Source organism: Melozone crissalis, unplaced genomic scaffold (assembly GCF_028551555.1).
Source record: "Melozone crissalis strain CALT ecotype California unplaced genomic scaffold, PUWL_Pcris_2 ptg000016l_1, whole genome shotgun sequence".
Lineage (NCBI taxonomy): Eukaryota > Metazoa > Chordata > Aves > Passeriformes > Passerellidae > Melozone > Melozone crissalis.
The window spans coordinates 14996405-15068493 of NW_026535794.1; the positions used below are offsets into that span (position 1 = coordinate 14996405).

The 72089-nt window shown below is 40.4% G+C and overlaps 1 protein-coding gene across 1 annotated transcript; it reads left to right on the plus strand.

Moving 5' to 3' along the window:
- Positions 1 to 16131: 16131 nt before the first annotated feature.
- ITGB1 (integrin subunit beta 1) lies at positions 16132 to 59073 on the plus strand. Its single transcript, XM_054273865.1, has 16 exons — positions 16132 to 16196; positions 36276 to 36345; positions 36579 to 36664; positions 38145 to 38367; positions 40342 to 40512; positions 40823 to 41061; positions 42266 to 42421; positions 43423 to 43518; positions 44282 to 44371; positions 45030 to 45170; positions 45297 to 45499; positions 46494 to 46732; positions 48207 to 48429; positions 49196 to 49428; positions 51556 to 51722; positions 58850 to 59073. The coding sequence occupies exons 1-16, from the start codon at positions 16188 to 16190 to the stop codon at positions 58913 to 58915; spliced, it is 2412 nt and encodes an 803-aa protein (XP_054129840.1). The 5' UTR covers positions 16132 to 16187; the 3' UTR covers positions 58916 to 59073.
- Positions 59074 to 72089: the final 13016 nt, after the last annotated feature.

Sequence of the window (72089 nt, forward strand, 5' to 3'; positions counted from 1 at the left end):
ATAAAGGCCAAAGTCCTCAGTTCAGCAAGGCAGAAGCTAGGAAGAAGCAGAAGAGGAATGGCCCCAGTTCAGGCTGGACTTTAAGCATGTACATTCTTTCCCTCTTCACCACATTTTTCCCCTCTTACCAAGAGTGCTACACCATTCAATGAGCAAGAGCTTCCTTTTTGTTCCTGCATCCTCATTTCCTGCTGCTTCCATCCTGTAAGCCTCCTTCAGGATTTTCAAAATTTTTCCACTCAAGCTGGGAGAATGCACTGAACTGAACACATGATGGAGGAACTGATGTGCAAGAAAAATAGAAAGGAAAAATAAAAAAGAAATGTGAAGATATGGAAACAGGGAAAAAAGTATGTCCTTCTGTATGCAGAGGCTCTAAGGTAGGTTTAATGAGTAACTGAGGACTACAACTGTGAGTGCAGGTCTTGAGAAGGCTTCATTAGATACAATTTCATCTCTTAAAAATAGATAATTTCATGGGGTGGCTGCATTTCCAACACTGCATGCATTTCTGATCCCTCAGTGAAAAAAATTGAATGCCTAATGTACTAGAAGTCATGTAACACTGCCTCAGAAAGCAGTACAGAGATTGCCACTGGTCTCATACCTTCATCTCAACAGTGCAGACTTTGTATAATTTCAACTACATTCCCTAAGTAAGTTATAGGGTTGATATATTCCAGTTACAATTTTTTAAAATAGAAAGCCAATTTTTTTTGTACATGAGAAAAAAATGTCCAAAACTAAAATAAAGTGCCCCCAAGCAGTTTTCTGCACAGCTTCTGTACATAAGTCCCAAAACAAGACAACAAACATAGGTTTGGGGCTTGTTTTGCATTGTCCTGTAATCATCTGGTTTGCAAAAGCTTCTCATTTTCCTAGAAAGGGACTTGGAGGCCAAACCACAAACACATTCAAGAGCCAACCATTTTCAGACAAGTTACTTGAAAAAATTAAGGGGAAGGGCAGTTTCTTCTCTACTCACAGATCAGATTAGTCAGGCAGACAAGTCCATTCTAGTATCATGTAAGGATGTCTGAACACGCACCAGCAGCTTGTGTAGCTGATCCTGGGCTGGGGAGTACTCTCTGGAACTGCTGGGATTCCCTTTTACCAGCAAAGAGGCATCTCTGCCACTTTTTAGAACAGGACAGAGACATTGAATGGGAAAGATGAAGCAGATGGGTGATTTTCATCAGCAATTAAGTTCCCTAGAGCTCCAGATCAAACAGCTGAACACGCAGGATGGTGCTACCTGCACACTCAGGGCATACAAGCTGAAGCTGGGTGTCTTGGCACAGATCCTACTCTGCAGCCAGATAAATGGCTCTGCAGAGCCCTCCAGGCACTGCAGTTCCACAGTCCTATGTCTCCAGGGTTCATCTCTACAGACCCAACAGCAGATCAGAGCTTCAGTCTACAATTCTCTCAGGGCATGGGTGAGCCTTTCCCTTCAGTCTTATTTTCTGTGTGTAGACTGCCATCATATCAATGACACCAATAACAAATTTGTTTCTTCCTACAGAACTGCAATCATGACTCTTGGGTCACCTTTTCCATCCTTCTACTGCATGCTTCTATCCACAGAATTCCAGAGAACTTTATAAACGATGAGACAAAAGAGTTTTATTTCTGGAGTCTCGTCCACAAAGCAGTAAACCTTGGAGGTTTTTTCCTTGTACTTGTCCAAAAATACATTTTTGATCTGGTTTTAGTTATTCTTGAGTCTAGAATAAAGTCTTGGATACTCCTAACAAATTCCTCTCCTTCCTTGATGTCAGTGTCCTTTGAATACTTGTAGAGGTTAATCCTCCTCTCTCCATTTGCCAACGAACTTCTGCATATTTAGATTGTTTAATTTTCTTACATAGATTGAAAAAAAAAAAACTCAGCAGAGAGAAAGAAATTTCTTCAGAAAATTAAGTGCAGATGAGAGAAATCTGTCAAATGCCCTCACAGACACAAAGGCTCCAAAATCAGCTGAGGTTGTGGTAAGCAGCAGAAAATGTATCTGGAAGCAAGTCTACAGGAAGAGGGAATACTTTATTGCTCAATAGCAGAAGAGGCTTCAGTAAGGCTTGCACACCTTGTACACTAAAAAAGAATGGTCATAGAACAGCCACTTGATCAATTTTGTGTGTCCAGCAATGACTAACAGCCTTGGGAAGAACCAGAGCAAGAGCAGGCACTGTCACTTCCCTCAAAGTCCTGCTCCAGAGCCATCTGGCCCAGGGTCACAGTTCCTGCTCCTGCTCCTGCCAGGGAAAGGATGCTAGTGAGTTCCAGCAAGCTGATACCTGCATCACAAATTTTATGAAGGGTCAGAAAAGTGAAACTTGCTTACAAGCTCCATTAAAATTACTATTTAAGCTAAAACTAGTCCAAGGTCACACTACAAGGTAGTATCTCCTATCTCCATGCTTGGTGCCATAGCCAAAGATAAGCCAGAGCTATTTATAAGATCACTTCTGCAACCAAGTTTTGCCAAAAAATAAAAAAATCTGCATTATTGAATGTGAAATGGTCTGTCTGGAATATCTCTTACTTGGCAGGAGTTTCTGAGGAAGACCAGCAGATGTGGGCTGGACAACACCAGAGGCAGCAGAACTTTACAGCTCTGAGATCAGGTACGGCTCTGAGCTGGGAGACAGGCAGGTCCAGCAAATTCTGGCTCACAAAAATGTTTTTAGCTGAGGGAACTGAGGGGAAAAAAAAAAGCTGGGGTTTTTTTGTTAGTTTGTTTGGTTTTTGTTGGTTTGGTTTGTTTTGTTGGGTTTTTTTTAATACAGATGCATTGCAAATGGAAAGTCTTCTTTTTAATAAGTTGCAGTAAACTCAGTTGATGCTCAGCCCTGAAGTATATTTCTCCATTACTGGACTCAATTAATGCAGCAATGAAGAAAAATACTAGAGTTTCAGGTCTGTTGGTACTATTTCAATTTTCTTTCATGGTTTTATTAGAAAACTATGAGAGAAACATCATTCCTTTCTTCTTTCTCAAGAAAACAACAGACTGAGGACAGTCCATGCCAGCCATGCCTTTTCCCTATTCTCCAGTGGAAGATTAGCATTTTTGTATACGAAACTCAAGCGTTTTTATTTCTTTTCAAAAAGTTCCTGCCTTTCTTCCTTAATTATTTGTGTGTGACAAAGTCTGACCTGTTTTAATGAAATCCTGATTTAAAAATATTTTGGCAATATTTAGTGGGAAAAGAGATCATAATGTAGCCACTCTTTTAACAGTCTTAAAATGAGACAATCCCACATGAAGCAATGCTGCCCTGCCTTGCAGAATCATTACCCAGAGGAAAAGCACACCACACCTATTGTACAGTTTGTATCTTCAGAAGACTCTGCCAGGACCTTCAGGGTGTTATTTTCTCTCACTGTCTATAGAGCTGAGGAACATAAAAAATAAGAAATTAGTTCTACGTTATGAAAATAGAAACTCAAAATATAAAACAGAACAATGTATTTAAGGTACAAGAAAAAATTGGGTTTTTCATGTGAAATAGAATTGTTCTAAAGTACTCACATTCTTCTTTTTTTTTCTTTATATTGGTATTATATTAAATACATACTAGGACTAAGATACTTACCCTCACATGGAACTCTAGATTTAGAAGCTCAGAATAAAATGAGCCCATCATTTGCAAAAAGACCAGCACAGGATACCTTGCAAACATCAAAACCATTCTTGATTTTGACTAATTTCCCTTTCTAGTATTGCAATTTAAGTGAGTCTATGAGGCCAATGGACTCTAGATTAACATGTTTACCAAAATATTACAACCAAATTGGTAATTACTAATGGTCATCCCTTCTGGATAAAGTTTGTGGACTTGTAAAAGAGCTAATGAAAACTGTCCACACAGTAGAAATGTGAAGGAAAGAGCTTGGAAGTCTGTCAAGGAGGAAACCACAAGATTTACACTTTAATAGATCCACTGGTTACAATGGAGAAGTGGATGAGGACAACAGCTGGAATCAGAGCTGACAACCCCACAGTTTCCATGGAGTTTCCACCACATCCTATTATTTATTCAGAAGCTATTTTCCAGGAAAACAGCCAGCCAGCTCGTGAAAGTGTTTTCAACAAAATAATTTTCAAAGGATGGTGGAACAATAGAATAAGGAGGCCACAGAGAACAGGTGGCCAGGCTTTTCTTTTGGGTTACCCGAATTTGTATGTTTGAATAATAATTTCAAGTGGGTGGTAGTATACTAGAAAGTGGTATATATGAAGTATCTCAATTTTGCACAGCCAAATTACATTTTTACACTACTGGCTAATTTTTTATCCCACTTAACATGGAAACATGAAAGGTTTTTCATCTCATCACTACCAACTGGTGTATCTATGTGTGCCTTATAGTGTTTGGACCCCATTAATGGATCTCTAGCAAATGCAGAAGGAGATGAGACATGAATATTTTTGGTTGCCTCAGAAATATTTTTAACAGAGGAATGTATTTTGAAGTGGAGTTGGCCAGCAGCACCAGTAGCCAAAAGCACAGCAGCAGCTGAGCATCTGGAAAAACACTCAAGGACAGGCACCAAGTTTAGAGCAGCAGCAAGGCTGACAGCAGCAGCCTGGGATGAGGTTTGTGGGGAGGCTGACCTGGGGTGGGCACTTGGGGCACCAGTAGAAAAGGGGTTGTGAAACTTTTGCTTTGGCAGCTACCATGGGACAGTTCCTCGCTGAGATATCTCAAGCCAGGGGCCCAATATGAAGCAAATGGCACAAATCCAGGGCTGCAGAGCCACACCAGCAGCACAGCACCATCCTTCATGCTCTCAGGAACAGGGTGCAGCCACCATAAGCACTGCAGTCTGCATGCTGCTGCCCAAACACACCACAGGAGAAGGGAAGAACAGTTTAGTTGCACAATGAATTTTGATATCAAACTGAAATGTTGCCATAGCTCATTTAAAAAGCAAACAAACCATAAAGATACAAGCACTAAGCAGAAGGTACTTCACTAGTTTCTCATGAACTCACGTGCTCACTAAGGTTCATGTATTCCCTGGAAAAGTGACGAGCAGCAGTGGCATCTCAGGGTCATATAGCAGCAAAGTTCCAAAATAAAGAGTGACAAAATCCAAAATATCCAAAATAAAGGGTGACAAATTTTACTTATTTCTAGAACAAATAGGTACACCAGTGGGGGTATGAAACATGGGAACTTAAATGCTAATAAGAAACTTGTTACTCTTCTCAGAGAATATTGTAGTAACACTGCTAAAGAAATCAAAAGCAGATATATTTTTGTCCTGAATTTAGCCCATACAATTTAGCCTATAAAGTTTTAAGAAATAAGTAAATAACTACTTCATCTAGATGAGTTATTCAAATGTTCTCAACCAGTATTAAAACCAGAGAGTATAGAGAATTACCACTCTGATACAGTTTAAAAAAAGATTTTTAGTGCAGGAGAGAAAGACCTTTATAAAACACATACATACATATGTATTTGCATCTATGTGTATGCATATATATGTACAGACATAAATAGATCAAGATTCAGATTCCACTTACACAGTAATTAATCCACCTCCTTTCCCTCACTTCAAGAAATGTAATCACATAAATTTTTTGTCTTTTATTTACCAATACTGGAAAGAAAAGAAGATGCCAGTTGGTGACATCTAAAATTTCAGGAGCCAGACACCAGAATTCACATTCCTTGCTCAGCCAGGAAAGCACTCTGTATCATTGAGGGGACACTCTATCACTATATGAGATAGATATAAGTGTAAGGATATGAAATAAATAATAATAAATATATTCTACAAGAGAGTGCCATGTGAATAAACTGGCAATGAACTCGTATATAAAAATAACTGCATATTGTGTGGTGGATGACTTCTCCTCTGTCATACAGCAAAACATTTAATATAACCATCCTGGGTTTTTCTTTTAGACATAAATTATCTCATAACTGAGTATTTCTTTTACTAGGCGATTCAATGACTTCTGTGAGGAGAAAGAATTATAAAATTTACCTAGTGAAAAAAAAAAACCTCTTTTACATTTTAAATTAAATTTTTTGTATTCCAGGAAAAACTTATTTCCAGAAATACCACACTGCTCTGAAGACAGTAAGTCCAGTAAGATAAAGAAAGTAGGGTGATACAAGTAGTTCAGTTTATGGATTTATCAGTGCTGTGTCATTTGGTTTTACTTCAACAACTGAATAAGAGCAAAGGACAAACCTTCTCCTGCAGGTGAAGTGCTGCAAACAAGTCTGCACCTTTTCCCACAAGTGACTCAAGTTCCTGTTTGCACTTAGAAGTCAAGGCTGAGAGTATGACTAAAGCAAAAATGTCCAGACAACAAGAATGACAACCTTCATTTTCACTTCAGTCCCTTCCTTTCCCAACAGAAAATAAAAATGCCTCCAAACAAAAATTTCAGCACTTGTATTCAGTTTACCTCCAGTAAAAGGATGAGGTGCAGCAGATAAAATTGTTACATAAATACCTAAAGCTTGCCTGATATAAAATTAAATTTTAAATAAGGAAGAACAAGCAAGTCACTTGAAAGCCTTAAGCCTGTTGTATAAATAACCTGCAATGCTATCCAGAATCAGCTGAGCTGTAAGCATCATCTGCCCCAACCATGAGTCAGCTTGAGTCAGTTCACTGTACTTTTATGGTACTTTCAAAGGCAGAAAATACATCTCCCAGCAGCATGAAAGAACACTCTGAAATGTGAAATGAGTATTTGGTGGGAAGGTGTTCTCTACTATAAGATGGCAGTGAAATTAGTGGAATAAATAAAATGCCAGTATACTTAACATTTCTGTCTCCTTATTTTTAGCCCAAACAGAGGACTGAAATCAAAGCATGAAATGAAAAGCAAATCATGTGGTCTTAAGGCCAAGAATTTTAAACTCTTTGTGAACTGCTCCTTCTGCACAGCAATTCTCCAACTGTGCAAAGCAGCACTATGGCAATATGGATTCAGCAAACAGGGAATGCTTCCAGCTGTTTGCATCCCTCCCACTCCCAATATGCATAACATCCTGCCTGGTAGAAGTTTTATTTGTGTTTAAACATGATAAGGCTGATTTACATTAGAGGAATGTTTCTGATCAATCATTTGTGCAGAACAGCCAGTGATTAAGTGGAAATGTTTCACAGAGAAGAACTGAGTAAGAAGTTTATAAAACTTCAGGACGTGGTTACAGTTTCTAATCTACTTAGCAGTGAGCTCACGACTTCCTGTGGCCGCCTGCACGGGGCTCGCACACATTTCTGCCAGTGCTCAGATCCATTATCCACAACTGTGCGACATAAAAGGAGGGAGGGAAGGCTCTCCACACCCCACTTTGCCCACGGAAAGCGAAGTGCCAAGTTCAAACTGGTTTTTACAGTCAAGGAAGAGAGATGCAAGACTTTTCAGGCACTAATCTTCAGGCAGCATGGATCAGTGTCCACTGTTTGGGGTCAGCCTGGAATCTAAGGAGCTGCCTCTGGCTGGGATGGATCTCAGGGGAGGTTTGGTGCTGGCTGCTTGCAGGATGGATCATGGGCTGGGCTCCTTTGTCAAACCCGGGAAGGTTTGGTGCTGGCTTTTGCAGGATGGATCATGGGTTGAGCTCCTTTGTCAAACCCGGGAAGGTTTGGTGCTGGGTGTTTGCAGGATGGATCATCAGCTGAGCTCCTTTGTCAAACCTGGGAAGGTTTGGTGCTGGGTGTTTGCAGGATGGATCATCAGCTGAGCTCCTTTGTCAAACCTGGGAAGGTTTGGTGCTGGCTTTTGCAGGATGGATCACGGGCTGAGCTCTTTTTTTACGCTGTCAATAGTGATGGGGCCAGTGCAGGTGTGGAAACCAGCAGAGGTGAAGAGCTGCTCTTATTTTAGCAAGCTGAGAACCCACTGGCCTGAGTACAGCAGATGTGCTCCTGAGGACATCTTGCAAAATAGTTTCATAGTCCACAAATAGATATTTACACCAGTAAAACATTTTTGCTTTGATGTTTGAAAAATAATAAAAGTGAATTAACTTAAAATAAGGTGTTAGACTTTTATGATGCTTTCATAAAGGAAAAAACTAAAAGGAGGAGGTTTTGGACAAAAATGCCACAATTTTTATTTTTTTTTAAAAATACTTATGCTGTCAAAAGAGAAACTATCAAAATGGATATATTTCGAAGCTAATTTAATATATACTATTAATCATGGCTTTTAAACTTAGTCTGTCAGATCTGCTTAAACAATGAAATTACACAGCACAGACCAATTTTAATTTAGGATTTACATGTTATCTCACAACTATGTCACTTAAGATAATTATTTAAATTGAACACCATCTGCTTTTCATTTTACAGCTTTTTACAAATCTCAGTTCTGGGAGATTTGTAATATGTAAATTTATAATAGGAATTCAGCTCCCCGTAAACCTACAAAACTAGTAGTTACTGTCTTCAGTTAAGTCTAAATTTCTGTTTATAACCTATTATACAGCTTTGCTATATTAATGTATCGGGATGAAGGCATCTAAGAAAATAATTTTCCTGGAGTTGTGTCTTTTCCTTTGGAAAGTAAAAACAGACCTGCCATTTTCAATAGTGTAAAACAAAGATAACAGAAAATGAAGTTAAAATAATTCCTGCAACCTCCCATCCTCAGGGCAAAGGTCATAAAGCCATTAGAAGCATCCCTGGCCTTTCTTATGACTGCTTTGTAAATCAGGTTACTTGAAGAGACTGGACACGTATATTTGATAGAAACTAGAATTTGACATTTTCCAAAGTGTTGTTTATATCATGCAGACTACAATCTGGAAAGCATCTTGGTGGAGTTTGCTTGAAACCTGCAGGTTCATTTTCAGAGGACATTGTGTGCCTCAACAACTCTTGGAACTCATCTTTTCTGAATGGGAATCAGGGACAGATCAATGCAGCAGGAATGTAAACATGAGGGTGTAAGTGCCACTGGCAAAAGGAACAGCCCAGAGCCCACACTGCAGACCAGAGAAAAAGGACTGCTCAAAGCAGGAAAGGAAATCTGAAGAATCACAGATGAAAATGGGGAGATTAAAAGGGAAGGATAGGGTAAGATGGAGGATGGATCATACATGGTACAAGATTTTTTTGTGATACAGACACCAGACAAGCAAAGAGAATTAAGATTTATGTTTACTAGTCTGAAGACAGTTTAATTTTAGCTAAACCTCAGCTACAGCAGAAAGCCAATGCCACATACTCAAGTATGTGGTTACAGAAAATACCACAGATCTCGGGTAAGCTGCAAGGCAAAAGGCTGAAAGCCAAATGCCTTCCTACCATCGGAGCAATGGGACATCCAGGATGGCCTACCTGTGCATTAGAATCATACTAACTTTAAAATACATTTTTAACCTGTACTAGAGTGATCAATTCACCTCCTTACAATGTTCAACCTTGTTCTTTTTGAGCTTTTCTCAAAATTGTTTGTGAATCTCTCTGTTGTATGTAAGTTCATCAACAATTATCTTTTCACTTTCATTCCTTGTTGGTTCATTACACCCAGCTAAAATCAGAATTTTGTGTTTTTAAATTCTGTGGCCAGAATATCCTACTGCCAAGGATATTAGCAAACTACAATTCTCCCTATCTGAGGATGAATTTCATTTAAGAGCCTGAACCTGTAAACTGAGAAACTCAGTTTTTGCTTGATGAGTCCTGCGAGTTACACAGCTTACTGCTGCAAAATAACTGCAACTGCTGCCAAAATCATAAAGAAGCAAGAAAAGCTGGCTGAATAGACAACAGAAAGTCAGAATGGCTTTGTATTAGACTCTGCTTAGATGGCAAGGTAGTGGGACAAATCAATACTCAAGCAAAACTAGCTATTAACGTCCAGACATAAGCTCTTAAGAAAAAGAATATTGATGACACTTGTTCTAGAAAAATGACATCATATGGGGATCATTGAGAGTGCACAAGCAAGAGGTTCTGGCTGTAAATCTCTGGCATCTTCATCCAAACATCATTACTGCCAAAGCATTATGAGCCTTAAAAAAATAAGTTTTAAAAAAAGTCAATGAAATTATTTGATGAAACACAATCATGAAAAAAACTTGAGGTGTTTAATAGTGGGGAGGATAAATTGAGGGTTTCAGAAAAATCTCAACATAGGACTCTACTATTTGACAGAAATAGTATTAGAAAAAATATTCTGTTCTGCCCTTTTTTGCTATTGTTTTCCACTAGAACAGCCAATCACCTCATACAATAGTCATTCCATTTGCCTACATCTCTTTTCCCAGTGGTACCATTACTACTTATTTCCTTCAGACTATTTTTGCCTTTTTTTCTTGCCTACTAGTCTTGCTTGAAATATTCTGTTTTCCACATAGCTCCTCTTTCCCCTATATATCAATGAACATTAAATCTGTCCTTACTCCTTCTCATGACAGACTCTCAGTACTAGCAGACTTTTTCTACAGCTGATACCAAAATCCTCCTTTCTCGTTTCTATCCTTCCTCTCCTCTGCACAAGTCTAAATTTAAGTAATTTTATGCACTAATAACTACTGCATTGAGCTTAAAATGTTGCAGGATGTCCCTCTGGGCAAAACCGAAGCAGAAGAATTCTTCAAGGAAACTCTTGCAATTGTCCTTGCTCATTTCTTTGGGGGCAGTGGAATTCATTTTTCCCCTGAATGAGCATGAGCTGCTTGTCTAAACAGTGGGAATCCCCTGAGAAGGATGGAACAGAATATGCAGGCACGTGATCTCAGAATCTCACAGGAAAAAAGCAGCACATGGTAAGAATTAGCTAACTGCTGAATCTCAGAAATTTACTGTGCATTCAGAATTATCATCCTTTGGGGATATTTTTAATCTCCCAAAGGCATTTTTTCTTGGGTAATTAAACACTAAAGTATCTTCAAGCCTGAAGTTTTTAAATCTAGTTCTCTAGAAAATATGATTCGTTTCAAGTAACATAAGGAGCTGCAGAAGTTCTCTGCCCTGTGCTACCATGAGTATGAGTGTTTGAACATAAATCTCAAAAGCTTTAGTCTCTTCACTTAACTCCTACTCACTTCTTTACTTTGGAACACAGGGGCCAACCTGTAGTTCATGCCTAACCATGAAAAAGGATTCCTGCCTTGCTTATTGAGGATCAAAATGTCTTACAGAATTTCTGCATGAAACAAACTCTCTTCACAATGACAGAGGAGTCCCACAAAAGTGCTTTCAAAGACAAACAAGAAGGAATGTGTATGCTAATGGCTGCAGGGACTGTAACAGCAACAGCTCAGCCTACCCAAACATATGCACAGAGGGGAGAGCAGCTCTTCAGCTGAAGAAAGTGCAGAAAAGGAGTCAGAGGAAGCATCGGAAGGCACAATGCAGCTGGAACAAAGCTGTCCCCCAGCCCCTCTATTCCAACAGCCAGAAGGGCACAGTCCCACCAGAAGGGCCATGTGCTCTGGTGACCTCTCCTTTCTTCTTGCCTGACAGCCACAAGTTGCTTTTTAAACACTGGCGAGCTGAAGGAAGGGCTTGGTGGACTCTGATCTTTCCAGGCTCATGTTAAACACAGGACTGTCAATTGAACAAAGCAGAGATCTCAGCACTGATCATAAACCAGGTGTGAATACATCAGCTTTATTGCACCTAAGCGCTGAACATTGCTCCCGTGAACAGCAGGCAGACAATCTTGCAGGGCAAACCTTTGCCCACAGGATACAATCTGCGGCAATCTCCTGGCTGAACATTTGTGACTCACTGCTCTGCTTGTGTGGGGCAGGAGAACCGGGCTCCAGTGTAAACACAGCATTCCATATCCTGGGCACACTATACATGTCTGACAGGCTGCCTCCAGAGAAGTGCTGCGCACTCCTCATGAGCAGCCAAATAGGGGCTGTTATCAAAAGCAATGACCACAACCATTTAGCACCATCACTTCCTGCACCAAGTGACCCTTCTAATAATACTTTGTCTGTGAATCTTCTGTCCAAGCCCCAACATCTCCTCCATCCTCCACTCTGGCAGGCAGAGCCCAGTGCTGACCAGCTGCCAGCGAGGTCTCAGTGCTCGCTGTGCCCCTTGGTGACTGCACAGCTGCTGCTGGAATAAAACAGCGGCTGCAGCTGCTGCTGCTCTCTGCTCCAAGGTCAGGCCAGGAAAACTGGGCGCTCCCACGGCCAGTTCAACCCAGGTGGCTGCAGTCTGATGTACTCCCAGGAGAATATTCCCTGCTTTCTTCTCCTGGCTTCATTGGCTGCAGTCTGATCTGTTCCCAGAAGACCTGCTTTCTTTTCCCGGCTTCATTCCTATCCTTGGGAAAATGACTTTGACTTCCTCTTTTCTCTCCCATCCTTTATCTATCTTTTGTGATCAGACCATGATTTTTTATCTCAGCTTTATAATTTGGTTTTCTTTAGTTCGGAAAAAAAATTACCTTAAGTAGGGTAGGACCATTTTGAAGAGGCAGGGAAGGAAAAGAAGTGGAGTGGAAGGGGAAAGTACTTGCTGCCAGTAACAAAGTTTGTTGGGAAAGTGGGGCAGTGCAGATAAATTATCGCTCCCTGGGGCAGAGGTGAGAGAGATAACTGGTACAGTATGACATAGTAAAGGTGCAAGTGTTAATGGCTGGTGAAATTATGAAGTTGCCTAATGGTTGCCCTGATGGGAGGTATTTGCATTTGAGTATTAATGTGCAAACTATGCACATTAAAACACATCCTGTGTTTGTTATCACTGAGGCCCCAGTTGAAAAATATCTCAACCCTTTGCAAGCTGCAGGAGTGGAGAAGATGCTGGAGAACAGGGCGACAGCTCCCTGGCTGTGTGGGCTTTGGGAAGTCAGAGTTCAGCAGCTTGGCAGCAACATGTGGCAAACGGGAAACTGCAGCCAAGGAAATACCCTGATAACGGGTTAGGAGATGCTGCAGCTGCTCCTGCCAACCAGTTCCTGCTTCTCTGGAGGCACCCAAGTGACCCCTGACTCCAGAGATTCCCATCCAGGCACTGGGAGGGATTGCAGTAGAGCTGCCTGGCACAGGGACTGCACAGGGACTGCCTGGCACACTCAGCCCCAGCCCTGGAGCTGCAGCTGGGCACCCCTGATTTACACAGCTGGCTTCTTTACAAAGGCAGCACTGGACACAGCAAAACCTGCTTTGGGATTGGTGTTTGTGTAAAAGTTATAATAAAATCTGTATCTGGAAGATAATATAGTAGGAGTCCTAGTAAATATCTGTATTGTATAAGTGGCCTTGCCCCAGTCCTAGCTGTTCTAAATGGGCTGCAGCTGTGATGTCCTTAATTGGGTGGCAGCTGTGGCTAATGAAGATAACTGGGATAAAAAGGGGGTGGGTTGGCTGGTCAGGGGGAGCCTTGACAAAGAAGCAGGAACAACACTGCTGTGAAGAGCTGTTTGTGAGAAAACCACTTGGAAGGTAGGGGACTCTAGAAATAATATAACAATATGAATACAACAAGTGGTGACCCCGATGCGATAGAAGATAGGACAGCCGAGAGCTGTGGCAGCCTGAGAGCTGGGACTCTAGAAACATAACAACAAGATGTGATAGAAGATAGGACAGCCAAGAGCTGTAGAAGAACATGGCCTTTGAGTCAAGGAGCTGTGAGAATATGGCCTATGAGCAAGGAGCTGTGTGTGCTGTAAATGGCCTTTGAGTCATGGGGAAATATGTGTGTTGTACATGGCCTTTGAGTTGTGGGGAAATGTATGTATTGTACTTGAATACCTATATTGTATTTGAATATCTGTAAGTAGAAGAAAAGGGGGAAATATAGTATGAGTCTCAGTAAAATATGTACTGTATAAGTGGCCTTGCCCCAATCCTAGTTGTTCTAAATGGGCTGCAGCTGCGATGCCTTTAATTGGGTGGCAGCTGTGGCTAATGAAGATAACTGGGATAAAAGGGGGTGGGCTGGCTGGTCAGGGAGTCTTGGAGGAGCCCTAACAAAGAAGCAGGAGCAGCACTGCTGTGAAGAGCTGCTTGTGAGAAAACCACCTGGAAGGTATGGGACTCTAGAAATATGAATGCAACAAGTTAAGAGTGAACAAAACAATTCCCAGGTTCCCACTCAATCCATGAAAACCCATCTTTTCTTGAGCTGTCCTGTGCAAAACTGTTCATTCACTCTCCCAGATGCCATGTACACTGCAGTATAGAGACACTGCATTAAACATTTTGACATCACCTACAATTGTGTCTACTGGCTCAGACACCTCCAGCACTTTTTTTTTCCCCTGACATCTTTAGTACTTCACAAGTGTTGGAAAATAACTCATGATTTTCATACCCATCTGTGCTCTCCAAAGGAGTCCAGAAAGCAGCCAAATAATTCAGTGATTTTATTTTTCAGCCATTTGTGAGACTTTTTCCTCTTGATTTCCTACTGCTCAGCACAGCCAGCCACTGGCTACTTGACACAATAAGATCTGAGCAGAGCCTTGGGTAGCACTTGAACCAGTCTGTTGAGCAGTTTTATTTACTCCTCAGAGCCCCAGTGATCCCAGTAGCACATTTTTGCCACCAGTTCTTTGCAGTATACTACAGTGGACAGCTGCTCACTATTTGCATATTCTGGCAAAATCACAGAATATTCTGAGTTAGAAGAAACCCACAAGGATCATCAAGTCCATCATTTAAGTGAATGGCCCACACAAGGACCAAAATCCACAACTTTGTCATAATTAGCACCAGATGTGTTTTTTCCCCCTGAAATAAAGAAACAGAGAAGAATACCACAGATAAAACTAATTTTTATCTTCCAATCCTTAAATTTCACACATTTTTGACAGATCACTACCCCTATGGCATTTACTTTTACTTTGCATGGCATTAATTTTTTAGCATTTTTAAAGCTTTGGTTTTTCTGGTGGCTTTCTTCTTTCCTGGCAGTATTAATATTATATCTTGATTTACCTGTTGAAATATATAGTCCCTGCTGTCCTTATCTTTGGATGTCAAAGTTATTTAGCCACCATTTCATTTGTCCTGTGCTTGCTTTCAATGGAGCTGGTTGAAGCAGTAGTCTGTCATTTCAATCTCATTTTCCGACACCACTAAAACAGTTTTGCGATTACAGCTGTGCCCGCATTAAAAGCTTCTGCTAAAACAGCTGTTATGAGACTGCACCCTAAACCACTGCACTGCCCAAGTGGAACACGGGGTTGAATCACAGGCCACACTTGAGTAAACTAGAATCATTCCTTTCTTATTCCAAAATGCAGCTAGAAAGCAAGCAGAAGGAAAGTGATTGAAATTATAAATAAGTTGCAGCATTGCTGGTTAAGTTAACCATACAAAAACCCGAACTGGCACAAGCTCCAGTAGCCACACATAAAGGCACAGTGCTTAGAGCTCTGAGCCGTGAGTTGATAGCTTGTGTTTCCCAACACCTTACCTTCAGAAAGGTGTCGAATGGCACGCTTTTTCATTTTTTTTAATCAGTAATTTCCCAAGTCCCTATTTTAAGGGGCACTCTGAAATACCAAGAGCATGCTCCGAACGCCAGCAGGCTCCGGCCGAGGGATTTGGGGAAAGCGACTTTTTAGCTCCGAGCGTGTGTTAGCACCAGACAAGCCCACTCATCACTTGGTGACTTCCACTGCTCTTGGCAAAGCTGCCAGCAAGAGGGATAGGAATCCCTGTCTGCCCAGATTCCCCGCTGTCCCCGCGCGTGGAACCAGGCAGGGAGGGGAGCAGGAAAAGCGCTCTGGACAAGGGCTGGGGTCGAGCAGCCTTTCGCCACCGCCGAGAGCGAGGGGGCCGCGGGGCAGCCCCAGCCCCGTCCGCACCCACCGGCCCAACCTGGGAGCGGCCGGCCCGCGGGCAAACCCCGCCAAATAAGGCGCTGGCGGGCGGCACGGAGGGAAGCGGGAGGGAAGCGAGCACCGAGCCCCGCCTCAGGAACGGCTCTCCCGTCCTTGCCCGCCGCGCCGCAGACGCCTCCCCGGCCCGCTTGACGGCAGCGGGGAGGAATGTGTTTCCGGGGCGGGTAGAGCGGAGCGCGGACCTCCCCTCCCCTCCCCCGCGGGCCGGGCTCCCGCAGCAGCTCGGAGCAGGCGGCGGCGGGCAGCCAGCGAGGAGCGAGCCCGGGCGTCCCGCCGTGCGCAGCCCAGCCCAGCCCAGCCCAGCCCTGCCCAGCCCAGGACGCCGCCGCCGCAGCGAGCCGGGCGGGCCGGAGCGCGCCCGCTGCCCGGAGCCATGGCCGAGGTAACGGGAGGACGGGCGGGGGTCGCAGCCGGCCGGGAGCGGGATGAGCGGTGCCCGTGGCCGCCCCGGGGCTCGGCGCCTCGGGCGGGCTCCGGCGGGCGGCGCGGGACTGCGAGCGCCGCTTCCCGCGCCGGGAGCCGCCGCCGCCCCGAGTGCGGGTCCCTCGGCGCCGGTCCCGGGCGGAGGAGGGGGCGCCGCCTCCCGCCGTGCCTGCCCGGCGCTGTGGGCGGGAAGGTGTCGGGCCCAGCCTGCGGCTTCCTGTGGCGGCGGGACGGCGGCCTCGGGCCTCCCGTGCCGCCGGGGCCGGCCGGGCCTTTGTCCGGCCCTGGCCCTACCAGCGGAGTAGCGGCCGCCCTGGGCAGCGCCCCGAGCCCTCCTCTCCGAGAGGCACTGAAGCCGTGCGGGTGCTCTGCCCTGTGCCCGTCGCCGCCTCCCGCCGGCCGTGCCGGGGACGGGGGCAGCACTCGGCTGGGAAAGTTTCGGGCTTCTTCCCCGGAGTGTGGGCGAGGGCGGGCGGCCGGAGCGGGACGGTTCCTTCTACGGGAAGCGGGCTCTGGAGTTACAAGAATGGGAACGAAAAGAGTGAGGCAGTGCAGGAACTGAGTACCCCGGGTTTTGACCTGCACAAATCTGCAGAAAGCGAGCACTGAGAGCGGGGTCTGTGCACTTTGAATGACGGGATGGTCGCAGTGCAGCGTTTGCCTGCTCGATCCGTCCAAACTGGCTCTGAGCCTCTATAGTTGCTAAAACTTGTGTCGGGATGGAGTGGGAATGCGAGGCCGCTGTACCGTGTCCCACATGGGGATTTCTGAAAAATCTTACAGCAGTACGGCACTGCTTTGTCTCCTCTTATTGCCTTCAGTTACTGGTGGTTGGAAGGAAACATGGAGCGATAGGAAATTCATTCTGACTCACTGTTCAGGCCCATGTCAGATGTCTTTATGTTGTGGAATAAGGATCTGACTGCCTGTTAAACTCATTAGGTAGTCTGTGACTGTTTATGAAAAGAAGCTGATCAGCGTTCATGTTTGCTTCTTCATTTGTCCTTGATAGAATACAGCAGTCCATTCATGCCAGCACATGTGCACATAGCTGTTGGGTGAAAAATGTTGATTTTTCTGGTAGATTTGCCATCGCTGCTACAGTCCTATTCATGCCAAGGTACACAAACTTTCAGGAGTAACGATTGTCTCCATTTAGATTAGTGGAACCACTCACGGCTAATGCTTCTTGTGTGCTAAAGTGTTGAAATTAAGCAGGACCCTACGTATGTGGAAAAAGATTTAAATAACTTGTACTCCTGGCACGCAGATCATTTGGTAGGTGATGGTAGCAATGTGAGGAAAATTAGTTTTGAGAAATGAGGCAGCTTGGTGGCAGTGAGGGGATTTTGTTGTTCTTGGTTGTTTGTATGGGCCTTTTTAAAGTGGTATTATACTACTAGAAGGATGTAAATTAGACTAAATTAAGCAAGACTAAGAGCAAAGACATTCATTGTCCACATCCATCACAGCGATGAAACCGACAGAACCGATGATTCATTCTCCTGTCACAAAAAATATTACTTGCCTCTGGGTAATGATTAAGTAGCATTTTGCAAGCTTGCCTAAGGCTCTGTTTTTGAGGGTTGCAATAACAGTGAGCCATTGGCAATAGATTGGCAAGACAAGACAAGTTTAAGATGTGAACACCTTTAACTTTTGTCCTTTTCAAAGATGTCTCAGCTGAAAGGTGAAAAGCTGACAGGCATGCATAATCTTACCTTAATCAAAGTTGGAGCTGCTAAGTGCTGTATCTGTTTGCCAGCCACACGATAAATGAACCATATTTATTTCAAAATGAAATGTCAGCAGTTAAAACTCTGTTGTTCTCTGTGGGTGCAGCCAGGGAGCTCATTCTGCTGTCTCTGTTCAGGTGCCTGATCTGTGCCATGTCCCCAGTAAGGCCCACCCTTGTGAAATTGGAGGGATGCTTGCTTCTCTAAGAATGTGCATGAATTTCTGATGGGAGTGCAGAATTTTAGTGTCTTGTCTTGAGTTTTTTAAATGACTCAAGTGGTGAGCCTTACACCACTTCCTTTGGGAAGTAAGTCCCAAAGCTGAAAAAAAACTGTCTGAGAACTTTTCCTGCTCTTCTTTCTTCCTGATTCATGATTCCATTCCTCTCTAAACCATTCTCTGTATACCTCTCATTGGGTAGCTCTGCTGTAGTTCATATTTGAAGAATGCTTGTTTGCTGTGGCTCAGGAAGTAGATATAACTTGGGTGGCAGAAAGGTGAACTTGGGGAGAGCTGTGCACACATGGGATGGGCACATGCTGTGGCCTCCCTTGCCCTGAATACAATTCCCTTGCTGCTGCTGGTATGAGTGCCAGTCAGTTGTTTGTAAATAGTTTTCATGCCTGCCTTTCCACCCAGTCTCGATTTAGTTGGGTGATGTGATGCACGCTTTGCTTGTGGTTCACCCAGTTTCTCATCGGTGTGCTACAGGCCTCGTGCTTGGCTGTAGCTCTTGGTGCTGAAACAAGGTGCTGCAGCTTGGTGTTAAAGTACCTTGTCTTGATGGGACCCTTTTAGTAAGCAAAGGCTCTAGTTCTGCATCAGGCTCCCTTTCCTTTTCGTGGACAGCCATGCAGAGTCCCTGTTGTTCCTCTCCTGCTCGTGGTCCGAGGGCCTGGGTTTCTTCAGTGTGGACCCGCTCATGATGCCTCCTGCAGCCTTTGCTGGTGTCCCTGTCACTGCTGCACAGGAGGTTTAGGGGTTTAATTCTGTGCTACTGTGCTACTTTCTCTGGTAGTTCTGCCATGGTGTAGGAAGTGGGTTTTGTGGAGGAGGGCTGGATGGAGCTTGCTGGCCATTGTATACCTGACCTTCCTCTTCCTCCTCATTCCTTTCCAAATGTGTCTTGCACCCCTTCCATGTAAGACAGACTGTTGTAATCAGTGAGGCATTGCTCAAATGAAGTTAAATCAGTATTAATCACTAGCTTTAAGATTGCTCATGCCACCTCATGAGGCACTTGGAAAAGACATTGATTAAATAGGTCTAGGAAAGACAGAATGCATACTTAACAGTAGCAGAGCCTATTCTGCCTCCTTTGCTTTTCTAGAATGTCAAGTGATTTATTTTTTCCAACCATTTTTTTAGGATGGCCAATCTCCTTGGCATCCTTTTAATTCTTAGGGGCTGCCATCAGCCCTCTGAGAGGGAATCCTTGTTGGGAGTGCCTTTTTTGCTTTTTTTCCTTTGCCTTTTAAGCTGCATCTATTGGTAGAGCTCATAAAGCAATTACATAAATTTGATCAATCTTAAAAATGTAATTAAGGCAATATGTAGTTAGATTTATTTTGGAAGTGTCATTAAAAAGTACTTGCCAGTATGTGTACTATTCCCCTATGACTAGATTTTTAAGTCAGCTGCTATATTCTGTGCCTGGTAGAAAATTTCTGGTCTCTCAGCAGCAGAAAACTCAGAGTTCAGTCTGTGTTTTCCTGCCTCTCATCTCCCATCTGTCTTTATATTGCTGATTCTTCAAATTGTTTCACTCGTCCCACTCGCCTTGCTTTGAAGTCACCTTCTAATAGCAGCATTCTCACTTCCACTTCTACTCCAGGTTTTTCAGCCTTCTGCTCTGGTGTAAGTGTGCAGGGATATTTTTTAGACAAACACAACACATCTCAGACCTGTACATGACAGTAAGTTTTTGTTGTAGGGGAGAGTTAGCTATTTTTTTTCTGAAGAGGATGTTTGTTTGCTTTTCAAAAGAGAGGGAGTATCACAGATTTGAGAACAAATGAATAGATGAACAAATTCAGTGGCTGTCTCATGGACAGATACTAGCAATATCTGTGTGTGATTTAATGCTCCTTTTGTGTCAGAAAATTAAAATCTGTTGGATAGTTCTAGTGCTGCTGACTATTGTCATTTATGGTGACAAATATGTTCTCCTTTTTACTGTCTAGTTCCTCCTTGCTCTGCTCTGTGGTGTATTGTGTTGACAACTTTCTATAAAGGATGATGTTTCTTGTCATGTGGTAACCAGAGGGGACCACAATATTGACCAGTATCTGTCAGTTGTTGTGGTTATGGCATTTCTGGGGTAGCCTACAAAGCCATTTTTGTGTTTACCCACAAATGGGAAGACATATTCTATTTCTTTTTTTTTTTTTTTCCTAATTTGTCCTGCATAGGCGTGGTCCAATAACTTGAACTCCTAAAACTGTAAGTCAGAATAAATTTATGAGAAGACTTTTTCTCTGAACTTTTTTCTTTCCCAACATGTGAATTTTTAGTGTAAGAACCAGTAAAAAGTATATATGGCTTCATTGAAAGAAGTGGTTGTGTGCTTTAGCTGTGTGTGTTTCTACCCAATGTATCTGAGCAGCAATTGTTGGGAATGTTATGCAGGAAATGAAGATTCTAACTTCTCTGAATGAAAAATGGGACCCTAGGCACCTTACTATAATCACTAAATAATATGATTGCCTTTTTCACTACTAAAGGTGCTCTCTTTAGCAGAATGTTGCTATTAAACATCCTGTGTTTTTGTGATAACCACTTTGTATTATTTTTCTATTCTTAAAGTAATCAGAGTGGTTAGTGGACTTCCTAGGCTATTGTATTTTCTCATTAATGGATTGGATATGTTCAGAAAGACGTTAACAAAATTTGCACTTAACCAAGCACATGGTAGGGGAATTAGCCTGATGAGACTATAATATTAATGTTTTCTTTTACAAAAGGTCATAGAATTCCTACTTGGAATCATCTTTGGGGCGTCACTGAGCAGAGGCTCTTTTAATATTTTAGTGATTTTTTTTCTGCTAACTTTTTCATTTCTCTTTACAGTCAGATGCAAAGTGGCTTATGAAACATGCTTTCTTTCTTAAAAGCAGTTTCATGTGTTTCATTTTTTTTCTTTTTCAATAGCAGCAACGAAATGCCATTAGTATTCTTGTGGTTTTATTAGAGGGGAAGTTTTGAGTAACAGAACTGAGTCTGGAATCTTAACTTTGTTGCTGCTCATAAGAGCTGAGAAGATATCGGTCTTTTCTTACCATCCTGTTCATTCCTTTCTGTCACAGAAAAATGTTTTGCAAATTTCTGTTAAATTAATGCAGTTCTCACATTTTGTCAGCAAATCATTAGACTATAAAAGTCACTTTCTCAAAAATTCTAATCTGTAAGACCATGTTTAAGTGCAGATTCCTGTTTATAATGCTCATAAACTGCAACATATACAATACCTAATGCCAGAATTTCCTCCCTCAAATGATTGGCATCATATTTGTAGTTCTCCTATTTCTGCTCTGGGTTTTGTATGAGATCACATACTTAACTTAGTCACAGTTTTGACTCACTTAGTTTTAACTTCTGCTCTTGGTACATTCTAGTGTAAAAGCAGGAAGGGCTGTTGTTTGTATGAATTCTTGTTGTTTTAAATTACAAATTTCTCTGTAGTATTTATACTACAAAGAAGTACCTGCATTTAATTTTCTATTATAGCTATTAACAATATATTTTAAATTTTGTAGATATAGAAGTAAAAGCATTTTTGATGTGGAAGCTGAATAGAAGAAGAGAAATATTTCTTCTTTTCTCAACCTTTGTGGTAGAATGAAAAACAGTGATTATATATTGGGCTGAACTGAAACACTGAACTTACCCTCATTCAAAGATGACTGATCTGTGGTTATTTAAAAGAGAAGAAAAATAATTGTGTCGAATTAATTTAGAAGGAGTCAGTATTTCACTTAGGAAATGGTGATGAGTCAAGGTGGTATCTTGGATATCAGTGCATACTTGGTCTCTGGAAAACAAATCTGAGACTGGGATGGGTAGTTTGGCATAATCTTGCCCTTGAAGTAAATATTGAAATAAGGATGTGTCCATTTGGAAAGGGGGATAAGCTGTTATTCTGGTGTTTCTTAATTTTCTTTGGTGGAATTGTAATTTAATGTGTCTTAACATGTGCTTACCTTGGGCAGTGGCACCAAGAGCCACATCTTCCCCTGGTGCAGGAGGCTGCATCTGATCTCTCCTCATCTGCTCTGGGTCCTGGTAGGCTGGCAAGACCTGCTGGGAGTGATGTTCCACGAAGCAGAGGGTGCTCTTCCAGTGAGCACTGGGGTAAGCAGAGTGTCCAGGGGCATCCTGGGGACCATAGGAGGTTATTTGAAGGACCTGGCATTCCAGTAGCTTGGCCAGCATCCTCCAGTTCAGCTGCTTAAGTACTGAATTGGCAACATCCAGCTCCACCTACATCCTCAGCTGTCTGGTGTTCCAAATCTTGGGTGAAGAGGTTTTGGATAAAGATGAGTACAACTAAAAGGAAGGCCTGTTTCTGAAGTGGAGGTAGATATGAAAGAATGTCATCTTTTCGATGTTAAATCAAAGCACTCTCCCAGGTGTCAAAAGATGACACATTTTAGTAGTTGGTTATCAATAAATTTGGAATAAATTTTGTATCAGGATGACTTCTGATACTGCTGACACATCTTTGGGAGTGGAGTGGTGGCTGAAGGTTTTATGCTTGTCCAGTCAGCAAGTGAAATGCTCCCTCTTCTGCTAATGAAAAGGAGAAATGAGGAAATCTTTGCTGTCACCATCCACAAGGTTGGCTAGGGTAAGCACGGTTGATGTGCTGCCAGTGAATTCTGGCTGGGCTTTTTTCTTATTACACTGATGCTTTATTTTCTTGTGTATTAGGAAATTAGTTTTAGTGGGCTTAGGAGAAAGTCAATAATTACTTTCTCAGAGCTTCCTTCTGTGCTTTTGCAAGGTTGTATTCAGTGTGTGTTACTGTGCTGACTTTGTGATGCCAGGTGGAGATAGTCCCACAGCTGAAAGGCATGCTATAACCCATCTGCATAGAATACAAGGCTTGACAGTTTTTTAATTGTTAATTTGCTGATTTTGTGGCAGAATAGATTAAAAATCTGTCTTTCAGTGACATATGAATATAACTTATGTGCATTTCCAAAACATCTGAAAGTGTAACATTTTAGAAGGTAACACTTGTTCTGTGTAGTTCAAAAATGGGGATGATTTTTTGTGTTGTTTTTGTCACTTATATGCAAATACAAATCAGTGTGAAAAATTAATGTACAAGAAGTTCAGTGTAATTTTTCCTGGGTGTGGACTTCAGCATAAAAAAGGAAACAGCAAATTTCCTTTTTTGGAAGAACATGCTGTACATACCAGCTATAGGTTGTTAAAAACCACTTAATAAAATCAATAAACAGCAACAAACATTTTTTCCTGTGTTATCTCCCTCCACTACACATGTTGTTTACACAAGTTTTCAAAAACTAGACTAAAATGTTACACAGCTATGTTACAGATATCTCCTTTCAGTGAAAAACTCAACTCCAGCTTTAAGGAGTAACTATACTGTGTGAGATTGCTGCCAGCATTTTTGCCATTGCCAGCTGTCTGGTTTGGATAGTAATAAAAGAGTTTGCACAAATACTGCCTCTTTTTGGTGCATAATTCACAATGCAGTTTCACTTTCTAAATGAAGAATATCTGTATTTAATATGATTAACATTTGTTGTAGCTGGAAGCAATTTTAATGCTATGTCGCTGCAGAGTTTAAAAAATACCTCACTCATTAGTGGTAACTCAAAACTCTGCAGCAGACAACTGCTTTTCAAATTTATCTAAATTTCATATTTTGTAAAATGTTCCATTGGCTTTTGAGCCATGAATTCAACTAAAATTGTGTTTAATTTTCATAGGAATGTGGTTCTGCAGCAGTTGATACCAGTGCTAGGTCTCAACTGTCCCTCCTGCCAGTAGCTGTGCAATTTTGCCATCCTGCTTGCATCAGCTGTGGAAGTTATAGGGCTGTACATTGAGTTATTGAAATAACTGTTCTGGCTGAAAAACAGCTTGGCCAAAAATTAATTTTCAGCTAGGTCAGTTGTTGCAGCTGGGAAATCACATGCAAGGGACGTGCTTCAGAGCCAGGGGAGGAAGGGGAAAATGTGCAACTCATAGAGAAAGTGTGTGCCACTGTGGCAGTCCAGAGATAAGTTGGCATAAACTGCTGTGGAACCTCACAGCATCTGCTCGTGCCTGCTTTGACTTGAGCAAACCATCTTAACTTGCTAGATCAGGTGAGAAATCACTCAGCAAGGTGTTATTGCTCAGCTTGTTCCGCTGGCTCAGCTAAGGGGCAGAAGTATCTTCCGTAGCTGGCACCAGAGAAATTAAGGGTGCAAAGGGGGCAATTTTAGGGTCTGGAGAAGTTGAGCTGTCTCCTGGGTTCTCTAGTAGCAAACTGGTAGATGTACTTGGCTGCTATGAGAAACCTCACCTTGTGTTATCTTCTGCAGTGCTCTTAGAAGCAGCTTGTGGACTCCAAGCTTGAAATCTGCTCTGGAAAGCAGCAGAAGTGTATGAATAGGCAGATTGTTCTGGCCAGAACTGCTTTTTATGAAGTACTTTGTGATGAGTCTGGGTGGTTTTGGTTTTGATTTTTTTTATTAAAAAGTCTTTTAAGGTTGAAGTTATTTTTTTTCCCTGAGATTGATGAGCTTTTTGCAAGTCCTCAAATTTGCATCAAAATCTGGATAAAGTTCACTGTTTGTTTCAGTTTGTGCTTCTGCCTAGTCTTTTATCACTGCCATTGAATTAATAATCATCATTAATTTTGTACATAAAAATATATAGCATACATATGAAAAATTAAATATATATAGAATTAAATTCTGTTCAAAATCTCATAGATACAGATTTATAAGGCTGTATGTACTTTTGTGGGATAACCAGTTTTTTATTGTTTCTGCATGATCACTTTTGTGGACACTGGCATTAAGAATGTTGAGGATAAGGGTTGTTCTACAAGTCTCATTCTAATTGTGTTTGAATAGTGAATCTTTTTAAAAACTTGATCTTAAATATTTGAATATTATCTGTAAACATTATTTTATGTGCTTGCTATTCAAATCCTGAAGTAAAACATGAACAAACAACAACAAACCTAAAATCCTTCAGTATTTTGTTCTTTGCTTCTGTTAATTTTTTCTGCCAACTAATTTATTCTGATAACCTGTAAAAATAAAATCAGAATAGTTCCTCAAATTGGCTGGGTGTGTTGCAGAGCATTTATAAACAATTCATCCAAGATCACCTTAGGGTGGTTGGCCTGATGGCCTGAATTTAGGCTGGCTCAGCAGCAGAGAGCCTTCAGTGTAATTTTGGAGGGCAGCCAGTCTGACAGCCACCTGCCCCTTCTTAGGAGCTGTTTGCTCAGCACTCCACTGTCCATGTGGAGGTCTGGTTTTCACTGAGCCTTACAGAAAGTGCCATTTGACACAGAGGGGAAAGGGATGGCCCGAGGTCCAAGTGGAGCTGGCTGGGATAGAGGTGGGGGAGGTCCCCGAGTTGTTAGCACAGGGGCAGAGGTTGCTGTTGTGGAGATGCTGCAGCACTGCTGGTTCTTTCAGCTGCAGTTTGCTTTCATCTGGGTTTTGGCTGCTGAAACTGTGCCCTGGGTGTTAATGATAGCTCCTGGTGGGTGAACTCTGCCATGTAACGACAGACGAGTTTCCGCTGAGTGTTCTCTTTGTGGCGTGCCAGCTGCCGGCTTCCTGCAGTACCTGCAGCAATTGCCAGCAGCACATTTGCAATTGTTTTTTCTTAAAGAAATAGATACATGAGACACTGCATTTACTGAAACTCTCTAGCTTTTTACTTAAGAACATACTTGCCTCTATTCTGCTTTTACTTTAACAGAGAAGCTTGGATTAAAGTAAGTTTAGCCAGATGCTGTGATAGTCGTGGAGGCAGCACAGCCTCGGAAGCATCAGTTACAGTCAGCTGTGCAAGAGCTATATTTATATGCTTAACTAAACTTTTCATTTCCCCGTGTGGATAAATGTGAGGTTTAAGTTGCACAAAATTAAATAGTGTCTTTATGTGAGTAGTAAGTGGTGCAGAGTATGCAGGAATTTAATACATGTGGAACAGATCCCCATGTTTTCTACTAGAATGATTTAAATCATTATGTGGCATTCTTGATTGTAATCTGTCTGTGATGGAAATGCTAAATGTAGCCAAGAAGTCTTGTAGGCTGGAAAAAGCTATGTAAACAAGTTAAGTATCCAGTTCACACTTTCTCCCACCAAAAAATGGTGTTATATTTAGACTAGAGCGGAGATTAAGTTGTTATGGCAAAAACAACTCATGGTTCTAAAAGCATTTGAAAAGTACTGAAACAACAGATTTTTAAAATTCTGTTTTAATCACAGTTGTGTGAAGAGATGCTTATAATAATGAAAATCCTGAAATATTTGTTATGGAAAAAATGCCTACTGATTACAGCAAGATTGAGTGTAGTAATAATTCTTATAAATTTCTGGAGACAACATGCTTTGAGTCAGTAAAGTTGTGATGAACTATTGAAAGCTTATGTTTGAAAGAGTATGGAAAAGGGATATTTTTGACAGTGACAGTTTTAATGGGAAAAAATGGCATACGTTTGTTATTGGTGCATATTGTTGTATATTTATCCTTAAAGAGGAAACTTTCTAGCTGTGCATGTATAGTGGTGCTGTAGGTGTAGCAAACACTTTGAACCGCAGCAATAAAAAACAAAAAAAAAGTAAGAATAGGCCTGGTGTGTTTCAGTGGTTTAGGCTTGGAGAGGTGCTGCCTTTGCAAGGTGCTTGCACACCAGCATAAGCAGCACAGGACATTGTTTTGTCCTTTCCTGAAATTTAAAGAGTTTCATTGTATCCTTGTATGAATCCTCGGGTTCTGTGGGTGGGATGCAATGACATAGGATTTCATAGGCACAGCAGTTTGAGAAATGTAGAGCAAATTGTAGTTGCAGACTGGATTGTCAGGGATGTAAATGTTATAGCTTAAACTAGGTGTAAGCCAAAGGTAATCAACACATAAAGCACGTTGCTGATGTTTTAATGAGGTGTAGCTGCGAGTCTGAGTGCTCTGCTGGACAGCATGCAGAGTTGTGTTTCTCTCCTAATTTAGTGTTGAACTTAAGGCACAATACACCTGCTTGTTAGTCTAGTTTTCCAAAATATAGCTGTCAGAGTTCATGTTGTAAATTGCAGTTTGTGGATAACTGCCTGGTAAAAAAAATTAAATAAAAAGGAACATTTTTGTGAGAAAGAGTACCTGACTTGGCTCTTGAACTGTTTCATATATGTGGTCATCATGCACAGGTTGCTTGTTCTTGTGAGCTGTGTCAAAGTACTACCTGTCTTTCAAGCATTGAGATGCTTCCCAGAGTAACTCCTGAACTGTGGAATCTTGGCTTCAAATTATGATTCAACAGGTCAAGAAAGTGTTATACAAATCATCTCTTCATGTGCATACAAACCAAGCCAGGGACAAGGATGGTTAATACAGCAAAGCAGTGTTCTTAAATTGGTAATGATTTGTGGTATGGTAGTACTGTGAAGATCTAGCCGTGAGTTACAAGCTGTCTGTGCATGGCAGTGTGCACACACACTGTTTGAAGAAAGGTTCTCCTTTCAAAAGTGGTGCTGACTAACCAGTGTTAATCCTGCCTGCACTACAGCGCTCTCCGAAAAGCCTGAGAACAAAGGGAAGAGATCAAGGTTGCACTTGGGGTTTGCTGACTAGAAAGATGAAGGCTCTTTGTCAGTCGCTGCATCTTCAAGTTGCCTCTGTGAATCTTTTTCCTGTTCTTCTGCCTTCTCTCATCATCGTCAGCATGGCATTCTGACGTGTGTGGGTTCTGAAATAGAGATATTTAATGAAAAGACAAATCGTGGTGTGATTCCTGGGACTGTCCTGTACAGGGCCAGGAGTTGGACTTCAGTGATCCTTGTGTGTCCCTTCCAGCTCAGAGTATTCTGAGAATAAATTGAGTGGGCTTTAGTAGCAGTGTTCTTTTTTACAATTTGCTATGGCACTTGTTTTTCTTGTGATGAGTATTACTTAGGTGTGCAGCCAATTGTAGGAGTTTGTCATTAAGAGAAATTGTCAGTAGATTTTGCTAGTGGAAACACAAATACAGTGAAACACATACAGAAATACAATGAAATCAGGCATGGTATGTAATTTACCCTGCCTTTATAGGTTTGCTATGTTCCATAATAGTCTACATTCTGTAGGTTTTTCTGGCTTTCTAGACGTTCCCTGGCTGTCTTTGGTTCCTTGTATTTAGCTCCTTGTATTTACTTTTAATGTAAGTCCCTAGAGAAGTCCGTATAGTTTGGATTGGTCAAGTCTGCAAGTAGGGAGGGATTTCAGCGCAGCATGCACAGGTCAGAGTGATCATCCACGACCCAGGAGGTTTGCAGTTGAGGCTCTCTTATGTGTCTGAGTGTGAATATACATCTGTTTTACCTCAGGGTAGAGCATTTGGTGAGAAAGAAATATCAAGTTCGTACTCCAGATTATGAACCCAAGTATCTGTTTTTTCTCATGGACAATATGCTGTAAGTCTGTAAATATTCCAGGGAACAGTAACTGGAACCCCACTTATACCTTTTCATCTAGCTCCTGCTATATGAGCCCTTCAGTAGGTAAACTAGAGACAAAACTATCAGTTTTTCTGTCTCTGTGCCTTTTGTTCTGTGTAGCAGAACAAAGGTTTAATTAAAGCTCATACTAGAGGATGATAAAGCATTCCCAGAAAATGGGATTGCAAACCCTTTGGGGCTGAGGAGGGACTGGAGCCCTTTTACCTTACTTCCTGTGAATGCCACAATACTGTAAAATATCTGGGATCCATTACCACCTTCTGTCATGTCCCAACTGGATCTACAGCATTTTATCTTTCTCATTGTGCAGAGATGTCAGATACCCAAAAACTTTATCATCTACAGTTGTTCTGAAACCTCTACCTGTATTTTTTCTGATTATAGATGAAATTTATGTCTTCCATCAAGAAAAATTTCCCCACCACAATTCCCTGCAGCCAGGCACCTAACTTGGGCAGATTTGTTTCCATTCCATAATTCAAATCAAAACCAAAAAGTAGTTTGCATAAAAATACCCAGTTGCTTTTCATTCCATTATTTAGAACTGTCAGAAAATTGAGAGCTCCTGTGAAACCCAGAAACAAACATGAGCAAATTCTATGTAAAATTAATAACTGGTCAAACCGTGTGAGTGCTTGTGAAGTTAGTGGTTCAGTCTTGAAGCAGCTGTCCTAAATAAACTAACAAACACCCCATACTCTGGGGACACAAGATGATACCATGAACAGCCCTCCAGCTCTGTTCTCATGAGCTGTGGCCTCAGCCTGCTCCTACTTGTACATGAACATTTTCATTTATTCTGCTGAAGAGGCCATGTGTTGTAGGTGCCCATGCTGGGATTTCAGCAAAAGACACAAGGGTATTTTAGAACCCAACACCTACTGATTTTTCCCACTGCATTCAGTCCTTTTTGGTGAATTTTAAGCTACTTGATCTTGTGGGAAAATTTTTAGAGCTGTATGAATCAACTGTGGGTAGTAATGTAGTGTAACTCAGAGTCTTGGCAGTTGCATTACTGTTGGTGTTTGCTTGCCTTACTGGGCATGGGAGCGGCACAGGAGTTTCAGTGTCAAACTGGTACAATTGTGGTATCTTTTCTCATGGTCTGGGCATGCACAAATGTGTATTCTCATCTCTTTTGGGACTCCCAGCCCTGCAGGGGAATCTTCTGAACTAACAGGGACATACACTAATTGTGGCAGGTGACCTTACAGAACCATACTGGAATGGAGGAGCCAGTCTCCCTAACCTAAGCAGAAAATCAGCTTTTTGTAGATTTTTACTCTTGTAATTGAAAGTTAAGTCTTAACTAGTTTATTATATATTGTTTAAATATATAATGCCCTGCTAAAACAGTGTTTAGAGAAGTGATTTGGAGACATGTTTTATTCCATTAACTTAGAAGTAACTGACAGAAGTTAAGTCCAATGTGAAATACTGTTGTTTCTTTTATGCTGTAGCATCACAGTAGCTGAAGTGTGTATGCCTTAAAGTTTTCTCAGGAAACACTTTGAGTAAGCAGTCTTGATGTGCTGAACTTTTTGTGTAAAAGTTATTTCAGTGCTAAGGAATTTTTTATTTTGCACTTCAGTCTGTGATAACATCCCATTCTTTCCATATTACTGCAAGCAGTTCAAAAACGTCTGCGTTCATGTCTGTAAAGTTACCAGGGGCAGAAGGAACATTGTGGTCTTGAGCCATGGTGTGAGGCTGGTAGATAGGCTGTTGAAGGAAGGCTTACTTCTAGAATTCCCATTTGGATTGGTGTGTTGCAAAGCCCTGCTCTGGGGACTGCACTTCTGTTGTCCATCTTGACTTGTCCCATCAAATTTACTTTCCCTACGTGGGGATGCTCTGCTAGTTCATCCATCATGATGCAAGGTCAGGAGCTGGACCTCTGTGAAGGGTAACCATCACAAGGCTGGTCTGCATCCAGGGAACAAATAGTTTTGTAGGCTGAGTTTAGGATTGGGTTCTTTGATTAAAATTGCTGGCAATTCAAGCACCAGTGTTTATCCCAAATCTCTGCCTGTTTAATGAAGAATGCATCACATAATTTCTTAATGGTGGTCCTGGAATTTACTGTGTGGTGTATTCTGACTATACTTCAGTATCACAGTAACACTGATTAAGTAAATTAGATAGCTGTGAAGGTCATAAATAAAGAATTACCATTTAAGATTTGTGGGAAAATCTATTCCTCGGACTTGAAAACTTTAATCAAAAGTAATTCCTTAGTGTAAAACTTTTTTTTTTTTTTTGTACTGGTGCCATACTAATGTGCCTCTCTCAAAACAGAACAGAAAGATACCACTTTAGTGCTTTCTTTTATACTGAATTGCTTCTTTACAGTGAATAGTTGTACAAGCAGATATGTTTAAAGTTGTTTCATATGCAGGCAATTTGGGGATTGTAATTAATTAACTCCCTCTGCTGAGGGAGTTCTGCTGTCAAGTGTATTTGCAGATCATTGCTAGAGATTTGTAGTCTCTGTGTCATTGTGTCCCATGTCACTAAGGTTGTTTGGTTCTTCAGTCCATTCTTTTCCCTCCACTTTTTTTTTCAGAAATATCAATGGGATTCATTCTGCCAGTCAGTAAAATTCACACTGAAAAGCATGGTCCTCAGCTACTGCTAGGAAACCTTCTGGAGAGAGGGAAGAAGGAACTGTTTTAGCAGGGTAGCCATTGAGTTCTGAAACAGGCGTCTCCAGAGACTGTTTCTTTCTGCTTATTTTAGACACTTGTCCCTTCCTGCTCCTTTTTTAACCAGAGCCCTCATGCCTGGGGGTGGGGGCTTGGCTGTGTGACCAGTGTAGTCCAGCACACACCACTGGCTCTGGCTGAGCAGCAGGAGCTTGTGCTTCCCGTCCCCTCCAAGTTCTCTTTTTCTCCATCATCATCTCACCACATCTCCCACACCAGGATAAGTCATTTTGTAGCCAGGTGGAAGGAACAGGGCAGTTTCTTTGTTGGATTAGTTTCAGACAGATCTTTTCTTGTTCCAGCCATCCTGGTGGCCACGGTAATGCTGGCATTGATCAAAAAGGAAAGCAGTGAGAGTAATTAGCCACGAGGTTGACTAACAAGAGGGAATAATCAGCAAGGAGAATGGGGCAGCTCTCTTCAGTGACTTTCCATCCTTGCACTACATGAAAGTGGCTGTAAACCTAACATCAGCTCCAGGAGGAATCAATTCTGTGCCGCATTTCTGAACTGAGATTTAAACCCATGAAAGTACAGCTCGTGCCAAGATGTGTCAGGCTGAGGGAAGCACGAGTGTGAGTCCAAAAGTGTGAGTTGTGTTTTCATTTCTAGGTTTGTAAGTGCAATTAGAGTGGTGTGTGGGGCTGTGAGTCAGTTGGCTGTCTGGATCCTGCTTTAAAAAGGTGCTGTCTGCACGACAGCTCAGCTCTTACTGCACACTGAAATGTTTCCCCCGTGCTCTGGTTGCATGTTTCAGTGGAAAGCTTTGCACTAAGGCAGAGTTCAGAATGCAGTAGGGGCAGATGCCATGGAGTGTTTTCCTGTGCTTGCCATCAGCTTGGTGCATTCTGCATTGCTGGGTGAGATGAGCAGCTCAGCTGAAGGGAACAATACTGCAGGAACCCAACACATCATTGTTAATATTATCTAAATATCTGTATAAACTGTGGCCTGTGGCAGTGCTGAGCTAGGGAGTGATGGGAGGAGAGCAGCATAGCTATCAGTATTTAATTTCAGAGGATTAAATGTGTGTATAACTCTTACCTTTCTTCCTTGATCCTATTTGCCCAGGTAATTTTCTGTAGTGGTTATATTGCCATTCTGATAAATAAATTTTAAAAGTCTTCGGTACTGTGGAGTAGTCAGTTGTAAATATCTTGATGATTAGCAGAATGTGAAAGTTCTAAATACTTAATTTACAAATTCTGTGGAGAAAAAAATCCTTCCTTCTTTCCGTTGTCACTTAATGAGTCTCTCATTTCAAATTAAAAGCTCTAGAAATTTCCATTGAAGCTGATTTTATAAATAAAAAATTTTCTTCAAGCATTACTGTTTGTCAAGACAGTAAAAAAAAAACTTGGAAAGCATTGAATCTAAACATTTACGGTCACGTCCATGTTTATTTTCCTAAAATATTTAACAAAAATAGAGTATGGTTCACAAATGTGCAGAAATAATTTTAAAATCTGTTTTTCAACAGCACACTATTTGCAGCCTTTTAGAAAGGATCCAAGTGGTGATACAGTATTAAAGAGATTTCAGTCTCTTGGCTTTGAGTTGCTGTTTTTCAAGGAGGAAAAACCCCATTTTTTCAAGGATTCTGGAATCTTTTTCAAGGTGTGAAAAATGTGTATTTTATGATTGGCTTTTTGCAAATATTAAAATTAATATTATATGTGTTGTTTTAGAAAGTAATGCTATATTAATTCTCTTAAGTAGTATGTTAAATATCGTTTTAGGTTATAAAAATGTTAAAATAGAAGCTATGCTATATAGGATACTTTTTTTAAAGAAAGGACTTGCAGCGAGATAGCAGCCACAGGAGACCTAAATCTTACAGAGAAAAAGAATTTATTGCCCTCTTATCAGAAGAAACTAACTTCTTCCTGCCTCAAAGGTACTGTTAGGATTCAGAGGAAGAAGCTGATGATGACCAGACAGAATCCTGTATTTGAGTGGAATTTATGCATCATGTATGAGATTATGAATATGCAACAGACTATTGTTTTTAAGGGTTAATCCTTTGTTAACAGGGGTCCTTTTTAAGAAAAAGGTACCCAGACATCCGTAACTCTTTGGTTCTATTGTCTCATATTGTCCTAATTCAAATTGTCCAAATTATTATTACTCTAATTGTATTACTATTTTTATAACCATTTTATTACTATTAAACTTCTAAAATTAAAAAAAAAAAGTGATTGGCGTTTTTCACAAGGCTTTAGAAAGTGGGGGGACAAGTATAATAGAAAATAGTTAAATGTTGCATAAAAATATTAATTCATTGTAACAATTGGGGTTTTATTCAGTTGCAGTCATCTCTGGTTGAATACTGACACGACATTTAGTTATAGCTCCACCAGGGGTTTCCAAAGGCTTCCTTTGCCCAGCTGGTGTACTGGGAGTGATTTGTTTGGGTTTATTCCCTCGATGGAAGAATCTGCTGGGACTTGCAGGGAGTGCATTCAGCGCTGCAGCAGCCGCAGGAGGGTGGGAGGATGAGGGAGTGCATGGCTTCGCTGGCATGGGGCAGCAGTCAGAGCTGAGCCCCATCAGCAGATCTGTGCTCGCATTTCCCAGCACAGCAGATCTGTGCTCGCATTTCCCAGCGCCCGGCAGCTGGAAAAGCTGTTCGGCTGGGGAGGCAGAGGAAGAGAGCTGGAAAAGCTGTTCGGCTGGGGAGGCAGAGGAAGAGAGCTGGAAAAGCTGTTCGGCTGGGGAGGCAGAGGAAGCGAGCCGCTGGGAGAGGCATTGGCACGGCCATATATGGGAAAGGACATTTTCCTTGTTAGCCTTGCCGGGACTCTGTGCCCAGAGCTGCGTTCATCACGCGGATGCGCTTCCACTGGAACGTTTCTCTTCCAAACGGTCTTAATCATAGCTTTAGCACTGTGTCACATCTTTGCTGACTTATTTATATAGTCTGTGTGGACTTGCTGTGCATCCACTCTTAGTCTGCCCTAAAAAGGTGAGCTGTTTGTAATTTTCTCGTCTAGGCTGACAGAAAAGATGGTGCTCACCTGGTGCCAGCAGCTTGGCTTTTTTCTTACTGAAAAGTCCACCCCATTCTGGGCTTTTTGTACTAAAAGCAAAACTGCTTCTCAAGTAACAAAATATCCTTTCACTTGAGGGAAGCAAGGTTTGCTGAACACAGCGTACCTACCATAAAACCAGGAAAGAAGGACCTGAAAGTTGAGCAGCCTGGTAAGGACTTGCTGTCCAGACTCCTGGTCTGGTAGGTGAGATCCTAACCATGTAACCGCTGTCTTTCTAAGCCTTGGTTCAGTCCCTTCATCTGTCTTCCACTTGCTCGCATTCCTGGGGTCACCATTCTCTCTGATCGAGGTTTGTGGTTGCACAGGTTGAATTTAGGTGATTACTTATAAAGGGACTTAATAAAAGTGTTCTGAAAGAGATTTTTTGTGAACGAAGGACTGGTCACTTGCAACAGTGTGCAGAGAGAAATTCAAGTTGTGTATATGCAGAAAGTAGCATTCAAAAGTTAAGTAGGATATAATTCATGCTTCAGATTTTTCCTCTTTTTTAACCACTAATTTCTTTTGTGTTTATGTATAACATCTGTCAAAGTAGTTCAAGAGCATATTCTCTTAATTCTGCTGTGCCTAAACTCCACTGCCTGTCCTGTCACCATAGCATCCACTGAAAAGTGAGCCAAAATGATTTATCAGAAAAATATGAGCCATCTAACACTGTTGTTGGATACAATTTGTTAGCAAAAGGTTGGCTTCTGTTTGAAATTTTCCCCATCAGATTTTGGAGCAGCCATCCCTTCTCTGATAGGTCTGGCTGGATGTGCAAATTAAAAACTGTGTTTCAGTGTGCAAAAACCAAAGCTCAACTGCTGTACTAATTGAGCATTGCTTACTTTGTTGCTAATTTATACAAAAAACAGTATGGCTTCTAGAAAAGTGACATATTCTGTTTAGGAGATTCTGCCAAATTCACTTTTCCTTGGCTATAGTGCAAGATATTTTTTAGGACAAAAAGTTATTTAGAATACTTTTGTTTCCAGGATGACTGGAGAGGCTTTAATTAGCAGCAATATTTTAGGGTGTTCAAGGAAACTGGCCATTATCATCTAAGTTCTCAGAACTCTTATAATGAATAAAAGAGAAATTTAATTTAAAATAGGATCAAAATTAAAAAGGCAACTGACCCTGCCTGACTACCTGCTATAAAGGTAGGAAACAATTTAGAAAAATTTAGCCTTTCATTAATACTTATAGTACTGAACCATTTTTTTTTCTTTGATATGGGTTGTATCCATTAATTTTCTGTTGTCTAAAGAAGAAAAAACAGGGGTAGATTTTATGTCAGGGATGCTTTATAGTGCATATTTTGAGATGAAATTTCTAGTTTGTTTTATAAAGTGCAAATCTGTAAAATGCCTTTTGAAGATTACGAAGAAAATGTTTTGTAAAAAACATGTTTTTGTGTTTATCTTAAAACAGAGGTGTGAGTCTAGAAACTCTGTTTCCGTCCTGTATTGCTGTGGTAGCTTTATTTAGAAGTCTCTCTCTGATAACATTCAGAACATAAATATTTTTTATAAGGTGTTAAAAATTTGGTCTGGGTTCTTCCTCCCAAGTCAACAACGTTTCCAAATTTCTCATAGCTTGCTGGTTTACCTAGCAGAAGAGCATTTCAAAATAATTTAAGAAGCTACCCCTTCTAAATACAGTGTAGCCCACAAACATGGTTTGTATTAGGGCAAAACTGTCCAGTGGTACAACTAAGATAATTAGATTTGTGTTTGTTCTGTGTTCCTTGTCTCCTCTGAAACACTGCTGTATGTCCACAGCTTCGTGAAAGTATCTTTTTTGCACTTATTCATTAGAGTAAATCACCCAGTTTGGTTTCTGTTTTGTCTTCCAGGCTAATTTCAAATGGCTCACATGTGCTGGTGTCCTCTGTTGCTTGATATGGAATGGATTTGCCCAGCAGGGTAAGGCACTCGATTGCACTGCAGTAGTTTATAAAACTGTATCTGTTTAGCAGTTATTTATGTGGATAAATGCATCCTCACTAGACAAATGCTAATGGCAGAGATTAACATCTCTCATGTTAATAACCTGTAGTAGGAACTTAGTTTACAAAACCAGAGTGAGCCAAAGTGAAGTGCTGTTGTTGTAAAACATCTTTTTATACCTGAAGTGACGAATTTGCATTCCTCTCTAGGTGGAAGTGACTGCATAAAAGCAAATGCAAAGTCATGTGGGGAATGTATACAAGCAGGACCAAACTGTGGCTGGTGTAAAAAAACTGTAAGTGCTGCAAACATCTTTTTATGGTTTGGTTTTTCCCCTTGGTTTCAAACTTTACTAAATGCTTTACCCATATAGAAATGACTGTTTTCATTAATAGTAATTTCCTGTAGTTCTTCAATTCGATACTTATTTGTACTTTACCAATCAAATGCTGTGATTTTTCTGATTTGAGTATAAACATTTTTCACAATGTGTTTACTTCTCCTTTTCTAAATCCTAAGTGTATACACTTAGGATTTATGAGACCCTATAAGCTGTCTCATAGTTATTTAAAATCACTCCAATGTGGAATCTGTCTGAGTATGCTTAATTATAGTCTTCCAGTGACATTAGAGTTAGAGCTAATTTTAGACAGATGTAGGTGGAGTAGGGAAAGAGATTGAAGGGGATTTTTCTTCTTTCAAATTTTAGTTTTCTGTTGATAGACCTGAGGACTAAGAGATAGGTTTGTGTGGGTGGCTAGTTTGTTTCATTATGAAACAAAAAGGGTATGTTAAAAAAAATTAAGTTTAGGAAACTGCAAAATATAAGATATAACCACTGTCTGCTGACATATCTTCTTCAGGTTATGAACAGAAGAAAATATTTTCTATACCTCTTCTTTGGTTTGTTACTGAAACTGAGAAATTTTCCTTTTTCTTGCTAGGAGATGATAATTTATTTTTATTTCTATATATTGCCTACTTACTATTCCCCATACCAGCTTATAAACTCGCAATATTTAATTAAACTGACCGCTTTTATAATTTACCTTGAGATATCAGATTTCCTGGAGGTCTGTGTCACCAAAAACTGACAAGCTTTAGTATACATTTATTTATATGCATATTTTAGGGGAGGGAGCAGAATCAGAATTGCCAAGTTTCTCAGTTAGAAGCCTTATTTATTTATATTTGAGGTTAGAGCTTTTTTAAGGTTTGATGTAATGACAATTTGTTGTTCAGAACAAAGTTAAGGATTGGTTTTGCTTATGGGTGTTACTTTCAGATTGAATTTCCCCAAAATAAGAATTGTCTGTCTTTGCCCTGCTCTGTCAGCATATAGCTATTACTTTGTTGTGGAGTACCAAGGTATACTTATATAATCTTAATTAAAAAGGAAAGAATGTTAAAAGCAGGCTGTATGAGTAGGTTCACATTATTGGTACTATGTGAAAATGAAAGATTTTTCTACTCGCAGTCACTTCTAGAGTAGCCAGTTTAAACAGATGTCCCACTTCTGATGGAGTTGGCATTGGGCTTTATTTTTTTCCTTCTTGCATCTTATACACAGATAAGTATAAGGAGATGCAAACTCCTGGAGTAAATATTAGCCATTGAATATATGTAGTATCATATGATATATATCAAGACTGTGTGTTTTGTTACTGAACTTTGGAAAAAAATAGATGTGATCATTGTAGAAAGAGCAGTTGTGGGTAGAATAGAACAACTTGCATATAGCTGTAAATGTGATTCTCTTTTGCTTTGTTTTCTAGGACTTTTTGCAAGAAGGAGAGCCAACATCTGCCCGCTGTGATGACTTGGCAGCACTGAAGAGTAAAGGCTGCCCTATGGAAGATATAGAGAACCCCAGAGGCAGCAAACAGGTGCTCGAAAATAGAGAAGTAACAAATCGTAAGAAAGGTGCTGCAGAGAAGCTGAAACCAGAAGCCATTACACAGATCCAGCCACAGAAATTATCACTGCATCTAAGAGTTGGTAAGGAGAGTTTCGTTCCAGTTTTGGGATGATTCTCTGTCACCGCCACGCCTGCATTTTTTGATTTGTGTCAGTAACCATTTTGTTACAGAAATGACTATTTTTCAGATAATGTGAATGATAGCAGAGCCATTCAGTTCAGCTCCAGGTGTTTAGGTACTCCAGATACTGTTTGATTTTTGAGAAAGATTAGATAGTATCGCTTGTTCTATTTTCCCAATAGACTTTAGGAGAAAATTGATACAACATGGATTGTTAGATATATCAGAAAGGTAAAATTGTTTTGTTTTCAGTATTTTTTAGTTGATTTTCTACAGTGTGCCTGTAGGATGAAAGTCGGGGAGTCAGCAAAAACTTCAAGTTAGTGGAGCATTTCCTTTTGCTTGAAGTTCTGCTGTTTCCTGAAGTCTGCATGTCTGAACAAAGTGGTTTTGCAGTTATGCAGCACAATTTTTGGATTGCTATGTAAAATACCTTCCAGAGGCTAAAGATGTGGGCACAGAACTGCAGTAATGAAAACACAAAGTAGTTGTGTACCATTTCTAGCCCCTAAAGAGAACTTTTATCTAGTTCAAATGAGGGGGGTGGGGAGGAGCAGGGCTAGTGGCTCACTTGGACACAATGGAGATTGTCCTCAGGGAGAGTTCTTAGGTGCTGTAGACACATTGAGCAGCTGCCTTGTATTTTCCTGGAAGATGAGCTTGTACTTGGGGTCAGCTGCTTGCTGGTAGTTGCAGTAATAATTGGAAGCTGATGTGAAGCAGGCTCAGCATGATGTAGAGAGAAAAGTAATGAAAATTATTTTGCAATTTTGGTATGGCTCCTATTTATTTCTAATGTGAACTTTTTTGCTTCAAACCAAATTATTGTTCCTCTGCTGACACAGAAGTTTCTTCATCAGAACATAGCAGGGACCTGGACAACCAGAATCTAATTACCCAGAAGATGTTTGTAAGCGCTTCCATTGGTATTAGTTCTCTGAGGGACTGAGAACTGCAGAGAGAGATACTTGCTTTCTGTGCAGGCTTTTTGACATATTAGCTAAGGAAAATCTAAGCAGATTTTTGTGCTGGTTTTTTTTCCCCTTTGTTGTTTGGGGATTTTTTTGGTGAAAACCATGTTATGTGACTTAGCCATTTAATGTTTTTCTCACATTACTAATTTTGCTAATGTTTAGCAAATGTTTCCTAATTTTTAAGCAAACTTAAGTAGCAGCAATACTGCCATTTAAGCTCAATGACTGAGGGGAGGGGGCAATCCTATTGATTTAATTCCATATTTCATATAAAATAGGCAAAAGAATACTGTTCCAGTTGCTGGGAAGAAGGGGTGTGTGGTATGTGTGTGCAATCCTTCTGCACTGTCTTTCAGCACCAGAGTGAGACTACATTCTTCTGTAGGTAAAATGCAGGGTCTGGGCCTACAATCACAACAAATACTGACTTGCTGTTCTCTCACTGCCATTTCTGTGCTCTGAGCTTGGCAGATGCAAAGTAACTTGCAATGTTCCATCCAGAATTAATTTTTCTTTTATAAATCTATTAAAACAATGTGTTTTTTTAACTTTTGAGAATTACCGAAGTCATCTTGGATGAAAATAGATGTCCAAGATTTGTGCCATTAGGTGTTACAGGAACCTTGTTAGAATGACTGCAACTATGAATATTTGAAATTGCAACAATTATAAGAAGCTTGGGTTTTGGCATGAGAATTTTTCTGTGGGGACATATAGCACCTCAGAAATACAAAGTTGAACATTTGAAAGAAACACTTGTTGACATTTTTTTAAATCATAATTTGTTGTTAAGCATTTCAGTCAACAGGAGGAAAAAATAACTCACCTTAATAACTCACCTTTAGCAATTCAAAACCTTCATAAGGATTTACAAGCCTTTCCTTAGAAAGGCATTTTTCTTGCCAGTGCAGTTAGGGAATTTTTAATGGTTTCTGTTTGTTGTTTAATCTCCAAAACAGGGGAACCCCAGACATTTTCATTAAAATTCAAGAGAGCTGAAGACTACCCCATTGACCTTTATTATCTTATGGACCTCTCCTATTCTATGAAAGATGATTTAGAGAATGTGAAAAGTCTCGGAACAGCTCTGATGTTTGAGATGGAAAAAATAACTTCAGACTTTCGGATTGGTAAGAAAGATTTGCCTATTCTAAAAGTACAATAATTTTCTTCTAAGTTTCCTTCCTGATGTTTTTTACATTATTGTAAATGAAGAGTATTTTTTTTTCAGTTTAGCAGTATTATGGCAGATGTTTTAATACATAGGACCCATTGAACAGTGTAAAAGTATTTGGCATTGGTGGAGAAGGTGGGACATAAACAAGTACAAGAGCTATTTCTGATGTCAGTACAGCTATAATGCATTTGAATTCTGTTGTGTGATAATAGACATGAGACTTCACTCTTCAGCTTACAATGATTTTGTTGTTCTTGTCTTAGGCTTTGGCTCTTTTGTGGAGAAAACTGTGATGCCTTATATAAGTACAACACCAGCCAAACTCAGAAATCCTTGTACAGGGGACCAGAACTGTACAAGTCCATTTAGCTATAAAAATGTGCTCAGCCTTACCAGTGAAGGAAACAAGTTCAATGAACTTGTAGGTAAACAGCACATTTCTGGGAACTTAGATTCTCCTGAAGGCGGATTTGATGCAATAATGCAGGTTGCAGTTTGTGGGGTAAGTGTGTATTATCTTTTTTTACTATTCTATTAGATGAAATTGTTTGAATGCAGCCATAGTGTTTTATGGTGGCTGATTTTTGAATGTGTCACCTCCTGTGAGCAAGACAGGGTAGGTGAGGAAGAATTCAGTGAGTGAATGAAACTGGGAAATGTGAAGGTGCCAAACAGAGGTTGTGATCACAGCACATAGGGACAAAGCTTTTAAAGTTTGCTATAGAAGAAGACTCAGGTTCTGCTTAAAAGTGTATGAGATCCTGAGGTAGCAATTATTCTCAGATTATTTTAAAGGTCTGTAAGCATCTTGTGGTTGCAGAAATTTGGTGTGTTGTGACTTTTACTAGTTTCTCAAAGTAGATGGAAAACTGGTTTTTTACTTACTTTTGAAGGCCTAAAGATTACTTGTTTGTGTTATTTTTTCAGACTGTTCTATGCACCTGTACCAAATGGATTTCCAAAAAAAGCAATACCCAAGTTTATTGCTCTGTTTCCATATTATTTTTGCTGTTGATCAATGGATTGAAGACTTTCTGAAATGATCTGGAGTCTTGATTTAAAAGTGCAGTGTTTATCATAAGCCTTATAGGTTTTTTTTGGTGGTAACTTAGTATATGACATTTCTGCATGGTCATCTTTCATTAAATTAGCTAGACCTTCAGCTCCATGGATAAATTTTTAAAATTAGAAAAGGGCAATTTATGTAATTAAACAGTTGTGGGCCAGGATGCTGATGGGCCGGTCCTCTGGCAGGCACTGTGCTGGTGCAGATCTGCACTAGGTTGGCAAAGCCTGATGGCTCTCCAGAGTGTAATGCTGGGCAGCTCAGTACCGCAGCAGTGCTGCACACCAGTGTCCTGGGCTGCCTGCTCATGGCAGGGGAGTGGGACTGGCACTGAAGAGCCTGATTTCTAAACCCTGTCACTCTTCAGATACTCCACTGAGAACTGAGCAGGGTCTATCTCAAAAAGAATCTTTTTTGCCTTTGATGAAAAACCTGCAGCCAATATTTTGGAGCAGACATTAAATGAAACACAAGTGTTTCCAAGGTTTACATGAATTAATGTTTTCCAGGGTGACACTTTTGCAGTGTGACCTCTCCTGAGTCTCTAACTTTCCATGCACTTCTCTCTCAAGTGTTGGTTCCCAATGCTTTAAAATAAATTGGTACAAAATACCAAAAATATGTTTGTGTTTTTCCCAAGGAACAAATTGGCTGGAGGAATGTTACAAGACTATTGGTGTTTTCCACGGATGCTGGTTTCCACTTTGCAGGAGATGGTAAACTTGGTGGAATTGTTCTGCCAAATGATGGGAAATGTCATCTGGAAAATAATGTGTACACAATGAGCCACTATTACGTAAGTCATTATAACATCTTCTAGGGAAATGAATATTTTATGATGCTAAAGCTCAAAAGAACTCGTTGGGTCATCTGAGATGGTGTCAGACCACTATGTCTTAGAAAATTTATCTGTTTACACTAAGTGATTTTAGTTAAACTAAAGCAAATGTGCAAGAATGAATCTAGTCTTAATTGGAAAATTTCAAGAAATGACAGCTTTCATGCTATGACTATATGTTGCTGGATTTTAACCTTTCTGATGACTAATAGTCCTGTATGCTACACTGAATCACAGAATATTCTGAGTTGGAAGGGGCGCACAAGGGTCATAGAGTCCAACTCCTAAGCTGGACTTGTATGTCCACTGGAAAACTGATGATTATGTCATTAGTTTATCATTTCACCAGTCTGCATTTTCAGAATAGTTTACTAGTAAAAAATACTGTAAAATATCCGCTTGAATGGTTTTTTAAGACTGAAATCTTCTGATGCAAAGTTTATGGTAAGAGTATGGTTAACATTGCCTTCATGGTTTATTGGGAGGGAGATCAGACAAAAAATGCAAAGAGAAAAAATTACCAGATGGGGTAACCACAATAAGCTTCACCAAGTTTGTGTGTTCATATATTCCTAACTTGGAGTGAAAAAAGTACAATAAAAACCTAAAATTAATTCAGTTTTAATTCATCATTTCTTTGTGAAGCAGTACAAAAAGTAGTGGTTTTGAGGGACAGAGGATAATTTTCTGAGGACATTGAGATTAAGGATTCTTTTATATGGCATGGAATGTGATCATGTCCATGTGAAGGAACACCTATCTTCATGAGGCATATATGAAATCTTACCAATGCCTGTTTGTTTCCAGAGGTTGTTTTGCTTTAGAACTGTGACATGAAGAGTTAGGAGTTCTGTGTATGTTTCTAAAGATTATTTGTTTTTAAGATCTCAGAATCTTTTTTATTATTTTCTAGCAACATATCTCAAATTTTAATTTCATTTTATGCTTGACTTTTTTAGGATTATCCCTCTATTGCTCATCTGGTACAGAAACTTAGTGAGAACAATATTCAGACAATCTTTGCTGTTACTGAAGAGTTTCAGGCAGTCTATAAGGTAAAGAAATTACTCTGAAGTCATTAAAATTTACTTACTTGAAATTAAATTAATTTGTGGAAGTAAATGATCATGGAAGTAATATCTTGCTACCCACATACTTTGTTATTAAGCTTTTTTAATTTCTTCAAATCAAAGCTGACTCTCTGTGTAATTTCCAGTAAGAAAGTGCCCCTTCTCCTAGCTACTCTTTATAGCTATGACTGAGTGGAGAACACATTTGCAGTTCTAATTTTTGTCAACCTTTTTACATCAAAATAGCTGAGGGGGGTGTGGACACTGAATCAGGGGGCACACTTATGAAAGAACATATTTTGTCTTCTTGTTCTATTTATGTATCCCATGTTTAAAATTAACTAAACTGCTGGATGTGATTTTGCAATAGGAAATGACTTTGTAAAGGACATGCATATTTTTCCTTCTTTTAACCTGTTTTTTTGGTTTTGGGGTTCTTTCTTAAACTGTATTCAAATTTTTGTTGGAAAATGATGCCTGCCTATTTTTAATGTATTCTAAGTGTGGTTGAAGAGAGATTGTGGTCAGCTTGTACAAGGCTTAGTATTCTCTTACCAAATGCAGAGTTTGTGCCAGTAAGGCTGTGCATAACCTCAAAAATTGTGTTCATCACTGGCAAGACAGCTTTATTTTCTGAAATACTTGACTAGTTAATCCACTAATGCATTGTATCACCATTTTTATTGTGAATTATACTCTGTTTGTTAGTAAGACTGTACTTTTCCTTCTTTTTTGTTAATATTGAAAGGAACTGAAAAATCTGATACCAAAATCAGCAGTGGGAACATTGTCTTCAAATTCCAGCAATGTGATCCAGCTGATCATTGATGCATACAATGTAAGTTCAGGTTTTATGTATTAATTTTTCTTGCTCATAAGTTTTTCAAGCAGAGACTACAAAGTAGATTAGTTAGTGTTCTACACTATAAATACACTCCATTGCTGTAAAACCATACTAAACATTAAACCTCTGTGGCAGTAAGAGGTTAGATGAGTAAAAAGATGCACTCTTGAAGTCATTTAAAATGGCATTACAAGGAAAACTTATAATCCACGTTTTCCCTTTCAGAAAATAAAATTCACAGCCAAATTCTACACAATCCTACACTGTTTCTTCAGCTTCTTCACTTTTACCTTCCTTCCAATTGTTAGCAAAAGAGGCCATTTTGCTGGGTTTGGCCCCACAATATTTTCTTCATTGCTGCATTGTGTGTAAATGAGGCTCCCTTCTCCTGTGGAGGATGTGGGGTAAACGAGTGCCTCCAACATCTCTGGGAACCTGTCCTGACCTTGTAACAAGCTCAGACATGGGAAGGAGTCACCACAGAGTGACTTTGGGCAGCCCTGGGCTGGTGTTTCTCAGCACATTGGAACTTAAATAATTCCAGTGTGCCTCTGGGGTTAGTGCTTAGACTGGGCATAGTTGTATAATGTCTGCTCTTCAACAGAACACTTCTGCAACTCAGTTTGAAGTTAGGTAATAACTGTTGTTTCAGTCCCTTTCTTCAGAGGTTATCCTGGAAAATACTAAGCTACCAAAAGGAGTGACAATCAGTTACAAGTCTTTCTGCAAGAATGGAGTGAATGACACACAAGAAGATGGAAGGAAGTGTTCTAACATTTCAATTGGAGATGAGGTAACTCAGAGCAGTGCTGCTGCTCAAATACAAAATGCATTTAAAATGTCCAACCCAGCATTTCTTTTGAATAGTACAGACAAAACTGCTTGTAGTAACATGACACTCTTTTTTTCTTTTTTTTAGGTTAGATTTGAGATTAATATAACAGCTAATGAATGTCCAAAGAAAGAACAAAATGAAACAATTAAAATTAAACCCCTGGGATTCACTGAAGAAGTTGAAATTAATCTTCAGTTCATCTGTGAGTGTCAGTGTCAGAGTGAAGGAGAACCTAACAGTCCAGCCTGCCATGCAGGAAATGGAACATTTGAATGTGGTGCCTGCAGGTAAATAAATACACATTTTCTTTATTTTTGCAAAAGAGAAATACGAGCAAGATCTTTGTTTCCTTAACTAGGGTTTACTTGGGTTCACTAATATTTTTTTTTAAAGAACAAGAATTGCTGTTACAGGCCTGTTTCTTTTAGGATACTCTGAAATACTGCCATATCTCTGCAAATAATCCCTATGCTTAAATATTGATCATTAGATCAGCATTGTTTTATGAGTCAGAATTCAAATTTGGCCTTGAGTCAGTACTTTAAAGGATATAGATCAGTTTTTGGTGTTCCTTTTTAAAATCAAGAGAACAGATTTTCCCATCTATGTGTAGAACTTCATGTACTTGGTGTCACTGGTGTCCACTTGGTTTCACAAGGGTGAGAACAGGCCTGTGGGTAAGCACAGACTTTTGGTTTGTAAATGCAGCACTTTCCCAAGGATCTGTTGTCTCTGGTGGACACCATGTAACAGTGTGTCAATGACTGGTGGGAGCAAGAGCAACCTCCATTTGCTCATCTGTATCTTACCCTTGATGATGAGAAGTGCTGATCCCTGAAGTTCTCAGTTTGGCAGCTCTGAAGATCATCTACTCTCCTTCTTAACTGATGTTCATAAGAGCCTTTTCATTGAAATACCACAGCAGCTACAGGGAACAGTTGTTGTCACTTGAGAAATAATTACTGTTCTGTCACATGAGAGAGGGATTAATAATGATTATGTGACAGTTTAGTTAGAGGGAGTGACACATAGTCTCTCACCTGGAATATCAGATAAGATAATCAGCATAAAAGCAGCTTAGTCCAGTTTGCTCCACTGCCTTCAAGAACTGGTACATAGGTGTCTGCTGGAAACCTCATTTGAAGATTAAGTTGGAACATCCCTTGAGAGAGTAGGCACTTTTAGTGCTGTTCTTTGTACTGTTCTTGTGGCCTTTTTTTTTTGTGTGTGTGTGTGATTTTCAATGAAGGTTACATTTTCAGCCATGCTTTTACCTTGCAGATGTAATGAAGGACGAATCGGAAGATTATGTGAATGTAGCACAGATGAAGTAAATAGTGAGGATATGGATGCTTACTGCAGGAGGGAGAACAGCACAGAAATCTGCAGTAACAATGGAGAATGTATTTGTGGACAATGTGTGTGCAAGAAAAGGGAGAACACCAATGAGGTGTATTCTGGCAAATACTGTGAATGTGACAACTTCAACTGTGATCGATCAAATGGTTTAATCTGTGGAGGTGAGAGATGCTTCAGCTTTCTGCAGGCAAAGCTGATCAGCAGTTCACAAGTCTGTCTTCTCTTCTCTACCCAGCAGAGTAGGGATACTTAGCTAAAAGATCAAAGCCACTTGATAGCAGAGATGAGGATACTCACAGATTTAGTGATTACAAACTAGTTGTCTGTTAATAAAACAGCCCTCTGAACATGTAGTCTGTTAATGCACATTTCACCTTCCTTCAATCACAGCTCCAAGAAGGGCATAAAGTGAACTTGACTCTTGCTGTTTATTACAGAATTACTCTCAGGTATTTCAGTAAAGAAGGCTGAGAGAGCTGTCCTGAGATTGTAATGTTGTACTGGCTCAGTGTAAGCACTGTGTCAATAGAAAGAGAGAATGCCCTCACCTTACTTGTAATAGTGAATGCTTGGCTTTGGTGCTTGATAGGATACCAGTGAACTGCTTGACACTGTTCTGAAAGGTAAGTGAAGACCAGAATGTGCAAGATCCAGAAAAACACTTTAAGACTTCAGGCAAGACTTTGATGATAGTTAATTCCTGAAATCAAAAGCAATTTAAAAAGCCATTCAGCAGCCACTGTGTAAATTATTTTGCTGCCTTGCATGTGGAAGTATTTGGTAGGAGTATAACTCAGTACCACCTCAGTGTTGTCTGTGCTGCAAAAATGAAACAGAGAACCCACTAAGCTCTGAGTGATGAGATTACCTCATTTGTCTGATTTGCTCAGAATCCGCTATTGCTCTGCAGATGATGGGAGCAATGGTGGTGATGTTCCAGAATACACAGTGACAGGAAAGTGTTGACTGAAACACTTCATTCATTGGAGAAGGAGGGGTGTAGCCAAAGACCTTTCCTTGTCATCCAGATTAGTATAAAGGCATCTTGTTGCTTGTGCAGAGAGTGTAAGGAACATGAAGTTGGGTTGGGTGTGTGAGGTCAGAAGTACAGCAGCTGAACATTGGTGTCCTGTGGAGCCAAAGCTGTTTCATTTTTCTGTTTTGAATACCCAGTGCACTCCTTATCTTTTTAAGTCTTGCTTTATACATTTGTATAGTGATAGATAAGAGGTCAGCAGCAGTGAATTTATCTGTAGTGGTCTACATCCATCCATATTTTCATATAGCAGTCAGTGCATGCCAGATTGTGAACTGAAGCAGTGCTGTCATGCTTCTGCACCCAGGGGAGATATGGTCATCACATTATACTATTCTTGATCTGATATTCCTGAGTCTTGTTATTTTGTTTATGAAAAGAAATCCAGATGTATGGGAGAATGGGAAAAGGGGACAAATGCCTGCAGGTGGGTCTTTCAAGGAGCCAAAATTTATTTTGTACCTCTTAATTCATTCTTCATTATCTCGCCATGGTTTCTTTTTCTCTTATCTACCCTGAGATGGTGAAGATTTATTTCTCACTGTCACAGATGTTTTTATATTGGACTTTATTTCGTTGCAATACCTTTCACTGCACAGGAAACGGGATCTGCAAGTGCAGAGTGTGCGAGTGTTTCCCCAACTTCACTGGCAGCGCCTGCGATTGTTCCTTGGATACTACACCATGTATGGCATCGAATGGGCAGATTTGCAATGGAAGAGGAACCTGTGAATGTGGCACCTGTAACTGTACAGATCCCAAATTCCAAGGCCCCACCTGTGAAATGTGTCAGACTTGCCTTGGTGTCTGTGCAGAACACAAGTATGTACTCAGAAAACCAAGTCCCAGCTTCTGTGTGTTTTGAGTTTGTGATATGTGAGGATTTTTAAAACAAAGTTTTTGATATTTAAAACTTCAGCTAAAATTTTTACTTAAATGAAATACTGAAATTACTAACTTGACAGTCAATAACTAAACCTAGACGTGTGTGGGCCAGTGAAATTTGCATCCTTCCCTTTGGAAATCAAGGTTTTTAGAAACTTAGCATTTTCTGCATGAAAACTTTGAAATATGTTTAGGATTAGTGGCTAAGAGGATTCCTGTGCAACTCACTTTGTGCTGAGAAAAAAACTTGGTATTTTTAGTAAAAAAATCCTGTTCAATTCCCTTTTTCAATGAATTATTCAGTGATACCCCACTGTAAAACTCATCACTGACTTTGTTCTTTTTAACCTGTGTGTGTTCCACTCTAAGTACCCTGTTCTTACAGTGCCTTCTCTGAGAGTATTCATTTCCCAGATAGAGGTGTTGAAAAACTTTGGGGTTTTTTCTGTCCTTCAAACCTGTGGGACATTCAGGGAAAGAGGATTTTATGAAAAGGACTTTTGTTAATCTCAAGGCGTATAAATGTTTTGACTGGTACAATGCCATGTCTTACTTTATTTTTTTCCTAACCTTTATAGCAAAGTGGTTGGAGTTTTTTGGGCTTTTTGCCCTGTGTTTTCTCCATAACATTTCTTGAGATTAAATGCTAGAAATCTTCCATGCACATATTCAGAAGCACTTCTTCTGTTTTGTTCTTGCCCAGGGACTGTGTTCAGTGCAGAGCTTTTGACAAGGGGGAGAAGAAGGAGACGTGTTCGCAGGAGTGCATGCACTTCAACATGACGCGCGTGGAGAGCCGCGACAAGCTGCCGCAGCCCGGCCAGCCCGACCCCCTGTCCCACTGCAAAGAGAAGGACGTGGATGACTGCTGGTTCTACTTCACTTACTCTGTCAACTCCAATGGTGAAGCCAATGTCCACGTGGTGGAGACCCCAGGTAGGATCATGATGTTGCCTGTCCCTCCTTTGTTGTTGATTTGTGCAGTTGGTGGGTGCCTCTGGTTGGTTTGGGTGAGTTAAATGCATTCAGAAATGGGTGCCTGTTACCTGAGTGACAGTTGTGCATGTCCAAGTGGAAAAAAAAGTAGAAAAAAGGTTTAGAAAAACATTTGTCTCCCTAGATCTAGATTTTTCAAACCCTTGGGCTGATAGAAACTGTTTCTATTTTTTTAAAAACAAAAGGTAAATCAGATATGCGTATTTGTTGAAACATTTCCTGTTTGCACTTGATGTACTCTTGACTTACTTTATCTCTGCTCTAGCAAGTCCTATTTAGATAAGTTTTGATTTTTTTTTTTACTAGGCTTCTGTTATAAACAATGGTGTCTGTGGGGTTTTGTTCCTTTTTTTCTTTTCCTTTTCTTGATAATTTGGGATCAGTCTACATGAAATTGTGTACTATGCTACAAACTGCTTGAATTTTTTTATGCTGAAAACCTTTGCTTTTACTTGACTGTGGTGCCTTCAATAATAGATCCCAAAATAATTTTGTTTAGTTAATCCCTAATAGATCAATCTTATGATAGAAAAAAGAAGTGAGAACAATTCTATAGCTCCATCAGTAATTTACCATTTCTTTACCAAGAGTATTGTTAGTTTGAATCACTGCATATTGCATCTAACAGTGCAGAATTTATGGTTCTGTACATTAGCAGTTTGTGGTCTCCTGATTTTTAAAAGCCTGATAGAAAATGCACGCCTTAGAGATTTAGTGCTGTATTATATACTTGTGGAATTTTCAGAATTGATCATTTTGATGATCATTTCTTAACACAGTCCAGTGGCTAGTGGCTCTTAGAAATAAATACTGCTTCAATTCAGAATGTTTTAAATTCTCTACAAAAGTAGTCCACAGTATAGAGGAGGAACTTGAGCTCTCTCCTAAAACAAGCTGTATATGCCCTATGCTGTTGGGGCCTGACCTTTTCATGTACAAACTTCTGCTGCCTTAGCTCAAAGGTGAATCAAGCCCATTGTGCATGAGGAGGCACCTTAATTTGTGCCATACAAGTGCTGAAGGAACAAGCTCTGGCCAGTAGAGCTGTGTCCTGTGGAGCAGACACTTGTTCCTTACTGGCTCCCAAGGAATTCCTGTCGTGTCCCTTCCCACTTTCCTGATTCTTGCAGAGGCAGCTATGAAGAGGGGAGTGTGGAGAAAGCTGTGTTCTATCCACAGTTGTTCTGTTGCACAGGACTTGCATTCATTTCCTTCTGACTCCTTCAGTCTGCGCACTCAGCTCTGCAAAAGCCTTTCTTCAGTTTGTGATTATTGGGAATTTTATGTTAATAGTGGAGTTGGATTTTACTTTGGAGGATTATTATTTCTGTGTCAGCCACTTTAAATCACCTTGCACCTCATCACAGTCTACAGCTTCCTCGTGAGGGGAAGAGGAGGGGCACACACTGATCTCTGTGGTGACCATGGCAGGACCCAAGGGAATGGCCTGAGGTTGTGTCAGGGAAGGTTCAGGCTGGATATTAGAAAAGTTTCCTCACCCAGAGGGTGTTGGGCCCTGGAGCAGGCTCCCCAGGGAAGTGGTCACAGCACCAACCTGACAGAGTTCAAGAAGTGTTTGCACAATGTTCTCAGGCACAGGGTGTGACCCTTGGGACTTCCCTGTGCAGGGAAGGAGTTGGACTCAATGATCCTTGTGGGTCCCTTCCAACTCAGGATATTCTGTTTCTGTGTGTGGGGCCTGTTCTGCTGATTGGCATTTGTGCTGCCACAGCTTTGACTTGGAGCTCTTGCATGTTTAAATACAGTTGCTAGTTATTTTACTCTTAATATTGTAAATAATTAGCTTAAGGGTTAAGCAGTGTATAGACTTTATCTTCAGAACAGGTTGTTCTGTTGCTAAGATCAAACACAAATTAGAAGGATAAAAATAAGCTGGAATGTTACAGGATGTACATATTCCAAAAATTGTTATTTGAAGAAAAGTAGTATTGGCATATCTGATATTCAAAATACTGGCTTCAGTACAAAATCAAACATTAACAGCTTCTGGATATGCATTACCTTTACCATTTTGGAAAATCATGTTTCCCTTGCTTTGTTCCCCAGAGTGCCCCAGTGGTCCTGACATCATTCCCATTGTAGCTGGTGTGGTTGCTGGAATTGTTCTTATTGGACTTGCATTATTATTGATTTGGAAACTACTAATGATCATTCATGACAGAAGAGAATTTGCTAAATTTGAAAAGGAGAAGATGAATGCCAAGTGGGATACGGTGAGTCAAGAAGCTTTTCTATGCATAAAAACTACAATAGTGGAGGAAAAATAGAAGATTTTTGTTCATGTGCTTTAAAGTGTTTCAGATTATAACCAGTCCTCTTGGAGAGGTGTTTCTTGAGGCAGAAAAGAGAGTAGTTGCTCAGGTTTAAATAACATTTCAGAGAGGAAATGTGATGGTGACAGAACAGTTCAGCTTTGCAGTTCTACCACACTTTACAGCCTATGATTAAAACGTTTATTACAAGGATGAGTCATTTCTGTAGAAAGCAAAGAAGAAAATTTTGCACTGATTGAGGAAATCTTGTAAATGCTCACACAGGGTTAGTTGGGAGACTTCCATGAAGTCACAAAATCGTGGCAGGGGCTGGTTTGTTGAAATCTTCCCAGCTCTTTGTCAGCAGAGAAATGTGCAAGGAAAACAAGCCTGTGGGTTATGGCTTCCATAGGCTACGGAGTCGCTGCCTCTGGGCAGGGTCAGGAGTCTCTAATCAAGAGCCCCTTCACCACAGTTCTGTAGAAGTCAACGCCCCATGGGCTTGATAAGAAAATATCTTTTTTAAAAATTGTCCTAGGAAGCCTTTTGGTTTTATTTAAGAAAATTGATTATTCTCACACTGGGGAAAAAATTACTAACGTTTTATTTTATATATAGCATGAGTCTTTTTCAGTGATAGTTGAGAATGTTGCTTTTTTTTTTTCCTGTTAATTATTCGACATTGACCATTTCTTTTACTTCAGCAAGAAAATCCAATATACAAGAGCCCTATTAACAATTTCAAGAATCCAAACTATGGACGTAAAGCTGGTCTCTAAGTCTCAGTTTGTATCTCCTTTCATTTTCTTTCCTTTTTTCCCCCCTTTGCATGTACTTCATACTCACTGTGTGTCACAGTCTGTTAATCACAGTTTGAGTCTTGCTCAGTGTATCTTACTTCTGCTTTGATTGTGGGGCTTTCAAGAATGCAGCTTGAACATTTTTAACTGGTTTTGACAGTGAGATTGCTTACTTACTAATACTGCCAGTACTGGCTTAAACTATACTACAAGTGATTCGTAATTTTTTCTAGATGAGTGGATACATAATAGAGCAGCTCCTAGGATTGAAGAATATTTTTGGATTGTAGAGAGACACACAGGGGATGCTTTGTCTTCTAGTTCTTCAAATCAGCAGTCAGTTCGCTTAAAATCAATATTTTTGCTAAGCTAGATTAGATACTCCTAAAATATCCCAGCCTATAAATATCCCTGTTTTTATTGGAATAGCTCTGTGAACATGCAGAGTAGCATTACTTTTTTCTGTCAACTGCTTTGGCTTATTAACCTAGTATAGATCTAGTCTGTAATTAAGGTATGAAATGCATATACTCTACTAATTTTATAATTAAATATGCACCTTATTTTTTTCATCCTTATTTCTATTGAAACTGGCAATATCACAGTCCTTGTGTAACCCAACCAGCTTTAGGGTGTCCATAGAAATGGAACATTAATAGGACAGGAGGAAATATCCTTGTCCTCTCTAGATGCATTTTTTACTCGGTTGCTACTCCCTCCTAAACTCAGCCTGAGCACCTCATTTGATTGGAGCTGCTGAGTTCAGTTCTCTTCACACCCAACACCCCAAAGTAACAGCAGTGTCCAGGAGAGGAAGTCAGGGAAGCACAAGGGAAGAGCTGATGCCTTCTGCAGGCTCCCAAATTGCCCATGAGTGCTGGAGGTGTTCTCCTTCCCTGGGACCCCCAGCTGCTGGGGAAGGAGGGAGAGGGAGGCTGACATGGGGAATGGATGTCAGAAGAGCTCTAAGAGAAAGTAGTGCAGAGATGAGACTAGAGGGAGGGGAATGAAGAAGCTGTGAAGGCAGCACATCCATTAAACATCCATGGAGTTTTTTTCAGAAGCCAGTGGAAGGGAAGGATCCATTGTCTCTAATTTTATACTGTTTGCTGTCTCCCTTTTTCAGTGTTGCATTCAAAAGCTTTTGTAAAGGAAAAATAAGGGGAGAAAGTAGAAGCGGAGAGTATTTAAGCTCTTACTTGCTCTTACTGTGACAACAGTTTCAAATACTTTGTGTAGCATTCCAAGCCCTTCCTGATGAATACTTTCCTTTTCCTTTCAGAATCATTTCACTTTGCATTGTGTCCAAAATGGATTGTAAACAACATTCCTCTTGCCTGCTACGTCAACCACATTCACCTCCCTTTCATTTTTCTTCCCAGAGCCAATTATTCTGGGGAGGAAATTGAGTTTTTGGTCCTTTCTAACACTTCACATACTCCATCTGGTGAAGTCTCTGTTACCTGTTCTTCTACCATTCTCTTAATTGTGTACTTTCTGTTGCATGCAGGACAAGCACCTAACAACCCATACGGTGTGTAACTTCCATTCTGTGCTCTTGTTCTCTACCCTGTGACTCTTCAGGATGTAATGTTTGGTGCTGCCATTTCTCCTCAAAATGTTTTTCCTGCCAAAAGCTTTCCCCTGGTGTAAATGGAGATTGACTTCTGCCTTTTTGGCTCGCTCAGATACGGAGGTTAAAAGTGTGAAAGGGTGTGCTTTGGATTTTTTAAACATGAGTTAATAATTTTTGGTATTCATAGAAGTATTAGAAGTCTGGGGAGAGAGGGAGGTGGGTTTGTTCTTATGCGCCACTGGAAAGGAGGACGTCAGAATTGTCAAAGTAGGTGAGCCATGAGATGTAAAACAAGGTCCTGCTTTTCCCTATAGATAAGATTGTCGGATGGTTTTACATTATTGCCATAGCCTCTCATTTAGATGAAGAGTTGCCTTGTAATATCAAGGCAGGAAAGTCATCTGAAATCCCATTATATGAAAATTACACCGTAGTAGATTCCCTCCAGGTGTGTGCATCCACAAATTAACTTTGTGCAGTTTGTGTGACCCTTCCCCTGTCCCACAGCCATCATCCACACACGGGCTGGGGCTGTGTGGTGAGGGAACTGCAGCACCTGGAGTTTGCCATGGACCAGGTACTCAGGTATTTCCCTGATGCTGCTCCATGGTGGTGCAGATGATGCCACGGCATCCCACTGCTCAATGCCCAAGGCAGCTGGGTTTGCCCAGGTTCTACCCCAACCAGCCATAAAGGCTTTGGTGCAATCATGCTTGTAACAAGTCTAAGGATAAATTTCTTCTGGACTAAAAAGCTGCATCACAGATTTAAAACACAGAGCTGCTATTTGTATGAATGCCATTACCACTCCTGCATGGGGATAGATTGTGCATTGCTAAGCATCTTCAAACAGATTCCAAATTCAGTCATCTTGAATTTCACAAGTGATAAACACATTTGTATTAGACAATAATAATAAAATATGGGAAATTTAAGAAATTTAGGTCTGTAGTAATTTGGTTAGCCTTATTAGCAGCTACTAGTTAAAATGAAAAAAAAAAACCAGAAACAATTCAAAGCGCTCAAAATCACAGGGACTTGTCCTTCTCCTGAGTTGGTTTTATGCCTGTGACTTGCCTTGCTGCTCAGTGATGGCGGTGCTCTGCGTGTGGGAGCAGAGATGCCGTGTTTTCAGTCCCTTTCCTGTGAATTGCTGTGTTCAGTGAGCGCTGGTTTGTGGCCCAGAGATGGATGGATGGATGGATGGATGGATGGATGGATGGATGGATGGATGGACGGATGGGGCTGGCGGCGCCCTCTGGCGGCCGCCCGGGTGCGGAGCCGGCCCCGCGCTCCTGGGAAGCAGCGCTGGGACAGCGGCGGGGGCTGGAACAGTCACAGGCAGCTCTTGAACAGCGTGTGCATGAGCTTTAACTCCATTTCTTACAGTGCCTTAGGTCTTAAAGCCACCATGGAGGTAATTCAGTGGCTGTTGAAACACTGAGCCCCTGCAGCAAAAGGAATAAGAAGGTTAATTGAACACAGAACTGTTCTGTGTGATAGTTTCATCTTTATGTAACACTGGACTGAACTGTTGTCCTTTGAACACCCCAGTCTTTTAAAGACTTTTTAAAAGTACCTCCATCTTTATTTTGTTCTGTATTTCACTGAGTCTTTTATGTAGTTACTGTTTGTTAGTTTTAATTTTGGTTTAAGTGTGCATGGAGTTTTCATCTGTAGGGGTATGTCGCAAATGTGTTTTCCCTAACTCTGCATGCTTAAACCAGTGTATTCTCTGCAGTGCCATGAAGAAAAGGGAGCATTTCAAATCATACTGTTTGTCTAAGACGTCAAGTTTGGAATCCAATGTTTTAGTGGCCAATGAAAAAACTGGAATGCTTCTAATGTCTGAAAATATATACCCTCTGCCAGCTGTGAGGGGCCCTGAGTGAGGGGAGCATCATGTTGGATTAGTGGATATTTATTTTAATGAAGAGCTGTCTGCAGGAGACCCTGCCAAGGCAGGCCCAAGGCAAAGTGGTTGGACTGTGGCTGGAGCAGCCGGGGCTTCACCAGAAGAGAGCAGGGAAGGAACCTGCAGATCCATCAGGTGCCTGTGTTGCAGTTATAGGCAGTGGAACCTGCAGATCCATCAGGTGCCTGTGTTGCAATTGTAGGCAGTGGAACCTGTAGAGCCTCAGGAGCCATTTAGCTGATCAAATGTCAGGTTGAGTTAAGTTGAAGAGTTGTGAATATTGACTAAATCTCCATTATTTGTAATGGGAACTGAGACACTGACCTGACATGGGGAGGCAGCCAGTCAAGTGCTTTATCCAGTGACCCAAATCCCACTGTGTGCTTCTGAGAAGTGCAAGTACAAGGGGAGGCAGGACAGAGTTTCAATATCCTTAAAGGGCTTATGCTAAATTTACAGCATGAGAACTTCAATTCTGACTTCTCTTCAAAAAGCAGTGTAGTAGAAAACTTGCAATCTTGTTATTCAAATTGTATGTTAAGCCTGATTTCAGGTTCAAATTAGTTCTATGAGTAGCACCTAGCAAATTTTGAAGTTATAGTCCTTACCTTTAGACCCATTCCTAGGCTATCTGGTAGAATTTATCTCTCTTTTAGAAATTAGAAGATGTGAGTGTATAGCCCCTGTATGTGCTGGGGGGAGTCTGTTCTGTAAAATGTTGGAGGCTAAGCGTTACACACAGCACAAGTATTACATAATGCCTTGCCATGGAGGAGCTGCACAATAACTTCTACTCTGCACATGATGCAGCCTCTTATGCTTACAGACTTCCTCTGCATCATAAACTTTATTGGTTTATATTTGTATTTTTAAGAATTCTCTGTTAAAACTTGTCAAGGAAATAAGCAATGTACATTGCCAAGAACTTTGAGGCATAAAGAGATGCTTCAGTACCAGATTAAATCCCTCATCCCTGCGTGTTTTTCCCATTTTGTTTGCATGTTGCTATTGCAAACCTTTTGCTAAAAATATTAGGGAAGGTCATAATTTTGCATTGATTAATTAGTCTGTGTGAGAACTGGCCACATCACATGATTGTCCATGATTTAAAATTGAAACAACCCCAACCAAATGTTGCTCCTCATCCTTTCCCAGACCAGTAGGTGATACACTTCTAATCTAGACAGCATTTACCTGGGAGCTGATAGAAGGGGGAAGGGACTTTTGCTGTTCCACTGTATTTGTGAAGCACAGTCAGCACTGAACACCCAGCTCCTCCTTCACCTCTGTCCAGGTGACGTCGACTCAGATCTTGAGAAGACTGAACAGAGAGCTTTGACTTCCATTGTACGGCAGTCCAGGTTCTGGCTGGACAGGTCTCTTGGATCTAGGCAAGATTGGATGTGCATCCTTGCTCTTTGCATGCTAGAGAAGCTGGCTGTGGGGAGAAAAACCCTTTTTCTGTGAAAGGAACCATGAGAGCAGCTGCAGCCTCTGGTGTTGGGGTAGAGCAGTTACTCATCCTGTGCTGGGCCTTGCAAACAGAAGGTGGCAAACTTCCCAGGAGCCATGATGAGAAAATTTCACACCAAGTGAGGTTCTTGCTTGCCTTTGGCACATTCTGTGGTATTCCAAGCTGTTTTTCCAGGTTTATGACCCTGAAAAATAGACACCTGGTGTTTGTGCATCCTTTCATTGAGTGAAGGAAAAATTGGTTTAACCTGAAATACTATAAATGGAGTTGAGTTAATATGGTTGTACAGCCCATCTCAGATTGGGGTGGGGAGCTCTGGAGGGACAGAGATTCCCTCACTGTGCTGCAGGGCAGATCCAGCCCTGGCCAGGCAGCACTGGAGCTCACATCCTCGCTGAGCTCAGTTTTCTCAGGAGTCAGCTGTGTGTGCACAGAGAGCTCCATGCTGGCACACAGCATTCACCCAGGCTGAGGTTCAGGCTGTGCTGAGAGCTCAGAGCTGCAGCTCCAGGCCCTTCTAGCAGTGGTCCTTTCTCCTGTGAAGATTTATCTGTTAATTTTGAGTTCAAGCTGTTCATCTGAGGTGTGCAAGGATGTCATAAATGAAGTAAGATGTACTGAGATAGAAGGAAACCTGGGGGAAAAGGAAGCTTAAAATAAGCTTCATTTAGGGGGTTTTAAATCTCAGCAAGAGAGATGTAAGCAATTGTTCTGTAGGCTTGTCTCATATCAGTGGAAATAATTGTTTTATTACAGCATCTGCACCAGTACAAAAGTTTCTTTGTTTTATCTGTACATTTTCCTCTTATGGGGGTTGGGGAGACCTGCAGGAATAAAATGAGAATGACAAGTACTGAATGTTCACTGTAAATATTGACTGTGTATTAGCAAAATACTAGCAGTCTTTCCAAGTTGTTTCTAGAATTCAATTACAATGTAAGATAAGCTGTTTAAATGTTTATTATAGCAGAATGTGGCCTGTGGTCAGTCCTGGTGTCAAACATTGGTGTTTACAATTTTTTCTTCTCTATAAAATGCCCTGGGCTGCAGAGCCCTGGGTGATGCCTCAGCCCTGAGGTTCAGCTGCCTCCAAGGAATTCTGTGGTGCAAATGGAACAGGATCCTGCTAACCCTTTGCTTTATTTATTAGCTGTGCATGCCTTTGTTCAAGTTACTAGAAGGAAAACTAGTTTGACTTAAGCTGTTTGTGTGTACAAGCAAAGCATTAATGGGTAATTTTGACGCTGATTTTTATGCTTCTTGCAAACACAGATCTTTTTTCATGTCTTTAAATGTTAATATATTTCTTTTTTCTTTTTCTAGGGTGAAAATCCTATTTACAAGAGTGCAGTGACGACTGTGGTCAATCCTAAATATGAGGGAAAATGAACACTGCTTGTATAACTTCACAACACTGTATGCAGTATAGCAACTTTTGTAGTCACAATAAGATAGATTTAGGGCAAGCTGCAGTGATTTTACTAATGAATTACATATAGGTTTGTTTTCCTGTGTGAAAATAGACCTTATGTAATTTTTTTTTTATTTTCTTTAATTTTTTTTTCTTTTTTTTTTTTGCAAATAAGAGTAATTGGTGCCAGAGGTGGGACAAAAAAAAAAAACTTGAGACTGTGTAGCCTAGTCAGCCCAGGTCACATGGTGCCTTTTTGACCTTTCCCATTCCCGTGTTGTGAATCCAGGTCTTGTGCAGGGCATGGTGCTCCATGGCAGGACTGGGAGGGAAGGGGTTAAAGCAATCAGCATGAGGGCTCTGCCTAGCCATTTAGTATTAAACTTTTTAGCTTTACAGGGAAATCAGGGCTTGAGTTTGCAGATGTAATTAAACTCATGTAGCATGGAGCTGGTGGTTAATTGGTCTTTGACTTGCTAGATGAATGATTAAGTGTTTGGTAAGTTGAGTAAGCTGGAGGGGAGCAGTGTACAAGACTGAAAAGCGTGTGCATACTTATCTTTGATTTTCAAGTTGCATATTGCCAGGTTATGGTTAAAATGAAAAGTTTTGAGAAGAATGTTAAGAAGGAAAAAATAGCTTTAAAACACGTGCCATTACTGAAGAAGTTGCTGACTGGTAACTTACTTAGTTTTTCTTTGTAAATTCAAGCCCTGGGTGGCAGTATCATGAAGTACCTTACCAAGACATCCTCAGATCACCTAAGGGCCTTAGTGATGCTGTGTCTTTATTCTGTAATGTTTCTTTGCTTTCAAGCCTGGTGCTTTGTCACCTTCTAATCTTTTTAACGTATTTGGTTGCCATTCTTTTTGTAATATTTTTGTATCAACACAAGCTTTTTTTCCTTTTTTTCTTTTTTTTGAGCAGTCTTAGCTGTAAATTTGCCTCTACCCTGTAGCTAAGATTGCATAGTTTTCCATGTGAAAAGTCACACATCATTCTTGACATGTGCCATGTATATTTGCCTCTGACCATTCAAACTGCATCATAGTCATATTCTTGTTTTAAGTGCCTTTTTATTTTAACAGATGTTCACTTTTTACAGTGCTATTACTGAAGTTATTTATTAAATAAAAGTACCTTAAAATACTTGATCTCGTCTCCTTATCTTGTAGAGGTTGTTACTATTCAAAAAACCTGAGAATTGCATCTCTGCAAGGTAGTAATTGTAATAATACCAAATATGCCCTGAAAGGAGTTAATGTCACACAGGAAACTGACCTTTAGGAACACTGACCCCTAATGCTGTATTACCAGTGCTGTCAAATTAGGCCAATATTTAATTACATGTGCATTAACCTTTCCACTCATTATGTTACATGTTCTCCAGTTTCCTTAACAAGTCTGGTTTCAAAATGCTTTTGTGGGTTGGTAGGCTGCTTTCCCACAGAGATGCTGAAGGCTTTGAATTTAAGTGGCCCATTAAAAGAGCTTTTCTAAACCCTTGTCTGAACTGGGTTTCCAGCAGAGGCTTCCAGGCAGATGGAAGCTGCTTAATATCTCCAAGTGAACAGTTCTTAAATGAGAGAAAGAGCAGCTGCCACCCTACAGGATCAGATTCAAGACAAGGGTCACAGATTGTGGGATTTGCTTTAACCAGGATTTTGGATGATGCAGCCAAGAGAGAAGATGTAGTTCAAATGGGATAAGATCTGGATGCTGGGAGCCAGGAGTAGTTGTGAATCCTCCTTGGTTTGCAAACAGTGTCCTCAGGTACTTACCTGAATTCTGCCAGTGGACAGAGCAGTGAACTCTTACAGTCAGTAGCAGTGCATCAACCCAGAACACTGATCCTACACAAGCCACATGTAAGGTCCCAGCAGTTTCTCTGGTTTAAAATAATTACAGTTAATATACCCATAGTCTCACTATCCTTAATCCATCCATCTCCTCAACTCCTGTCTAGTAACTAAAGAGCTAAGCTAGAATTGTTTTATGGCAGTTGTAATCATCAGAGTTTCTTATCCTGGATAGAAACTAAAGACAAAAATACAAGTCAGCTAAAGAAAATAATTCTCTGCAATCACGTGGTTCATTGATTAACTAATTTTGCAATAGTATGTTGAGCCTCCTACCTTAGAACTGCCTCTAACGGCTTGGAAAGTAGCCTTAGCACAGCCTTGAGCATCTGCACATGAGGAATCTGGGCTGATAAATTGATGCTCTGGGGATGCTGATGGGCTTGTTCCTTTTCTGCAAAAGCTACAATATGTTTTCCATAACAAGTAAAAATTCATTCTCAGAGGAACACAGAATGCAAGTAGGATAAAAAGGAGAAGCTTTTAGTTAAGTAAAATACTGATGAATTAGAGATGGTGAATATGTTCTAGCTACACACTTGTACTATTTGGAGAGTGGTTTTGAAGCACTTCTGATTTTCTTTTTGAAAAATCAGTTGCTTCCAAAGCATTTATCTAACAGAAAGAAAATATTTATTAGCAGCTGTGAATACAACTATCAGACACAGATTGCTGCAATGTAACTCCAGTGAATGTTCATTAATGATAATAAATACATTAACCCCATCTCAATAAAATGGATACATTTCACATAGAAAAAAAACACTGTAGGACATAATTTCAAAGTACTTGGGAATGTTTTTAATGAGGGTGCTGACACAGCATAGTATCAGAATAATAATACAATCAGAATAATATCAGAAACTCTAAAAATATTACAATTGTTAGTCAAATCATCTACTGTAGTAATGCCTAACTGCAAAATGGGAAAATAGAGTTAATTCAAGGAGGTAACTATAAGTATGTTTGAATGGAGCCACCAAATTTTTCTTGGGCACCAGAGAACCTGTTCAAGGAAGATTTTAGAAAGATTACACAAAGAGAAGGCTGGATTAAAAAGCCAGTAAAAGCAGCTGATCAAAGATGTCTATGAAAAAGCTGAAAATATAAAGGAAATTTAAACATTAGAAGTATGCTAAAGAGGATTTAGTTCCTCATGAAAGGCACAAGAAATAATAAATAGACTGTAAAAAGAAGTCTGTCACCGAGATTAAGAAGGACAGTTGGAATAAAGAAAGGACAGAATACATAAACTCATTCTTTGCTTATATATTTCTTATGGAAGAGTTTCATGAGACAGCCAACCTAACATTCCCCAGCAGAGGGCAAATACCAGAGAAATTATTCAAAATATTCTAAAGAGGAATCAACAGAAGGAATAACAGCAAAGTGCCAAAAGCCAATGGTAATCATTTGAGAAGGCTTAAGGAACTCAAGGATGAGTGCCAGGTCTCATTGACATATGAATGGGAAATGGCAACACACATAGTCTCAATTTTTAAGAGGCTTTCTGGGACTTAAAATTTTAAAAAAGAGTTACCCAGATGTTTCTACCGCTGTCTGGTAGGAATAAGTGCACACAGGGTAAGTGTGATAGGGTGGAAGAATCAGCATGGGCAGAGGGCTGTCCTGTCTCACAGATGTGCACTTTGAGGGAATCAGCAACATGCAAAGAGGTCATTTCATACAACTGAACTTCCAAAGCCTTCTAACACTGCTTTGCATCAGGGACCATTGCAGAAACTGCCAGGGGATGTGAAGAAAGTCTTCAAAAGAATAAACAGCCATTAAGGCAGAAGGTTATAAACACAGCATAGGAACTCAGTTACCAGTTCTCCAGTCTGAGGTGCCATGGGTGAGTTTTCAAGCTGCTGGCAGCTCCCTCTCATTGCAGTCCAGGACACCACTGCCACCTTTGCCTTGGGGACACTGTGTCACTGCCTGGTCCTTGTGCTGTCACCAGGGCCAGCAAGGGCTGCTTTCCACACACTGGGCCCCAGGATGTGCTGGGGCTTGGGGTTATTCCTCCCCAGGGAATGGCCTTGGCACTTCCTTTCATTGAATGTCAAAAGGTTTCTTCCATTCCGAGTGTGCCAGGTCCCCCTGCAGCCCCAGCCCTGCAGAGAGCCAGCCACTCCTCCCAGTTTTGTTCCTCTCTGGAGGTGCTGAGGGTGTGCCCCATCCTTCAGGCCATTCCAGGGGATGCTGAGCTGGGAGGGGCCCAGTGTCCAGCCCTTGGATCCCCCACTGGTGGCTGCCTCCAGATTTGTGCCACCAATCTCTGCCCCCTCAGCCCTGGCATTTCAGGCAGCTTTTAACCCATCTCAGTGCCCTCCTGTCTGCCCTAAACTCCATCACCCTGTCTGCAATGATGTTGTGGCAAACAGAGTCAAAAGCTTTACTGAGGGGGAGATAACATCCACTGCTGTGCCCTGGGAAAACCAAATCCATCCATTTAAACCAAGTTAAGGGTACAAATGTGTCATTACCTGTGTGTATTCAGGGACAGTCCCTGAACTACCTGGTGCCTACTCAGGAAATCTGATACAGACCATCACTTCAATGCTCAGTAACAGTCAATAAAACACACAGCATAAGTAGGGATTACTAGAAAAAGTAAAAAGCAAAAGAGAAAACAGTAATTTTTTTTAAGAAAAGACTGATGTGACTAAATGTTGAGTATCACTTCAGTTTCAGCCTTCTCAACAAAGATAAAGTATAATGAGAAAAGATGCAGAGGAGGATAACATAACAAAAGTTGCACACCAGATTCTGTAGAGGGAATTACAAAATACAAAGGGATTTTCAGCCTGGAAAAGACAACGAGGATACCATAGTGACTTACTGTGAGAGGCAGTGGAGAAGGTGAGTAGGGGAAGACCAAAGAGTTATCAGACAAAGACAGCCCCAAGAAATAAATCTAAAGTACATCTTCCCGTAACCCATAAGCTGTAAAAGATTCTGACATGCTGTGGGTAGTATGTATTTAAAATGAGCAGATAAAGTCACAAAAGAGGAATTCATCATGGGATATTAGCTACAGAACCTAGCAAATATCACTTACCTTGAAATTGGAGATTATGCTGGGAAGAATAATTTTTTTTTTCTCTACACATTTCCATGTGAGCACAGATGGAGAGAGGGCACTGGACTACATGAAGCCTTAAAGTGGCCCAGGAAGGTCAGAAACCTTTATGTTCTTTGGTATTTACCATTCATGTCCCAGCACTGACCAGCTGTAAGAGCCCCAGCTTCTTGCAGACTTTTCCAGTTTGATTCCATTCTTGTAAGCAAAAGCTTTCAGTTACCTCCTGCATTTTCCTTTCTATCACAAGAGAAATACTTTGCAGCAATAAATAGAAGTAAATTACATTTACTATTTTAAAATATGAATCAAAAGAAATAATGGACTTATTTCAATAAGGCTGTCTGCCCTGCTCCTCTGTGTCATGCTAATGGTCTCATCCAAACATCCCTCCCAGAACAACAAATTCTTTAATTTCCAGGCGCTCCACTGAAGTACAGCTAGAGCACTTTCCCATAAATCTCTCAGACAACAATGGATGTAGTGTGTATTAAAAGATCTGGGAGCTGTTGCAGAAGAGACTCCTGGCAGGAAGACACTCTTCACTTTAGTCTGATACATCAGGAAAAAATATCCAGGCTGTTACCTGTACCTGATCAAGGAGACGCCCCCAGCCCACTGCTTCACATTAAATTTTTTCACATGATGCGTGAATTCTCCCACCAGAACAGAAAGTGCAGCCATTTCAAGGCAGTTTACAGACTCTGGATTTACCAAAGCCACCTCTAACTTGGAAGCATCCAAATGCATCTTACATTTCTGTAAGAACTGGTGTTTCAGTGAAATGACCCAAGTTTTTTCATCTAATCCCCAAATTGAATACAGTCATTCTCTGCTTGTGTTGGAAATATTGTCTACAGTGAGCAAACAGAAAATACTAAAAATGAAATTTTACGGCCATTATTTCCTTTCACTGGCACCTTCATCCATACAGGACCCAGAGCCCTGAGCCCTCCCTGGGTGTGGGCAAGTACAATACAGTTCAGTGGCTGGAGAACACCATGGAGTAAGAGTTTGGTTGGACTCCATTCCCTGTTGAAACTGGATCACTGTGCAGTCAGAAACCTGGAAATCTTTTGGACAGTTGAAAACCGGGAAGGCATGTTACTCTGTAAATAAGTAATTACTTAACACATTCAGCTTTTGCTGTACTGCTCTCTTGGGCACCTGTTTTCTATGGAGCATTCTGCCTTTAGCGCCAAAGCAGGTAAGGTCTGACCTTGGCACTGATTTCAGGGTCCTGCCATCAGGTTTTCCTCAACTGATTCCTTTTGAGATGGAAAATTAAAATGAAGATAACCTATTTTAATTTTACATTGGTAAGAAACACGCCACAAAGCTGACAAATATTCAGCTGGAATTACTTGGCAGAACAGTTAATTCCATATTTATCTAATTTTGTAGTAAAAATATCTTTCTGCAAAACTCTACTAACTTGCAGATCTCAGCTCTGCCAGCATTATAACTGCTATTAATAAAAAGGGTACCTTCAGCACTGCTCAAAAATAAAAATTAGGTTGGTTTGCATCTTCATAAAACAAGAATGAGTGAGATCAGCTATATTTTCTTCCCTTAGAATCTTTTAACAGGGCAATATTAATAGAAAACTATCTGATATAGAACTGATACTGTCCCCTATATTATTTTAAAACACCAGCAATATATTGGTTTTTAAAACACTTGCACAACAGTAGCTCCATTAGAGCTTCATGGAAACTCTGCACAGTTTCAAGAACGACCATGAATTATCTGTCCAAGCAGCTCCTTGACCATTGTTCCCATTTGTTCAGCGCCTTTCCAACCCTCAGCTCACAAACACGAACTCTGCTCGTGCCCCTGCACACTGGGGCACTACCGTGCCCTTATAGTACAACATTTTGTAAGGAACATCTTCCCATAACCACATTTTGTAGTGTAATAAGGTTAATATTTCTTTCCTGTTATCTGAAGCATCCCATAAGTTTCATTAGAGTTTAATAAAAATCAGAAAATCGGACAAAAATAGTACAAATTTTTTTTCTGAACCAAGCTTTTCCTGCTCTTGGAAAATCTTTCAAAGATGTATTATTTATTTCAGTAGTTCCTAAATAGGTATTATCAGAATTTATAGTCTATCAACAGTTTTATACCTAAATGGTTTCTTAATATGAACAAATTTTCATATTAAGTTCATACACTAAAATGTCATTGGTCACATAACAATTGCAGAGAGTAATTAGGAATTCTATTCAGACATAAAACATGTCCTGGCCAACACCTAAATCACAGCACAGTTTTTCAGGGGCTTGCAGAAGGAGAGCAGCTACAGCTGAGCAGAGAAGATGAACACAGCCCATAAAAGGGTTCTGCATCTTCAGGAACTGCAAGGAGACAAAACAGCAACGACTGCAGTGAGCAGAGCACAGAGGAAAAGTCTGCATAAATTAGCTCTGCCTCCTGTGCCTTAGAACACTGGTCTTCAAAGGTCAAACATCACAAAATTGTATTTCAAAACTCACTGAGAACTTCCAGGTAAATTTCATTAATGTTAAAAATACCTCAGTACATATTTGGATCATTAACTTTATTTTTTTCTGTTCTATTAATTAAGTTCTGAATTAGAAAGAAAGAGACTAAGGCCTCTATGAAAAAAAGAATTTAGAATCCTCTGACTTATCTTCCCATCTTGACAGGGCAAAAGGCTCTTAAGGCTAATTATCTTTTATAGGTAATTATCTGCATAGATCAGTTTAGAATATTCACATTTCATCTGACATGTTCCAAATCACACACACGTGTCAATAATATGTATTTGCAGTTAAAATAAAATGAAAAAATAAAAAATACTTAAAGTAACCATCCTAGGACTGTCTACCAAAGCCACAATTTTACTGAATGCACATGCAGACAAATGCCCACAAAGGGCTTCACCCTCTGACCCATGGGCACTTGGCTGTTCTGCTGCAGAATTCCTCACTTGCTGCAAGTCTTTCCATTTTTCTTGCAGATAAAATCCTTTTCAGCTCATATCCTTTCTTCCCTATAGGAAATGAGAGATACATTGCTCAATTTAAGTTTTACAAGCTCTTGTAATGTAAGATTTTAAGCTAGAGTGCTTACTGTTGAAAAGCTGTCTTTACATTCTCATAGCAAATACAGTATACTGAAATTAGACACAGAAACATTAATATTAAAAATATTTAAAATGAAAGTTAAAAATGTCTATTAACTGAAATGTACTATGACAAAGATATAATGCAAGTGTGTAACACCCTCTCTGTACAGCTTAGAGAATAAAAGAAACTAATTCCTACCTGCTGAAATTTACACCTTTGATAACATTTTTCATTTATAGTGACAATCTAGTATTGCAGGCATAGATCAGAAGTTTATTTTTATGCATCTTTAACTAATATGCTCCTGGGTTATCAGTCTTTTAATGTTTTTTATTTAAAAATGCTTAAGTAGCTCTCAGACATTCTAAAATATCATTCCCCATGTCAGAAGTTCAGTCAGTGTCTATCTGCACTTATGTCAAAACAGATATTCCCTTCAACTTCCTTTTCTTCACATCTCAAGGGAAAGAATTCAAAACATTAAAAATGGCTAAAAATAATTTCCATGTTTATAAAAAGCCAGTCCTGCACTCCTAGTCCTGAGAGATATGAATGTCTCCATGATTCTACTCCATGGACACACATGAATAAATAATCCAGCATCAGACTGCAGCTGTGTGCTGCCATTTGTGCTGCCTGCTTGGCTGCCTGCCAGACCCTCCCTTTCCTGCAGGTCCTTCAGATTTCATTCCAAAACTGCAAGAAGCCTTCACTGCTTTAATAGCTCCTTTAGATAGAAAACTATGTTCATATTTTCTTTAAAAATTGAATCCTAACAGAAGGATCTTGAGCTTAAGTTTTATTTTATGTTGGAAATAACATCCATGATAAATTATTAAGCCTAAACTGTGAGTGATGTTGAGAAAGAAATTTCTAAGCGGTGAAAAGAAAGCTCATATTTAAACAATTCCAAAATTTAAAAGTGCACAGGGACTGGCAAAAAATAACATTTCTATTATCTTGTTAGCTCTTGCCTCCTGAATATGTTGTAGTTGATATTTAAGCCCTTCGAAACACAGATCATCTTCCTGTTTTTATCACAATGCAGCTGTGATTCTCATTCCAGCCTCTAGATCATAATAAATTATTTTGCCACCTTACACATTTCAATAGCAAGAAGGAATAATGGTCAGACACAGGCCTGGGGATGAGTCCCTGATTCCAATTAAACCAATGACCACATTCCCATTACCTGTGCCTGAGTCCTGTTGTAATTTCAGGGATCCTCAATGAAGGGAAGAATGATGAATCTGACTCCATATTCTCAGAAGGCTAATTTATTATTTTATGATCTATATTATATTAAAGAATACTAAAGTAAACTATACTAAAGAATACAGAAAGGATGCAGACAGAAGGCTAAAAAGATACTAATGAAAACTGGTGACTCCTTCCAGAGTCCCAATAAGCTTGGCCATGATGGGCCAATGAGTGAGAACACTCAGAGCAGAAACCAATGAAACAATCCCTGTTGGATAAACAATCTCCAAACACATTCCAAAGCAGCAAAACACAGGAGAAGCAAATGAGATAATATTGCTTTCCTTTTTCTCTGAGGCTTCTCAGCTTCCTAGGAGAGGAATGCTGGGCAGAGAGATTTTTCAGAAACTGTGACAGTGCCCGAGCCCAGCCCCAGGCCCTGAGCGCAGGGAGTTACTGAGCCCAGCCTGGTGCCCCTGCCAGGGCTGAGCTGCCCTGCCCAGGGCTGGCTCTGGAACGGTGCAGCTGGCACAAAGCTGAGCCCAGAGCTGTGCCAGACCAGCCCCTCCTCCCCAGGCTGGGCCCTGGGAGTGCCCAGCCCCTGCTGGGCTCTGCTGTGGGTTTGGGTTTGCCTGGCCACGGCCTCTCTGTGCTGTCCCCTGCCGTGACCTTGGGCCTGCCTGGGCACTGCACCCCTGCCTGAGTCACTGTGCTGGGATTGGGCTGGGCTGCTGCTGCCAGCCTCATTCTGACCTTGACCTCAGGTTATGTGTCACCATTTTGCACTTGCCTCATGATCTGGACTGTCTGGGGACACCAACAGCCTCAACCTGACCAGCTCAGCTTGCCTTGCCCAGGAATCAGGGACTAATTCTGTGGGACTGTGCCCCTGTCAGTACCTCCAACCATCTGCTGTCATTGTCATGTCCCAGAGGGCCTCCCCATGTGGGAACACCTACTCCTGCTGCTCCTTGAGATGCATAATCCCCCTGTCCTTCATTCCCACACTTCCTTTCTTTTACCTTCTTCCAATTTTTGATGCCATTGATCATTCTTGCCTTCCTGGCATTTTACCCACTAGACTTGAAGATTGTCTTTTTTCTCTCCAGTTCTTTTCAAGGCTGTTCTTGTAACTGATCTTTTGATGAGGATTTTTGCTCTTTCCCCACTCTCATTATTCCCCAGGGCAGTATCTATAGCCTTTTGCTCATCTTACATTATGCTGTCTCTCCAAGCAATTTCATCACCTGACACATCCTCAGTTATCATCTCCATGCTGATGACTAACAAATCAAGCTCAGCATCATTACTTGTTCTTCCAGCAATATTCTCCATCTGTCCATCTCTCAAATTATGTAATATCAAGGTTTTATCAGTTTTAACCAATTTAAGAAAAAGAACTATTATCTTTCTTCCCAAAAACTTGCCATACCTTTACTTTCTGCACATTCAGGTATGTGTTCTTAGGATCCTTTCAAAGTTTTTTCCTCACACTGCTCTTAAAAAAGAAAATCCACATTCCATTTTGGGATCTTCATCTACTCAATGTCCTGCTTCCCTCTTTGTCCAAACAGAAGGGGCTTCTTTAAGTCCTAATAAGATGCTACAAAAAAACATTTTAAACACCCTTTTAATTTGTTCATGCAACACCTTTGCCTCAAGACTGAACCGTCTGAATTCTTCCACCAGGGCCCAGTTCCCTTTGATATCAAACCTACATTTTTCAGTATTGCTTTTAAATGTCCATGTGACATAAAACTGCATGTTAAAAAAAAAAATTGAACACTATTCAAGATAAACTATATCAAATTGCCAAGTAGAAGAAATATCTGAGCTAGTTTAAAATTAGAAGCAGTGAAGTACCCCCAGTGGTACTGAGCTTCTTGGCAGGATGTATTAGCTCATGCACAACTCTGTGCATTCATGGGTACTCTTCCTGTTCATCTCTATAACTCTGCAGTTCCCTCACAACATATTTGCTCATTAAGCTTGATGCCTATTTATATTTTGTACATCCTGCCAGTATTCGCAGTCTTGTGTAATATGTTTGACAGTCTGTCATCTATGTATCATATAAAGTGGTTTACCCTATTTAAGTTCCTCTTAAAATAATTCTACATTTCACAGCATCTCCATAACTTTCACAAGCATCTGTTTCTTCATCCTGAGACTGGGAATGGCCAGAGCAGTAACATTTCTTGAATAAGTGCATGAGAGGTGGTAGAGTAAATTAAACAGGGACCTAAATAATAGAATACAGATCTCTGTATCTCTGCTGCATTTAGCAGTGCTTCTGTCTATTTAATTGTCTTCAAAAGCTCCTCTGCCTTTCAGATCTTCTGTACCTGATGACAGCTTAGCAAGTTTTGCTGTGCCAAAGCTCCACTGTTTCCTTGCAAAGATAAAAGCTACTCAGAAAGATGTTCAATAGAGAGAACATCTAAACAGTGTCTGCTTTTCCTCTGGAAACTGGCACACGGCGTTTTCTGAAAAGAGTGAAGAAAATTTTCTACAACTCCTAAGAATTGGCCTTTCTGCCATTTCTTGCTGCAGGCTGTGCAGTCCCTGCATTTTCAGTCGGTGATGAAGGCAATGCAAGAACCAGCCCAGACACAGGAATTTGGGCCCATTTTGGAAGGCACTTGCATAGCACAGAGGTTGGCAATTTCATCCTCAGACGAGAATTCTACCCTTTGCTGTAGCATATCTTTACCTCATCCTTTAGCAGCCATTTCATGCAGATAGATGAGGAAGCGGCACAAACTTAAGATTTATGGAGCTGGTCATGTTTCAGTAATAGCAGGTGGAAAAACCCCCACGAGAAGATAAATAGCACCTCACTGGGGCAAACTGTCAGCGTCCTCATGCCATGTTTCATGTTCTCTGATCAGGACCCTTCATGAGCAGCTTTCCATTTAGCAGTTTCCAGGCCAGCTGCTGCTGCCTGTTGGATTTTACTCACGTGATTTATTGATGGCAGTCTTTTGTCATTTAGTAGAAGTTCTAGTTCCTTGGGAATGGTGAAAAAAAGCAAAGGTTACTTTAGAAAAACCCATAAGCTTTAATCTAGGACGTAGAGTAACATATTTTATTTTAAAACTATGTTCTATATTTAATTCTATGGTCTTTTTGGACTATAGGATCATAAATATAAGTACATAATACATTACAGCCTTGATAATAATGTATATTAAAGCTACTGCATACTTTCCTGCTATAATAATAATGAAGCTTTAAAATAGCTGAAGCATCACTTAGTACAAAACAAGATCAAAAAAAGGATTAATATATATCATGTTTCTGTTGTTGTATATTTACCTAAAAACCAAGATTTAAAATTTTGCTATGTTACAGACTTATTTGCATGATGAGAATATGTTCTGAAGCAGGCAAAGCTATCTGCAGACTAAGACTCATTATTTCTTTTTACAGAAACAAAACCTCAAGGTTCAGGAGACAGGCATGAAAAAAGTTAAGACAAATTAATTACCAATGTGGAAATATCAGTGCAACATCCAAACAGTACCTTTTTTTTTTTTGCAGTCTGGAAAGACTGAGAACACAGATAAATTCCAGTTTTCTTGGCTACCTATTGGACAAAATTATTTCAAAATTCTAATTTTTAGAATTTTAAAAAGTACCTATGGTGCCATATTTTTAGCCCACAAACAAGGAGCACATAAGGCTGACAGTCGTTTCAGGAATTGCAGCAGGAACTTTAAAAGGCCAGGTGTGTCTGATTTCTCCTGCTCACCCTGCAGGTTCAAAGCATTTAGCAATTAAGGAGACGTAATGTAGTCATTCAAGGAAGACTGACTGCCACAGAGGATAACTCTAATAATTTATGGAGTTACTTTGAAAGCAATCATTGTCATTGCAGGGACCCTACGTTATTGTTTGTCTGGACCTAATT

Excerpts from the sequence above, each read along its gene's own strand:
- ITGB1 (XM_054273865.1), top strand. Across the intron at positions 44,372-45,029 it reads TGATCATTGATGCATACAAT|TCCCTTTCTTCAGAGGTTAT; the intron begins GTAAGTTCAGGT and ends CTGTTGTTTCAG. Across the intron at positions 46,733-48,206 it reads AAATGGTTTAATCTGTGGAG|GAAACGGGATCTGCAAGTGC; the intron begins GTGAGAGATGCT and ends TTCACTGCACAG.